The 72089-nt window shown below is 40.9% G+C and overlaps 1 protein-coding gene across 2 annotated transcripts; it reads left to right on the top strand.

Moving 5' to 3' along the window:
• The first annotated feature begins 11901 nt into the window (after window positions 1–11901).
• IL20RA (interleukin 20 receptor subunit alpha) lies at window positions 11902–56564 on the top strand. Of its 2 annotated transcripts, none has more exons than XM_081251032.1 (7): window positions 11902–12235; window positions 41070–41205; window positions 46490–46671; window positions 47878–48053; window positions 48629–48773; window positions 52627–52766; window positions 55680–56564. In XM_081251032.1, exons 1-7 carry the CDS (start codon window positions 12124–12126, stop codon window positions 56469–56471), a joined length of 1683 nt encoding a protein of 560 aa, XP_081107158.1. In that variant the 5' UTR covers window positions 11902–12123; the 3' UTR covers window positions 56472–56564. The 2 variants fall into 2 exon arrangements, with proteins under 2 accessions (XP_081107158.1, XP_081107159.1); XM_081251033.1 differs by having other exon boundaries at window positions 11903–12235; window positions 46493–46671.
• Window positions 56565–72089: the final 15525 nt, after the last annotated feature.

Genomic DNA, 72089 nt, shown 5'->3' with positions numbered 1-72089 from the left:
TTCTGATCTGATCTTTATTATTTCTTTCCTTCTGCTAACTTTGCAGTTTTTTTGTTCTTCTTTCTCTAATTGCTTTAGGTGTAAGGTTAGTTTGTTTATTTGAGATGTTTCTTGTTTCTTGAGGTAGGATTGTATAGCTCTAAACTTCCCTCTTAGAATTGCTTTTGCTGCATCCCATAGATTTTGGGCCATCGTGTTTTCATTGTCATTTGTTTCTAGGTATTTTTTGATTTCCTCTTTGATTTCTTCAGTGATCTCTTGGTTATTAAGTAGTGTATTGTTTAGCCTCCATATGTTTGCATTTTTTACATATTTTTGCCTGTAATTGATATCTAGTCTCATAGTGTTGTGGTCGGAAAAGACACTTGATACTATTTTAATTTTCTTAAATTTACCAAGGCTTGATTTGTGACCCAAGATATTATCTATCCTGGAGAATATTCCAGGAGTGCTTGAGAAGAAAGTGTATTCTGTTGTTTTTGGATGGAATGTCCTATAAGTATCAATTAGGTCCATCTTGTTTAATGTATCATTTAAAGCTTGTGTTTCCTTATTTATTTTCATTTTGGATGACCTGTCCATTGGTGAAAGTGGGGTGTTAAAATCCCCTACTATGATTGTGTTACTGTCGATTTCCCCTTTTATAGCTGTTATCATTTGCCTTATATATTGAGGTGCTCCTATGTTGGGTGCATAAATATTTACAATTATTATATCTTTTCTTGGATTGATCCCTTGATTATTATGTAGTGTCGTTCTTCGTCTCTTGTCATAGTCTTTATTTTTTATTTTTTATTTTTTTTGCGGTATGGACCCAGCTGCTCTGTGGCATGTGGGATCTTCCCGGACCAGGGCACGAACCCATGTCCCCTGCACCGGCAGGCGGACTCCCAACCACTGCGCCACCAGGGAAGCCCCATAGTCTTTATTTTAAAGTCTATTTTGTCTGATATGAGAATTGTTACTCCAGCTTTCTTTTGATTTCCATTTGCATGGAATATCTTTTTCCATACCCTCACTTTCAGTCTGTATGTGTCCCTAGGCCTGAAGTGGGTCTCTTGTAGACAGCATATATATGGGTCTTGTTTTTGTATCCACTCAGTCAGTCTATGTCTTTTGGTTGGAGCATTTAATCCATATACATTTAAGGTAATTATTGATATGTATGTTCCTATTACCATTTTCTTAATTGTTTTGGGTTTGTTATTGTAGGTCTTTTCCTTCTCTTGTGTGTCCTGCCCAGAGAAGTTCCTTTAGCATTTTTTGTAAAGCTGGTTTGGTGGTGTTGAATTCTCTTAGCTTTTGCTCGTCTGTAAAGGTTTTAATTTCTCTGTTGAATCTGAATGAGATCCTTGCTGAGTAGAGTAATCTTGGTTGTAGGGTTTTCCCTTTTATCACTTTAAATATGTCCTTCCACTCTCTTCTGGCTTGCAGACTTTCTGCTGAAAGATCAACTGTTAACCTTATGGGGATTCCCTTGTATGTTATTTGTTGTCTTTCCCTTGCTGCTTTTAATATTTTTCTTTGTATTTAATTTTTGATAGTTTTATTAATATGTGTCCTGGCATGTTTCTCCTTGGATTTATCCTGTATGGGACTCTCTGTATTTTCTGGATTTGATTAATTATTTAGTTTCCCATATTAGGGAAGTTTTCAACTATAATCTCTTCAAAAATTTTCTCAGTCCCTTTCTTTTTCTCTTCTTCTTCTGGGACCACTATAATTCGAATGTTGATGAATTTAATGTTGTCCCAGAGGTCTCTGAGACTGTCCTCTGTTCTTTTCATTCTTTTTTCTTTATTCTGCTCTGCAGTAGTTATTTCCACTATTTTATCTTCCAGGTCACTTATCTGTTCTTCTGTCTCAGTTATTCTGCTATTGATTCCTTCTAGAGAATTTCTAATTCCATTTATTGTGTCATTCATCATTGTTTGCTTGCTCTTTAGTTCTTCTAGGTCCTTGTTAAACGTTTCTTGTATTTTCTCCATTCCATTTCCAAGATTTTGGGTCATGTTTACTATCATTACTCTGAATTCTTTTTCAGGTAGACTGCCTATTTCTTCTTCCTTTGTTTGGTCTGGTGGGTTTTTACCTTGCTCCTTCATCTGCTGTGTGTTCCTCTGTCTTCTCATCTTGCTAACTTACTGTGTTTGGGGTCTCCTTTTCACAGGTTGCAGGTTCATAGTTCCCGTTTTTTTGATGTTTGCCCCCAGTGGCTAAGGTTGGCTCAGTGTGTTGTGTGGGCTTCCTGGTGGAGGGGACTAGTGCCTGTGTTCTGGTGGATGAGGCGTATCTTTTCTTTCTGGTGGGCAGGACCACATCCAGTGGTGTGTTTTGGGGTGTCTGTGGCCTTATTATGATTTTAGGCAGCCTCTCTGCCTAAACAAATGGTAAAAGCAAAGCTATACAGACAAAAATCACTCAAAGATGCATACACATACACACTCACAAAAAGAGGAAAAGAAAAAAAAAAATATATATATATATAAAGGAGGAAGAGAGCAACTGAATCAATAAACAAATCTATGATGATAATAAACTCTAAATACTAAACTAAGATAAACATAAAACCAGAAACAAATTAGATGCAGAAAGCAAACCCCAAGTCTACAATTGCTCCTAAAGTCCACTGCCTCAATTTTGGGATGATTCGTTTTCTATTCAGGTATTCCACAGATGCAGGGTACATCAAGTTGATTGTGGAGATTTAATCCACTGCTCCTGAGGCTGCTGGGAGAGATTTCCCTCTCTCTTATTTGTTCACACAGCTCCCCGGGTTCAGCTTTGGGTTTGGCCCCACCTCTGCGTGTAGGTCGCCTGAGGGCATCTGTTCCCTCCCAGACAGGATGGGGTTAAAGGAGCAGCTTATTAGGGGGCTCTGGTTCATTCAGGCCAGGGGGAGGGTGGGGTAGGGTATGTGGGGCAAGCCTGTGGTGGCAGAGGCCAACATGATGTTGCAACAGCATGAGCTGCACCATGTGTTCTTCCAGAGATGTTGTCCCTGGATCACAAGACCCTGGCAGTTTGCAGGCTGCACAGGCTCCAGGGAGGGGAGGTGTGGATAGTGACCTGTGCTTGCACACAGGCTTCTTGGTGGCTGCAGCAGACTTAGAATTTCATGCCTGTCTCTGGTGTCTGCACTGATTGCTGCAGCTCACACCCATCTCTGGAGCTCGTTTAGGCGGTGCTCTGAATCCCCTCTTCTCGCACACCCTGAAACAATGCTCTCTTGCCTCTTAGGCAGGTCCAGACTTTTTCCTGGACTCCCTCCCAGCTAGCTGTGGTGCACTAGCCCCCTTCAGGCTGTGTTCACGCAGCCAAACCCATTCCTCTCCCTGGGATCTGACCTCCAAAGGCCAAGCCTCAGCTCCCAGCCTCCCTGGCCCCAGCGGGTGAGCAGAGAAGCCTCTCAGGCTGGTGAGTGCTGATAGGCACAAATCCTCTGTGCAGGAATCTCTCTGCTTTGCTCTCTGCACCCCTGTTGCTGCACTCTCCTCTGTGGCTCCGAAGATTCCCCCCTCGCCACCCCCCCATCTCCACCAGTGAAGGGGCTTCCTAGTGTGTGGAAACTTTGTCTCCTTCACAGCTCCCTCCCAGAGGTGGAGGTTCCGTCCCTATTCTTTTTTCTCTGTTTTTTCTTTTGCCCTACCCAGGTACGTGGGGGAGTTTCTTGCCTTTGGGGAAGTCTGAGGTCTTCTGCCAGCATTCAGTAGGTGTTCTGTAGGAGTTGTTCCACATGTAGATGTATTTCTGATGTATTTGTGGGGAGGAAGGTGATCTCCACGTCTTACTCCTCTGCCAACTTGAAGGTCTCCCCCCATTTTCTTAGGTATAAGAGGCATACAAGGAAGTTATTAAAAGTACAGACTTTGGAATTACATTAACTAGAATTCAGATCCTAGTTCTGTCCCTTGTTAAGTGAACCACCTGTCCAAGCCTGTTTGCTCCATTTGTAACTGAGGGTAAAATGACTGACTCATAGACTTGTTGTAAGGACTAAAGAAGGTAGTAAATGTTAAATTCTTAGTGTGGTACCTGGCTTAAATTAAAACTAAAAGCTGGTTTTTGAGAAGATAAACAACATTGATAAACCTTTAGCCAGACTCATTAAGAAAAAGAGGGAAAGGACTCAAATCAAAAAAAAAAAAAGAAATGAAAAAGGAGAAGTTACAGTGGACACCACAGAAATACAAAGCATCATAAGAAACTATTACAAGCAACTATATGCCAATAAAATGGACAACCTGGAAGAAATGGACAAATTCTTAGAAAGGTATAACATTCCAAGACTGAACCAGGAAGAAATAGAAAATATGAACAGACCAATCACAAATAATGAAATTGAAACTGTGATTAAAAATCTTCTAACATACCAAAGTCCAGGACCAGACGGCTGCACAGGTGAATTCTATCAAACATTTAGAGATGAGCTAACGCCCATCCTTCTCAAACATTCCAAAACATTGTATAGGAAGGAACACTCCCAAACTCATTCTATGAGGTCACCATCACCCTGATACAAAAACCAGACAAAGATACTACAAAAAAAGAAAATTAGAGACCAATATCACTGAGGAATATAGATGCAAAAATCCTCAACAAAATACTAGCAAACAGAATCCAGCAGCACACTAAAAGAATCATACACCATGATCAAATGGGATTTATCCCAGGGATGCAAGGATTCTTCAATATATGCAAATCAATCAATGTGATACATCATATTAACAAACTGAAGAATAAAAACCATATGATCATCTCAATAGATACAGAGAAAGCTTTTGACAAAGTTCAACACCCATTTATGATAAAAACTCTCCAGAAAGTGGGCATAGAGGGAACCGACCTCAACATAATAAAGGCCATATATGACAAACCCACAGCAAACATCATTCTCAGTGGTGAAAAACTGAAAGCATTTCCTCTAAGATCAGGAACAAGACAAGGATATCCACTCTTGCCCCTATTATTCAACATAGCTTTGGAAGTCTTAGCCACAGCAATCAGAGATGAAAAAGAAATAAAAGGAATCCAAATTGGAAAAGAAGTAAAACTGTCAGTCACTGTTTGCAGATGACATGATACTATACATAGAAAATCCTAAAGATGCCACCAGAAAACTACTAGAGCTAATCAATGAATTTGGTAAAGTTGCAGGATACAAAATTAATGCACAGAAATCTCTTCCATTCCTATACACTAACAATGAAACATCAGAAACAGAAATTAAGGAAACAATCCCATTCACCATTGTAACAAAAAGAATAAAATATCTAGGAATAAACCTACCTAAGGAGACAAAAGACCTGTACTCAGAAAACTATAAGACACTGATGAAAGAAATCAAAGGTGACACAAGCAGATGGAGGGATATACCATGTCCATGGATTGGATACTATACTACCCAAAGCAATCCACAGATTCATTGCAATCCCTATCAAATTACCAATGGCATTTTTTACACAACTAGAACAAAAAAATCTTAAAATTTGTATGGAGACACAAAAGACACCGAACTGCCAAAGCAATCTTGAGGGGAAAAATGGAGCTGGAAGAATCAGACTCCCTGACTTCAGACTATACTACAAAGCTACAGCAATCAAGACAATACGGCACTTGCACAAAAACAGAAATATAAATCAATGGAACAGGATAGAAAGCCGAGAGTTAAACCCACGCACCTATGGTCAACTAATTTATGACAAAGGAGGCAAGGGTATACAATGTAGAATAGAGAGTCTCCTCCAAAAGTGGTGCTGGGAAAACTGGACAGCTACATGTAAAAGAATGAAATTAGAACTTCCTAACACCATACACAAAAATAAACTCAAAATGGATTAAAGACCTAAATGTAAGACCAGACACCATAAAACTTTTAGAGGAAAACATAGCAAGATCATGAGAGATTACTACAAGAAACTCTATGCCAATAAAATGGACAACCTGGAAGAAATGGACAAATTCTTAGAAATGCACAACCTGCCAAGACTGAATCAGGAAGAAATAGAAAATATGAATAGACCAATCACAAGCACTGAAATTGAAACTGTGATTAAAAATCTTCCATCAAACAAAAGCCCAGGACCAGATGGCTTCACAGGCGAATTCTATCAAACATTTAGAGAAGAGCTAACACCTATCCTTCTCAAACTCTTCCAAAATATAGCAGAGGGAGGAACACTCCCAAACTCATTCTACGAGGCCACCATCACCTTGATACCAAAACCAGACAAGGATGTCACAAAGAAAGAAAACTACAGGCCAATATCACTGATGAACATAGATGCAAAAATCCTCAACAAAATACTAGCAAACAGAATCCAACAGCACATTAAAAGGATCATACACCATGATCAAGTGGGGTTTATTCCAGGAATGCAAGGATTCTTCAATATACGCAAATCAATCAATGTGATACACCATATTAACAAGTTGAAGGAGAAAAAACATATGATCATCTCAATAGATGCAGAGAAAGCTTTCGACAAAATTCAACACCCATTTATCATAAAAACCCTGCAGAAAGTAGGCATAGAGGGAACTTTCCTCAACTTAATAAAGGCCATATATGACAAACCCACAGCCAACATTGTCCTCAATGGTGAAAAACTGAAACCATTTCCACTAAGATCAGGAACAAGACAAGGCTGCCCACTCTCACCACTCTTATTCAACCTAGTTTTGGAAGTTTTAGCCACAGCAATCAGAGAAGAAAAGGAAATAAAAGGAATCCAAATTGGAAAAGAAGAAGTAAAGCTGTCACTGTTTGCAGATGACATGATACTATACATAGAGAATCCTAAAGATGCTACCAGAAAACTACTAGAGCTAATCAATGAATTTGGTAAAGTAGCAGGATACAAAATTAATGCACAGAAATCTCTGGCATTCCTGTACACTAACGATGAAAAATCTGAAAATGAAATCAAGGAAACACTCCCATTTACCACTGTAACAAAAAGAATAAAATATCTAGGAATAAACCTACCTAAGGAGACAAAAGACCTGTATGCAGAAAATTATAAGACACTGATGAAAGAAATTAAAGATGATACAAAGAGATGGAGAGATATACCATGTTCCTGGATTGGAAGAATCAATATTGTGAAAATGACTCTACTACCCAAAGCAATCTACAGATTCAATGCAATCCCTATCAAACTACCACTGGCATTTTTCACAGAACTAGAACAAAAAATTTCAAAATTTGTTTGGAAAAACAAAAGACCCCAAATAGCCAAAGCAATCTTGAGAACGAAAAACGGAGCTGGAGGAATCAGGCTCCCTGACTTCAGACTATACTACAAAGCTACAGTAATCAAGACAGTGTGGTACTGGCATAAAAACAGAAAGATAGATCAATGGAACAGGATAGAAAGCCCAGAGATAAACCCACGCACATATGGCCAACTTATCTTTGATAAAGGAGGCAGGAATGTACAGTGGAGAAAGGACAGCCTCTTCAATAAGTGGTGCTGGGAAAACTGGACAGGGACATGTAAAAGTTTGAGATTAGATCATTCCCTAACACCATACACAAAAATAAGCTCAAAATGGATTAAAGACTTAAATGTAAGGCCAGAAACTATCAAACTCTTAGAGGAAAACATAGGTAGAACACTCTATGACATAAATCACAGCAAGATCCTTTTGGACCCACCTCCTAGAGAAATGGAAATAAAAACAAAGATATACAAATGGGACCTGATGAAACTTCAAAGCTTTTGCACAGCAAAGGAAACCATAAACAAGACCAAAAACCAACCCTCAGAATGGGAAATTAATATATGCAAATGAAGCAACTGACAAAGGATTCATCTCCAAAATTTATAAACAGCTCATGCAGCTCAATAGCAAAAAAACAAACAACCCAATCCAAAAATGGGCAGAAGACTTAAATAGGCATTTCTCCAAAGAAGATATACAGACTGCCAACAAACACATGAAAGAATGCTCAACATCATTAATCACTAGAGAAATGCAAATCAAAACTACAATGAGATATCATCTCACACCCGTCAGAATGGCCATCATCAAGAAATCTAGAAACAATAAATGCTGGAGAGGGTGTGGAGAAAAGGGAACACTCTTGCACTGCTGGTGGGAATGTGAATTGGTACAGCCACTATGGAGAACAGTACGGAGGTTCCTTAAAAAACTACAAATAGAACTACCATATGACCCAGCAATCCCACTACTAGGCATATACCCTGAGAAAACCATAATTCCAAAAGAGACATGTACGAAAATGTTCATTGCAGCTCTATTCACAATAGCCCGGAGCTGGAAACAACCTAAGTGTCCATCATCGGATGAATGGATAAAGAAGATGTGGCACATATATACAATGGAATATTACTCAGCCATAAAAAGAAACGAAACTGAGTTATTTGTAATGAGGTGGATAGACCTAGAGTCTGTCATACAGAGTGAAGTAAGTCAGAAAGAGAAAGACAAATACCGTATGCTAACACATATATACGGAATTAAAAAAAAAATGTCATGAAGAACCTAGGGGTAAAACGGGAATAAAGACACAGACCTACTTGAGAATGGACTTGTGGATATGGGGAGGGGGAAGGGTAAGCTGTGACAAAGCGAAAGAGAGGCATGGACATATATACACTACCAAACGTAAGGTAGATAGATAGTGGGAAGCAGCCGCAGAGCACAGGGAGATCAGCTCGGTGCTTTGTGACCGCCTGGAGGGATGGGATGGGGAGGGTGGGAGGGAGGGAGATGCATGAGGGAAGGGATGTGGGAACAGATGTATATGTATGACTGATTCACTTTGTTATAAAGCAGAAACTAATAAAAAAATAATATTTACGAAAAAAAAAGAACACTCTTTGCCATAATTCACAGCAAGACCTTTTTTGACCCACCTCCTAGAGTAATGAAAATAAAAACAAAAATAAACAAATGGGTCCTAATGAAACATAAAAGCTTTTGCACAGCAAAAGAAACTATAAACAAGACAAAAAAACAACCCTCAGAATGGGAGAAAATACTTGCAAAAGGATCAACAGACAAAGAATTAATCTCCAAAATATATACACAGCTCATGCACCTCAATATCAAAAAAACAAACAACCCAACCCAAAAATGGGCAGAAGACCTAAATAGACATTTCTCCAAAGAAGACATAGAGATGGCCAAGAAGCACATGAAAAGCTGCTCAACATCACTAATTATTAGAGAAATGCAAATCAAAACTACAATGAGGTATCACCTCACACTAGTTAGAATAGGCATCATCAGAAAATCTACAAACAACAAATGCTGGAGGGGGTGTGGAGAAAAGAACCTTCTTTCACTGTTTGTGGGAATGTAAATTGGTGCAGCCACTATGGAGAACAGTTTGGAAGTTCCTTAAAAAACTAAAAATAGAATTACCATATGATCCAGCAATCCCACTACTGGGTATATATCCAGAGAAAACCATAATTCAAAAAGACACATGCACCCCAACGTTCATTGCAACACTATTTACAATAGCCAGGTCATGGAAGCAACCTAAATGTCCATTAACAGATGAATAGATAAAGAAGATGTGGTACATATATACAATGGAATTACTCAGCCATAAAAAGGAATGAAATTGGGTCATTTGTAGAGACGTGGATGGACCTCGAGACTGTCATACAGAGTGAGGGAAGTCAGAAAGAGAAAAACAAATATCATGTATCAACATATATATGTGGAATCTAGAAATATGGTACAGATGAACTGGTTTGCAAGGCAGAAATAGAGACACAGACGTATGGACACCAAGGGGGGAAAGTGGGGCACAGGTGGGATGAACTGGGAGACTGGGATTGACATATATACAGTAATACGTATAAAATAGATAACTAATGAGAACCTGCTGTATAGCACAGGGAACTCTACTTCACTGTACATTAGGAACTAAGACAACATTGTAAAACAACTATACCCCAATTAAAAAAAAACCTGGAATAAAGCCACTTGTCTGAGAAATAGAAAAAAAAAAGGATGCAGTAACTTCAAGTGATGGTGATGAAGAAGATGATGATGGTGACGATGTATTATCCCTGGAAACTATTTAAACGGGAGTTAAACAGGAACAGGGAAAGTTTATATCGTCTGTTTGTGGTATTAATGTTGGGGTTGTGGTGGGAGGTATTGGTTTACGGCCGTTCTGATCAGAAAGCCCAAAAACCCATATGTCAGGCACCGCAAAATTAAGACCCCAGCGTGATAAGTCATGGCAAGAAGGGTTGTAATCTTTATGAGTAGAAGAAAACATCAATTTGAATGTGTTGAGTCATTTCAAAAATCTGTGGAAGAATATACTAGGATTTATTTCGACCTGAAAGGTTTAGACTGGGAGGGACTCAGACTGTCTCTTCCTGAAGTTCACAACATGGGACGAGGGTAGGATTGAAAGGGACAAAGGAAACGCCCTAAAGTGAGTTCCAGGTCACAGGTAAAAACAAAAGTCATGACTGCCCTCTTTAAGTTAATGCACGGGAAACATCAGCGAACGCCTAGCAATTTCTCAGGTCACACTCACCCTACAAAAACCATAGGCAACCTGAGGACAGAATGGTGAGTGTGCTCACAGGTATGAGACCATGAAATTCTGACTTGCAGTCTGACAAGTGCACAGGGGAAGATGAGGGGGAGTGGAGGGAGAGGCATACAGAAGACTCCTGGCTCACAAACAAAGGGTGCCCACTTAAGAAGAGAAAGGACTCCGCGTCCCAGGTACCCACCGCCCATTTCTGCTTCCTAGTGAGAGGAAACGAACAGTTCCTGCTCAAGTTAAGAAGGGTCAAGAAACTGTATAGCACAGGGAACTATAATCAATATCCTGTGATAAACCATAATGGGAAAGAACATGAACAAGAATATATACCTGTAATTGAATCACTTTGTTATACAGCAGAAATTAACACAACATTGTTAATCAGCTATACTTCAATAGAATTAAAAAAAAAGAAGAAGAAGGAAAAGGGGAAGGAGGGCTGTATGTGTGTCTGTCTTAGCCCCTTTAGGGCCATGAACAATTCACACTGGAACTGAAACGCACACAAGTCTTAAGATTTAGATATCAAAAAATGATAGGCTCAAGGTACTTCTATGGCAAATATGCATCATATTTAACCCACTAGAATTGAAATGGTAATAATGGTGCTAAACTAATATAATTTTTTAATTGAAATGTAGTTGATTTACAATATTGTGTTAGTTTCAGATGTACAGCAAAGTGATTCAGTTATATATTTTTTTCAGATTATTTTCCATTATAGGTTATTACAAGATATTGAATATAGTTCCCTGTGCTATACAGTAGGACCTTGTTGTTTATCTAGTTTATATACAGTAGTTTGTATCTGCTAATCCCAAACTCCTAATTTATCCTTCCCCTACTCCCTTTCCCCTTTGCGAATCATAAATTTGTTTTCTGTATCTGTGACTCTTCAGCACATTTCTTAATTTCAGCCCCGCCCTCCCATTATGAAGAGCATGGGACCTAGAATCAAACCTGTGTGGAAATACGGGCGTCACTACTCACAGGCTTGTGGGACTTCAGGCCGACGCCCCAACTTTCTGAGTGTCCCTTTCCTCATCTGCAAAATGGGACAATGCCTGATTGCAGATGACAAGGATTAAGTGGAATCAAATACAATGGATGGTAGAGTGACTGACAGTGTGTGGAGAAATAAATATCCGTTTCATTCTTCTTCCGGCACTGAACTCGGACATTTCAAAAGTTTTACAGAAATGACCATCAGGCCCGAAGACCAGAATCACTCTTCAGTGTGCGTGGCTCACGCTCTCTCTTTACTGGAGGGAGGTTTTCCCTGCAGTAGTAATCTCCTTGGTCGCGGCGGTGGAGAGTCTCGGATTGTCAGAGCTGCGAGCCAGAGTGGCTGGGACTAGAAGTCGCGGGCCCTCCTCTCTCCCTGGCGTCTGGCCCGGGCTGCGGTGGGACGCGACTCCGCCTCCCCGGCTGCCCCGCCGACCCGAGCGCGGCGCGCAGTGGGAGCTGGGGCCCGGGGCGCCGAGGGGAGGCCGCGCTCCCACCGCCCGCGGACCGAGGGGGCGTCGGACGCTACCGGCCGCCCGCGGAGATGTGACCCGGCCCCGCCGCCCATGTGCGCCCCCCGACCCCCAGCGAAGGCGGCTGCCATAGGGGCCCCGGCACCCGGCCTCCCGGCCCTGCCGCTGCTACTGCTGCTGGTGGCCGCGCCGACGGGACGTGCAGGTAGGAGTGTCGCGCCGGGGCCGCGACGACCGCCCAGCTCCGGCTGGTTTCGGCCCTCCAGCCCCCGGGTTTCGCTTTCAAGCGCGCAGAGCGGGAGGAGCGCGGGTCAGCGCCGGGTGCCCCGGAGTCCCAGGGAGAAACTCGCCGCTGCCTCGCGCGGGCCGGCTTCAGGGTCAAGTTCGCGCTCTCCGCGTTCCACACTTTTCGTTGCGGGAGTTGCGGGCGAGGTAGAGGAAGGTTGACGGTGGTCGCTCCGAGCGGTTCCCACAGCTGGTAACTTACGGTCGGTGACAGTGACCTTTCGCATTGCACTCGCCGGCACGTCGCAGGCTCCCGCCACCCACGCCGTGGCCGCACCGACCTGGCCCCTTTCAACAGAGCACCCCAGGGAAGGAGGCGATGTCTGCGCTTTAAAAATCAAACTTCCTGAAAGAGTGGGCTTTGAGGGAACCGGGGTTAGAAAGTGCAGCGTTTCTAAAGTAAGATCTTTCTGGGCACGTCATTTTTTTCCTTTGCAGTTTTGATCTTGTACATATATGTGCTCTTTGATTTTTTTGCAAGTAACAAAACTTTGAACTGATCCATGACATAGGTAACTCAAGGCTTTTTGGTTTTAAGTTTTAACTCTCTACCATCTGGAATCCAGTAAACCAGAATGATTCATTAACCTGATTTCTTTTTTTTTTTTCCTTCTGCATTTCTGGTGTATGAGAAAAAGAAATTTTTTTAAAGCAAGATATCTAGGACCCTCCTTTTTTTTTTTTAAAGTTAAAGCAACACAACTTCCCAGAATACTGTACAGGTTTGGTACAGATTTGATCCAGGCTTCCATGTTTTTAACCCAGAGCTGAACAATGACAGTGAATGCAGGAAGAAAGTTGTTCATGAAACTGCAGTGTCCTTAGTAGTCAAAGAAAAAGTTACTAAAGTTCAATATAGTTACAAAGGTAAGAATTGTGTGCATATAGATCTTGGAGCGATTTTTGGACAACAGACATTATACACAAAAAGTTTCTCTTCTAAATCCTAAAGTTACCAGAAATTGTAGTTCTTTTGTCTTGTGATAAATATTCTTAGGTGAGCTGAATGGGAAGGTCTGCTCCTGACCTATCCAGATACAGAACCTCAACTAACAGATATGAATTTAGTTGTTTCTATTTCTAATCAAAGAAATAAAGCTTGCTCCTTAATTGGGTTGGGAGGCTGACATTAGAAGGTAATAATATTCTTGGCTTCAAAGCAAAATTGGGGAAAAAACAAAACAGAAGAAACTCTTTTCTGACCCACGAGACCCAGGTAGTTTCTTAGCTCTTCTTAAAGAGTTCCTGTCCTCTTCTGGGCCTCCAGACACCCTGAGGACTGCTGGGAAAACCAGGTGAGAAGGCATATGTGGTTACATGGATACCATACCTGACTCTTAAGAGAGAGCTATTCTACCTTGATGGATCCGCCACCGTATCGGCTGAGCAATGTGAACCTTCTGATAGTTATATGACATTACCATTCTCCAGTAGGCGAATTCTTTAATTTTTCGAAATTTTAGCACAAAAGTTCGAAGTCACACAACTCTGTGATTGGATCAGGCTGTACAATACCAAACATCCAAAAAGAAAGAAAAATAATTCAGTGTGGCATCAACATTTTAGGAAAGTTCTTCGTAGTTCATTTCAGGTAAACTTGTAAAGGAATTCAGAACGTCTGTGCCACTCCTTCAAGGCAGGAGGGATACACATCTGGACCTTCACTCTCTTATGTCTCTAGGGACAGAAGTTTCACCAGGAAGTTTATCACTGTGGTTTATCAAACCCTGCCCTGCTGGCCCAATCCCATGTCTTATTCCTCAGTGAAGATAAAGAACCGAGATGACTTTCCAAGGTCATGTATCTCCTCTCCTCAAGCCCTTCAGAGGCTTCCATCTGAATTCTCCTACGTGGTCTTATACGGCTCACTCCTGCCCGTCTCTCCAGCCTTGCCTCACATCACTTAATTCCTGCTATCCCGGCCTTTTTCCAGTTCCTAGAGCAAACCAAACCGTTTTCCGTCTCAGGACTTCATACTTGCAGTTTCTTGTGCTGGAATCTTCCTGTCCACTCTGTCCCCAGCTAACTCCTATTTAGACTTAGCATCTCTCCTCCAATGTGTGTCCTTCAAGGAGAGCTTCCCAGAATCCCCAAAGAGGGAAAAAATATTGTTCATTATGCCTATGAACAAATGAGCCAAATTCTAGGTTTGGAGCTTTTGAATGCAGTCTATTACAGCATCTCTTCTTATTAGAACTAATATACTATAATTAACAGAATGAGGGTATTTGTTGAAGTGTCTCTTCTTTGATATAAACACAACAGCATCAGGTATTTCACTGAGAAATTATTTCAAGATATTTTTCAAACACACACAAATGATTCCAGTGAACTAATTAAATTTTCTTCATTATTTTCTTCTTTTTAGTTTTTAGTTTTGAACTATTTTGAGACTAACAGAAAAGCTATAGAAATAATAGAGCTCTCATAAACCCCTCACCCGGTTTCTCTTAATTTTAACATGTTACGTAACTGTGGTACAGTGTTCAGAATGAGGAAATTAACATTGGTATAGTATCGACACTATTCACTAAACTATAGACTTTGTTCCAATTTCACTCTTTTTCCCACTAATTCCCCTTTTCTGTTCCAGGATCAATCCAGGATCCTCATTACACTTAGTTGCTGTGTCTCCTTCCTCTCTTCCAATCTATGACAGTTCCTCAGATTCTCTGCTCTCGTGTCCTTGATATTTTTGAAGAGTTCTTGTCACCTCTTCCTCAGGCTGCCCCTCAGTGTGGGTTCATTTGAAGTTTCCTCTTGATTAGAGTGAGGTTATTCCTTTTGGGCAATAATACCACAGAGATTATGTTGTCTTTCCCAGCGCATCGTATCAAAGGGTTTATGGTGTCAATATGTCTTCTTCCTGGCGATGTTAACCTTGATCATTTGGTTTAGGTGGTGTCTGCAGGGTTTTTCACTGTATAGTTACTATTTTCGCTTTCTGATTAATAAATACATTGTGGGAAGATACTTTGAGATCATGCAAATATCCTGTTTCTCCTCAAACTTACACCCACTAATTTTAGTATTCATCAGTGGGTACTGAATGCAACAACTATGATGCCTAATGGTGATTTTTTTAATTTCATTTTTTCCTTCTCTATTTATTAAATTGGAATTCTAATGCAAAGAAGAGCAGTTACTTCTCCCCCATTTATTTATTTATTCAATTGCTTAAATATATCAATATGGACTCATAAATATTTACTTTATTCTTTGCGTTATAATCCAATACTATTATTATTAATTTTGCTGCTCAAATTGTTTCAGCTTTGGCCATTAACAGCTCTTTTAGTTTGGCTCCCATGTCCTTTCAACAAGCCCCATTCTTTTTAAGCATTTCATTGCTTTCTAGCAACATAAAATGTTTCAGGTTCATCTTGTATTTTCCCTTCCCCAGGGCTGAATCAGCTACTTCCCCAAGGAGCTCTAGCTCCTTCTACTGGAGAATAGGATCTAGAAACCAAAATCTAGTTGCCAGGCATACTCATTGCTACTGGAATGTTGTTTCTAGGCTCTCTCAGTGGACAGAGATGGAAGTTATAAATATGTATACTAACCCAGGCATCCACACACATCTGTATTTCTGTATCTATATGTATGTGTCTATGTATACAAAAGACGATAAGCTTACACTGATACCTCTGATTCCAAGAGCACAGAGTTCATTGTCTTTCCTTTCTTTATTTGTAGCTTCTTTCTCCAACAGTGAGAAACCTGATATCATTATCTATGATAGATTTACTTATTTCTTCATTTCTCTAGTTTAGAGTTTCAGAAGTATTAACCCATGCTCCTATGAGAAGGACATTTACTAACTAGATTATAGTATCTCTATACAGTTCTTTTGTCTTTAGCTTTATAATACCCAGTCAAGATACTGTTGACCAAAGTTACTTAGATTAGACCAGTTTTCCTTCACCTTCTTTACTGTGGTTATATTGTCTATTTGTAATCAGGTTAGGTTCATTTGTTACTGTTTGTATTTCCGTTGGGGTTTCCCACATGCTAGTTGGTTTTGTTTGTTGATTTGGGGGTATTTGAAGGGTATGTGAGACATTACTGTGGTTTAAGAGTCAGAGATGTACCAAATGGTACACTTGGAGAGGGTTTGCCCCCTCATCATCCTTACAATCTGGTTCCTATTCTTATTCCATGTCACCCCCGTAGGTAACCAGTCTCCTTAGTTACTGGATTATCCTTCCTGTATTTCTTTTGCACCAGTGAACAGATATGTGTGTGTTTTCTCATATTCCCCTTCTTTCTTACACGAAACCTAGCATACTACAGGTTCTCTTTTCCACTTAGCATTTTTTGACTTAACAGGATATGTCTTTTCTGCTTCACAAATCCATAATCCTCAAAGGTAGGCCCTGACTGTACCAGCCAAATTCATATCAAGGCTAAATCATTTCTGAATCTTGCTTCAACTTCACATGACAACACCTGGTTTTAAACATACTGTATGCGAATAGTGAAGACCTCGGTCTACATCTGGCTGCTCTACTGCAGCTAAAGCAGGATTTGTCTTCTCAAATGTTCTTTCCATCAAACAAGCTTGTCCTCTTTTCCAGCTTCTCTCCCATTGTCTTTGGAGCAGACATGAGGCATTTCTTGTACATTTGCATGTACATTTATCATTTATTGGCTATTATATAGCTCCTCATTGATCAGCTCGAAGCCCATCCCCAGCATGTCTGGAGAGCATGATATACCTGAGATCTAAGCGTGTGGCTATAGGTATCACCAGCCTCCCCTTTCAGAAGATGTGCTCCTACTACCTGTAGCTATTTATTCAGCTTCCTATAGAACAAATCCAGGAAAGGCAGAATTTGCTCCCTAGAGAACAATTAAGGAGATCTGTTACCCACAGGAGGTGGCATGATATACGACCAAGGCGGTAGGGCTGAGGAGGGGCGTCAGTTCCCCGAGTGCACCTTTCCATACAGCTCTGACTCAGAGCCATAGGTAGGATGCAGATTTTGCATTTAAGCCTAAACTTTAGACAAAGACAATAAGCAGTAACATACATTTTTAATTTTTAATATTAATGCTATAAAACTAATACTTTAGTATAAGCATCTCATAAAACATTATGAGCATAAAACGTTAACTATTTTTAAGTGCTTGGCGTAGTGCTTTTCACAAATGTCACTCAGTAAATTTGCCTTTTTGGTTTGGTTAAAAGGCATCTTTCATTATATGCATGTTTTTTTTGTTTTGTTTTGTTTTGTTTTGTTTGCGGTACGTGAGCCTCTCACTGTTGTGGCCTCTCCTGTTGTGGGGCACAGGCTCCGGACGCGCAGGCTCAGCAGCCATGGCTCACGGGCCCAGCTGCTCCGCGGCATGTGGGATCTTCCCGGACCGGGGCACGAACCTGTGTCTCCTGCATCGGCAGGCGGACTCTCAACCACTGCGCCACCAGGAAAGCCCTGCATGATACTTTTAAAATGACTCTCTACTTTCATCTTTTTCTTCATGTACAATTTTACCAGGTATCTTTGACATGTTTACTTCCATGATGATTAAAAAAAAAGACTGCTAAGTATTAGCTGCAGCTTAAGGTAGTATATATTTTAAGAAGTGAAATCATTTTATTCATCTTATTTATAACATTACCTTTATGCTATGATTGTGATGTTCTGACAGCATTTTTACTTTTTCTTGGTCCACATTTATGATTATTTGACTCAAAAGGTGATACTAGAAAAATGAATTAAATCTCTGTAATCTGTCTCAAGATGTGTCAATTCCATATAAAATTGGAGAACAAGAGAACTGTTTTTAAAGCTGAAGACAATACAGTTAAGTACTTCCTCTGCTTTATTTTCAGAATTCCTTTTGATATAGAAAACTAGGCTTGAAAGGGCCTTAAAATCCCGTCCAACTGCTTCCCTTGTGAATCTTCCCTGCGACATAACTTCAGAATCATTACCTATCTGCTGTTGGAGCACCTCTCATCACAGGAAACTTGATACCTGACACCCAAGACAGGATGTCCTGTCTTTGTAGACTTCCAGCTACTAGAATGTTCTTCCCATGAACGAGCTGAGGTCTTGATCTCTTTCATCTTGTCCCATTGTTGGTCCTCACTCTAAGCTGATGAAGTCATGCAGAAAAGGCTGCTCAGCTCGTTGACTGCAACCATCACATTTCCTCTGTCTTCATTCATCTCAGCTAACCACCTCCCCAGTTGTGTCATGCCAGGCCCCTCTCCCTCCTGGTCTTTTCTGTATGTGTGTGTTCCAGATTGTCTGTAAGTTCTCAGGCATACTCACTATAGATCATGATGACATGGCTGGTCTGCCAGATTTTAATCACTGCCCCTGGCATGTTGGTCCTTAAGTGATTCAGCATCAGTTTCCTGGTGAACAAAGGGTTCCTGGTGCCTAAAAGTTACCCTCCCTTTTTACCTTTGTTGTCTTTTCCTATAAGACACAGACCTTGACCCCTCATTTAAACTCAGAATTTCATATTAATACAATTTCATTTTGTGGAGGCAATTTTCTTTCTCTTCTCAGAATACAGAGAATGGAAGGATGGCATGATGTTTTATCTAGAGCACATGATGTCTGTCACGGTGGACTTTAATGCAATTAAAGAGACTCTTTTCTGGAAAGGAAGTTTTTATTGATTACAAATATTATCTATTCAAAGTCAGTTCTGTTTTTCAAGTGTGGTGGTCACCACAGTGCACGTTGAGACACCAAAATGGCTTCCACTCAGCTTCTCCAATCACTTTATGCACCGCCTCATCAAATGCCAGCTCCACCTCTAGGCACAGAGAATGGGCATACCTTGTCCTATACAGATTTGTCAGGAAGTTTTCCTTATACTTCTTGAGTCTCAACATGTATGCCTTTAATCCAGCCCCCTGAAATTTTCCATTCCATACCGTTAACATGTGTTTTTTGGTGATATGAGATATTTTGGCAAGTGTATCCTCTTAGTGGAAGCATTTGTTTACATTACTTCCGCCATTTAAATTTCCTCTTTTTCAACTTTGCAGACATTTTTGTTTTCTCCTACATCAATCCCTCCATCCTTACTTCCAGGTTACTTGGCAGCCCTTAAAGCATTCATTCTTCTCTTAAATAAACATTGTGTTCATTTTTGAGGAAGGATACAAGGAACAGACACCTACTATATTACTTTCCTGAGGCTGCCATAACAAAGTACCACAAACTGGGTAGCTTAAAATAACATAAATGTATTATCTCACAGTTCTGGAAGCTAGAAGTCTGAAATCAAGATGTTGGCAGGGTTGATTCCTTCTGAAGGCTGTAGGGGAGCATCTGTTCCACGCCTCTCTCCTGGCATTTGGTGGTTGCTGGCATTCCTTGGCCTGTTGAGCATCATTCCAATCCTCTGCCTTCACACACTGTTCTCTCTGTCTCTTCACATAATCTTCCCTCTGTGCATGTCTCTCTTTGCGTCCAAATTTTCTGTTTGTATAAGGATACGAGTCATGTTGGATTGAACCCCACCCTAATGACCTCTTTTAACTTGATTACCTCTATAAAGACATTATATCTAATTAAGGTTACTTTATGAGGTACTGGAGACTAGGATTTCAAAATATTTCTTTGTGGGGCCACAGTTGAATTTATCACACCTACCATACCCTCAACGGCTTGTAGGGCAGTGAGCAGGACTCATGAGCTTGGCTTCTAAAGTGGAGAAAAGCTACTTTTTCAACCCCATGCAGTTTTCCTCCTCAACGTGTTTATCAGTCTGTGTCCACTGCCAAAAGGAAACCTTTGCAGAAGTCTCACGCCTGAAAGGCTCTCCTGAGAATGTAGAGGGCAGAGATGAGTCGTCTCGTGTACTTTCCATAACGTGAACATAAAAGATAGCCACCATTTTGCAATATGTACAAACATGGAATCATTATGTTGTACACCTTAAACTAATACATTATATGTTAATTATACCTGTTTTTTAAAGAGGAAAGAAACGTCAATGGGTATGTAATAAAGATGGTGGAGTTTAAATTTCTTCGGCAGAGGGGTTCACTCTCATCAGACCTCCATCTCTGTTCCTCTATGTGGCACGTTCATTGCAAAATCTTCACTCTTGCTCCAGCATGGACCATTTTCATACTTAAGGCTGACTATCCATATGATTCCAAGTCAGCCTCCTCCTCCATTTTAGATTAAAGTATAAAAGAAGTAAAAGGTCCTCTGAGTTATCTTACTAAATGCGTTACGTTGTTATTTTTAAAATTTGCTGATAGTTTTTAGGTGCAAAATAGAATATCACGTATGCCTTAGGAGCAAATAACTTAGGGGAATGAGGTATTTGAGGTGGTCAGATTTAATGAAAAAGAATTATCTTCATACCCCACACATTCATTTTGAGTTTTCATAAGTTAAAATACAACTTGACACAATGTGATTTTTAAATAACCTTCTTTTGAGCACTTTTCATTTATTCAATATCATTCATTCATACATATCAGGAACTGTTTTCGGTATTGAGGTGAACAAGAAAACAAGGCTCTTTCTTCGTGGAGCTTTTAACCTCGGGTGATTACATCACAGTATAAATGCCAGAACTGAGGAAACCAAGCTTCTTTAGAAGCACAGAGCAAGGCAACTGATCTAATCTAGGAGTCAGGCAGGGCTTCCTATGAAAAGGGAAAGTGAGACTTATGAGAATTGGCAATATACTTGTTATATTTTTCATTTAAAATGCTAGCAAGAAAATAAAGTTAAATCCTGTTCTAAGCATCTTCTATCTATAAACTACCACGTAGTTAACATTCCTTTTTCCCACCTACATTTCTTTCTTGTAAAACTACAAATCAACCAACAAAACCCAACAACAAATAGCAGAATCCTATGAAACAGATGATTTTTTTCTGACAATGGTATTGCCAGGTGGGTGGGAGTAAGGAGCTTTGCAGCTGTAGGACAGCTCGACCTCGAGGTCACTGACAGCTTCAACAGGTCACTGTGGTCTGCGGCTCTGTGCAATACTGAATCCAACCACAAACAGGTATCAAAAGGCTCCCTTGTTACAGCTGTGGTTTTCTAAGAGGGCTGGTGCCCGAGGCGCTCTTTCTCACTTCCTGAATCAACACAGTCCTTTGAAGGCTCTGTTAGCTTTAACAGCAAGAGCAAAGGGAATGTCTTCATTGATCCATTCTCTGAGTTGATCCTGGAGAGGTTCCAGTGTTGTCAGTGCCTTTGCCTCTTCATGGGTGGCCTCTTCACTGTTGCTCTGCTTTTATCCTGACCAGTGTTTTTTAATATCTTTGTGGTAGGATAACCACCTCAGAGAGCTGATCTTCAGCGAGCCCCCTGTCCACTTTATCACATTTAGTTACACAACTTCATTGAGGCTTAATTCAACCCTGAAGAGGTGTGATGTAAGCCCTGGTCACCATCAAAAACATCAAAGCATTGACTTGTCACTATGGAGGAGAGTTAACCTATTGAAAAATATTGCACCTTTCTGACAGTGTTTTTGATGGCTGCTGTACACTTCTGTCTTCATCTTGTTTGACTGCAAAGTCTGAGATCACACTCTCAACCTCGTTTGCCTCAAAATCGCAATCAACAGCCAAGAGAAGTAAATACTACTAATTACTTCCAAATCTCCACTAAGTAATTATTTTTGTCTCTCTTTTTCTATTAATTTTTTCTCACATTTTTACCTTGATTTTCTCTCTGAAAATTTCAAGTGATGGAGATGTTAATGGAAGAATCACATTACTTATGTGAGGATAAAAAGAAGTACTATGATTTATGAAAATTATTTGAAAAATAAAGTGGACGATGTATGTTGATATTTAGTAAACACCTATTGATGGAACTGGGAGTTCCCAACAGCTATTCTTTCCAATACCTTAGTGGTTTCAAATGGTTTGTCTTTGACTCTGTTCTTTCTTTTAACTTTTCCTTTCTGAGGCAAGTTATCAAGTTGTAGAGACTCCAGCCCACATTTGAATCTATTTTTCCATAGTTACTATGATATTCAATTTGGATAAACACTTTGGAGATCACAAAATGTGGAGAAACATCAAGTCCTTGGCCTCAAAAAGCAAGTCTGAAAGGGAAGGGAAGGGAAGACATACATACAAGAGATGACATAAGGAAGTGGGACTGATTTTCTAACAACGGGACCAACATATTCAAATTAATAATGGCATCTTCAAAATAGTCATTTTAGGAGGCTGTGCACAAAAATCTCACAACGTATTTCCTAAACTCCTTTTTTCAGAGTTCTCAATAGAACCTGTATGCATTGGTCAGATTAAGGTTTGCCATTAAGTGGCAAACCTTCATCTTGGAGGCGTGGTTTAATTTTCAAAAGCATTCAAAGCCACTTCCAACCAACTTGGGTAATCAAGCTAAGAAATGCTATGTTGGGCAAAAACAAGGTGTGACTATAAAAAAAAATGAGATGGAATTTTTTGCATGTATGCAAGCAACCGCTGAAGACAGTTGTAGCTGAAAGGAAGCATGCCCCAGATGCCAGAGCTGAGCAGTACCAGGAAATAATTATAAACCCTCCCAAGGGAACTGCTTGGACAATGCATACTCTTTTTGATGGGTAAATGCCAATATATTTATTTTAAGAAGTAGTCTCAACCTTAAAGTCCTACCTGCTCTCAAGCACCAACAGCAATATTCCAAAACATGTTGAAGCACATAGATTTACTTATTGAGGTGTGGCTATAAAGAAGTAACATGCTTTTTATGTATGACTTATATATCGCTCATCCATATAAAAGTTCACATACCTGGCAGGGAAAGCATGTATTGATGGATTGTGTCCCAGATTCAGAAAATATCTGCTCTGTGAGAGCAGGGCCTTCTGTGTGTTTCTGTCTGCCACTGCACCCTAGTAACTATCAATTTCTGTTTCTAGTAGGTGCCCAGTAATGAGGTTGAATGAATGATGTGACTAAGTACCCTTCCACCAGAAAAAACTTCAATGAAGGAGAAATACTAGGGTTTTCCTCATTGAATTCCTTGTGTGTGTGTGTGTACATATTTTTATTCACACTGAGAAAAGATAGGGAAAAACAGCATATGAAGCATTTGCATTTTTAAGGATTGAACTCCTCATTGAATTTCGTATATATCTCCTTAGAAGCAGTCATCTGTAACATGCACACTTTCCAATGATCATGCAATCTCTTCTTCCCACAACACTGCTCCTTGAAGCGTTCCCTAAAGGCAGTGAGTGTCCTAGTAGAGAACCCTGTTGTCCTCAGAGCACTTGGGCTCAAACAGCTTCCAGATGGCTGAATAACCACAGGCAAATCAGTCAGCCTCTCTGGGCCTCTATCTAATCAGCTGTAAAGGGAGAATAGTAACCATGGAAGACAATACTGAACTAATGATTATTGAGCTCTTTCTTTGTACCAGGCACTCTTTTGGGAACCTTATTTAATCATTCCAACAAGCCTATGAGGCAGATAATATTATTGTTTTATTTTACAAATGAGGAAATGGAGTACAGAGGCTAAATAACTTACTTCAGGGCACACAGCTTAGGTCAGCTGTAGAACAGGGAGTAGGTCCCAATGTGGCTCTAGAACTCTTGTTCTTAAAACTTCTGTCTGGGGGCTTCCCTGGTGGCGCAGTGGTTGAGAGTCCGCCTGCCGATGCAGGGGACACGGGTTCGTTCCCCGGTCCAGGAAGATCCCACATGCTGCGGAGCGGCTGGGCCCGTGAGCCATGGCCGCTGAGCCTGTGCGTCCAGAGCCTGTGCTCCGCAACGGGAGAGGCCACAACGGTGAGAGGCCCACGTACCGCAAAAAAAAAAAAAAAAAAAAAAAAACTTCTGTCTGACCTACTCACATAAACAATTATTAGAAGCCAATGAGATAGGGCAGGTGGCAGTGCCCTGTATAACATTCAGTATACTATTAAGAGAAAACAGGCAGTATGCAAGTACAGCAGCAAGTGGGCAAAGAAATAATAGAGAAATTGTAGCGGGATTGGTAAAGGAAGATAATTGAGTTCAGAGGAACTAATGTTAACATCAAACCGTACTTTCTCCTTTACAGAAGACAATTAAGTATATTTTCTCAGGTAAATAGTTCCTGAATAACATTTCAAGTGTTCTTTAGATGATTCACTTTCTAAGGGCACTTGATATATGTAATATATGTCAAGGCGGAAAAGAGGAAAGAGAAGTTAATATTTTTCAGGAGAGATAATTTATACCTTAAGACAAAAGAAAATATGCCTTTCCTTTCAGCACGATGAAGTTACAACAATATTTAATCTGTTTGAAGGCAGTGACACTGTTTGGCTCTCTTTTGGTGGAGGTTGGGATGAGATACTTCCAACTTTTGCTTCCTGAAACTGGTTAATCACCCTCTGGTGCTTTTTGTACATCGATTGTTTTTAACCCCATTTCCCACAACAGAAAACTCATTCAGGAGGTGATTTTTTTTTTCTTTTTTTGCGGTACGCGGACCTCTCACTGTTGCGGCCTCTCCCGTTGCAGAGCACAGGCTCCGGGCGCGCAGGCTCAGCGGCCATGGCTCACGGGCCCAGCCGCTCCGCAGCATGTGGGATCTTCCCGGACCAGGGCACGAACCCATGTCCCCCGCATCGGCAGGCAGACTCTCAACCACTGCACCACCAGGGAAGCCCCAGGAGGTGATTTTTTTTTCTTTTTTTGGTCTTACAAGCAGAGTAGGTATTTTCCTATTTTGAAAGACACTTGTAAGATGTAGCAACCACTTACCATGGGCTGCTCTTCCTTCATTAAAAAGCATCTGTTGAGTATCTTCTGACTGTGTATAGTGTAAGTTTCCCAGGATGATTTCAAGCTATCAGGGTTTGGTGGTTCAGACTGTGTCACCCTCATCCAGATGCTCATGTGAATCCGGGTCTTGCCCTTTCTCTACAATTTATGTGAGCCCAGTGGTCCCTGGTTAGTTCAGTTCAAAAGTATTTATTTGAGGGCTTCTCTGGTGGCTCAGTGGTTGAGAGTCCACTTGCCGATGCGGGGGACATGGGTTCGTGCCCTGGTCCGTGAAGATCCCACATACCGCGGAGCGGCTGGGCCCGTGAGCCATGGCCACTGAGCCTGTGCGCCCGGAGCCTGTGCTCCGCAACGGGAGAGGCCGCAACAGTGAGAGGCCCGCATACCAAAAAAAAAAAAAAAAAAAAAAATTTATTTGAGAGGCACTGGGGATACAAAGAATCTTATAAGACATGGTGCTCTGGGTCAAACAGCTCAGAGCCTAGTGATTCCTTCACTGCTTCAGCTTCAGAAAGACAGATGGGGCTGGAGGTCTGGAGGCTTTCTCTGGGCAAAGGTGGGCAGGGCTTCCTCAATGCTGAGGTTCCCTTGTTAATCATGAGCTTGAGAAACTTGAATGGCCCCAAAGGGAAGTCCCCAAAAGTGGACACATTTGACTGTTCAGCCTCTTGTAGTCTGGTGGTTTTCCTCAGGAGTGAATGAGCATACTGTCCATAACGGGAAACTCAGAAAGCCTCAGCCCCAGAAGAGAGAGGTTTGGGTAACCACGAGCCTGATTAACCTTTGTGAGTTCACTCTGAAAACCTCACCACTTTTTTACCAGTGTTCATCAGGCACTAATTTATGCATAGACTTTTCCCACAGTATAATGAAATGGAAATACCTTTTACTGTCAGGCGTATAATTAAAGCTGCAACATACTTAAGATGACGACCTTAGTATTATCTTGGAGGCCATTAAGAAAATGTCACATACCATTTCATTCCACCTACAGAAAGGTAACTATAAGATAATTCTTGGAACTAATGTAGCAGCCACATTTTATAAAACTCCACTAATGAAGCTGTCAAAGATTTACCCATTTCAAATTCCATTTATTTGTTCTTTTTCTACTAGAAGGACGCAAGAGGAGATAGAGGACTTTTTCTTTTTGGTGTTATAACATAGATGAAGCTGGGCTAGAAGACTTTCCCAAAGGCCAAGATATAATGAGAGGAAAATAAACACTGAAAGGGAACACAAGTCTAAATGACATGATTTACAAGCTATAGCTAACCCACCATTACTTAGGAGTTCATTAAGTGGACCCCTTCTTGCTGACCCCTCACAGCTTTGTTAGGACAGAAGCCATCTTTTTGGTTGTTGTTCATTGGTTAATTTTTTTCCTTTTTTAAATTGAAGTAGAGTTGATATACAATATTACATAAGTTACAGGTGTACCATATAATGATTCACAATTTTTGAAGGTTATACTCCATTTATAGTTATAAAATATTGGCTATATTCCCTATGTTGTACAATATATCCTTGTAGCTTATCTTATACATAATAGTCTGTGCCTCTTATTCCCCTCCCCCTCTACTGCCCTTCCCCACCTCCCCACTGGGGACCACTAGTTTGCAGAAGCCATCTTAAATACCCATTATCCAAGGGGGGTCCCCTCAAGTCCCCCTCCATTGCCCAGTGTCCATACCCCGGTCAGGGAAGCTCAAAGGGAGCCTGGAGTTCTTGTCCCTTTCTGAGGTCTTCTGTGTTTCATTTTCTCCTCAAAGACCAGCCTCCTACCCAGTGACTGTCGTCAGGAATGCCCACTCCCTTTAGGGGAGACCATGCATACCCTCCACAACATCACAACATAATCATGTTATTAAAATAGTACAAGCCAGTACTCTAAATGGAGGCACACATGGAAAAATAAGGCGGCTTTTAGTTCCCAAAGATACTATAAGAGGAAGGTACCAAAATTGTAAAGGCACAAAAACCGCAGAGCTAGTTAGGGTTTTGTGGGTGATTTGGTGTGACTAATGAACATAGTGCATTTGGCAGAATTACAAAAGGCGAGGCCAGACCAGACCATGGAGAACTTTGTGTACCAAACCGAAGTTGTAATGGTATAGCACTCCCAGAAATAAAATTATGTGTGCTAATCCAACAGCTTCGTGATTTGGGATATGAAATGGATGGACTTTGAGAGGATCAGAGCTGTACTTCCAGGCCATCAATCTATGCAAACAAAAATGCTTTTGTTACCCATGAATTGGCACATGATATCAATGTGGGTGTGACATATTTTCTCTTTGGTGTTGATTAAATGATCTTATCGATACTGGCAGGTTAGGAAAATGACTTATCTCAACTGGAACATTTATTCAGGAGTGTTTTCCAAACTGGAGACAAACAGTGCCTACAACTTTGTGAAGATGAAAACACCACAAGGAAATATTAGTTACCAGTTGTTCTTTTTTAAATACTGTTTCTCCTCCTCAAAAACAAAGTGCTAATTCTATTTTTATCCCTCTTTTGCATCATCAAAAGGGCAAATATTTCTTGATAAATCCTCATCTGTTGATTTAGCTTTCACAGCACAGCAACTCTCTTACTGATGTGACTCTCATATCTCTGCTTCATCAGGGGGTACTGTTTCTATTTTGAAAAGAGTGCTCCCAGCTGCGCCCACCTCACCCTCCATATCCAACAGCCAGCCTCTCGGTGCAAGCTCAGCCTTCCTCACTGGGGCTGATGCAACTGCAGTCTTACAGGTCTCTCCATTTCTTTTCTTGCCCCCATCCAGTCTTTCTTCCTCAGTAGTGAAGTAATCCATTTGAAATACAAATAGGGCCATGGCTTCCACTGCATAAAAGGCTTCAATACTTTTCTGCTGAATTTCAATTATAACCCAGCCTCCTTCCCAGGGTTTACAAAGACCGGGGCGGGGAGGGGGCGGGGGAGAGGGGGACAGGGGTCTAACCCCTTTGAACTTCTTCAGTTACATCGTGACCCCTCTCCTCTTCCTCACATTTTCCAGCCACACTGGTCTTTTGACTGTTCCGAAGGCACGGTTTTTTTGGGTGAGCTTTTTCCCATCTCAGGAGTCTCTGCCTGGAACAGTGCCTTCCCCCTTCACAGCTGACTCCTAAGCCCCTATCTAAGTAGGTTCTGTGACCCACTACTGCAACCTTATTCCCTTTCATAACTGGGCCACCAAATTTGTGAGTATGTTTTTGTTTGTTTTTTGACTTGTGAATGGTGCTCTCTTTCCATTAGTCTGGGATCTCCACAAGGGCAGGAACATATGTGTTTATCCACCATTAGGTATCCACACAGTGGCAACTGTATTAGCTTCCTGGAGCTGCTGTAACAAAGTACCACAAACTGGGTGGCTTAAAACAACAGAAATGTATTCTCTCACAGTTCTGGAAGGTAGAAGTATGAAACCAAGGTGTTGGCAGTGCCATGCTTCCTCTGAAGCTTCTGGAGGAGGGTCCTTCTTTGCTTTGTCCACCTTCTAGTGGTAGCCAGGCTTCTTGGCTTATAGATGCATCACTCCAACCTTCCATCTTCAAATCGTGTTCTCCCTGTGTCTTCAGAACACCATTCACTGTGTCTTCAGATGGCTTTTATCATGTTAAGGCTGCCCCTGGGATAATACTTTGATTTATTGACAAGAGGATAGATATCCAAAACTGATATATTTTCTGCCTAGGCAATCAGAAAGATAATGTTAATCCAAATGAAGAATCTGAAGGATTAAAAGCTAGGATATTCTTTCCCCAGAAACAGTGTACAAAACAGCAACATCCATTTTAAAATGTATTTCTGTTAAAGGTTTTTACTACCATGTATTTACAGTGAGCTTAACTAAGCATTTATCTTTTTCTTTTAATTCAAAAAATTGTTGCTGTGATTCTCACTTGGAATTAAAGGCTAATAAGTTTACAGTCTTCTCATTGGGTTTTTAAAATTTCTTTATAAAGATGCAATGGAACTATTAAAAAGAACATTTTTCAAGATTGTGAAAGCAGGAGTCTTTTATAACATCATTGGGAATGGAGGGTGCCATTTTTTTCTTCTTCCATTTCTTCTTCCATTTAATTCACTTTTTTTTTCAGTGATTAATTTCTCTTAGTTTCTCTCAGTTTTAGACTCTTTGTTGTATTAGTTATCTAGTCCTGTGTAACAAACTGCCTCAAAACTTAGCAACTTAAAACAACAAATATTATGTCATGGTTTCTGAGGGTCAGGGGTCCAGTAATGGCTTAGCTGATGGTTCTGGCTCAGGGTCTCCCACAAGAGTATAGTCAAGGGGTAGGCTGGGGCTGTAGCCATCTGAAGGCTTGACTAGAGCTGGAGGATCCACTTCTAAACTCATTAATGTGCCTCTTGGCAAGAGACTTCATTCAGTTCTTCACCAGTTGTTGGAGGCCTGTTACTTGCCACATGTTCCTCTGCAGAGGATTGTTCACAAAATGGCAGCTGACTTTTCCCAGAGTAAATAATCCAAGAGAGAGAAATCAAGATGGCAGCCACAGTATCTCTTATAACCTAATCTTGGAAATGACGTACCATCACTTCTGTCATATTCTATTGGTCACACAGACCAACCCAGATACAGTGTGAGAGAGGAATATACAGGCTGTGAATGCCAGGAGGAGGGGATTACTGAGGGCCGTCTTGTAGGCTGGCTAACAAAACTGTGGCAATGTGTATAATTTACCCCTAATGTAAACTTGCAGAGAAGGTATATATCCATTTCACAACATTTATAATGAAATATGTTTTCTTGTCAAAAAATAGAATGGCATGATGAGAAAATTGTTTAATGTTGTAATATTGTTGTCAGATTATTAATTCTTTTATTTAACCTATTATTCCTTTTATTTAAACTATTAAAATGATTTTTTTTAGCATTTCTCTACAGAGGATTTCTATAAATTAATCCTCTATGATACAGAGTTTGGTAACATTTTGATAATTGATGTAGCTTTTCTAGAGGAGCATTTAAATGATTACAAAACACTAGTAAAAATTTCTGTTGAATCAGTGAACATTAATGATTGACAGCACATTCCAGAGTACTTTATGTCAGAAAAGCAAAATTGCTGTGTTTCCTCATAACAGTGTCTCCCCCAATTAAATTAAAATGAGGGGCTTCCCTGGTGGCGCAGTGGTTGAGAGTCTGCCTGCCGATGCAGGGGACACGGGTTTGTGCCCCGGCCCAGGAAGATCCCCCATGCTGCGGAGCGGCTGGGCCCGTGAGCCATGGCCGCTGAGCCTGCGCGTCCGGAGCCTGTGCTCCACAACGGGAGAGGCTACAACAGTGAGAGGCCCGCATACCACAAAAAAAATAATAAATAAAATAAAATAAAAAATTAAAATGAGCAGTCCATTTACTTTATTCCAAGTTATTTCTTTAAAAATTGGGGGGTACGTTTTAGGCATTTTGAGAATTCTGTTGTTTACTTATATTAAAAGTCACACATGGGCTTCCCTGGTGGCGCAGTGGTTGAGAGTTCGCCTGCCGATGCAGGGGACACGGGTTCGTGCCCCGGTCTGGGAAGATCCCACATGCCGCGGAGCGGCTGGGCCCGTGAGCCATGGCCGCTGGGCCTGTGCGTCCAGAGCCTGTGCTCCGCAATGGGAGAGGCCACAACAGTGAGAGGCCCACGTACCGCAAAAAAAAAAAAAAAAAGTCACACAGACACCAATGCTGTAGAAGATAAACCTTTGTATAGATAAACATTGAGAAAATATGCCTGGATTATAATATCTAAGATAACTGGTGTTTTTTTAATTCTCCAAACACAAATTGCCACAAATCAGACTATTCTGGTTCCTTCTCAGTTAGTTCTGTGGAGCCATGTTTTGGTAATGTTTTCCATCCACGATATTATAATACACAGTCTATTTTAATTTTAGTCTTTACAAGATGCTAACCACTCTTCACATATTAGTGTCATCTAAAAATATAGAACCACAGCATTTTAGATCTGGAAAGATCCTCAGAATTGTTTTTTTTTTAATTTTTTAAATTTTTTCATTAGTTTCTGTTTTATAACAAAGTGAATCAGTCATACATATACATCTGTTCCCACATCCCTTCCATCATGCATCTCCCTCCCTCCCACCCTCCCCATTCCACCCCTCCAGGCGGTCACAAAGCACCGAGCTAATCTCCCTGTGCTCTGCGGCTGCTTCCCACTATCTATCTACCTTACGTTTGGTAGTGTATATATGTCCATGCCTCTCCTTTGCTTTGTCAGCAGCTTACCCTTCCCCCTCCCCATATCCACAAGTCCATTCTCAAGTAGGTCTGTGTCTTTATTCCCGTTTTACCCCTAGGTTCTTCATGACATTTTTTTTTAATTCCATATATATGTGTTAGCATATGGTATTTGTCTTTCTCTTTCTGACTTACTTCACTCTGTATGACAGACTCTAGGTCTATCCACCTCATTACAAATAGCTCAGTTTCGTTTCTTTTTATGGCTGAGTAATATTCCATTGTATATATGTGCCACATCTTCTTTATCCATTCATCCGATGATGGACACTTAGGTTGTTTCCACCTCCGGGCTATTGTGAATAGAGCTGCAATGAACATTTTGGTACATGTTTATTTTTGAATTATGGTTTTCTCAGGGTATATGCCTAGTAGTGGGATTGCTGGGTCATATGGTAGTTCTATTTGTAGTTTTTTAAGGAACCTCCATACTGTTCTCCATAGTGGCTGTACCAATTCACATTCCCACCAGCAGTGCAAGAGTGTTCCCTTTTCTCCACACCCTCTCCAGCATTTATTGTTTCTAGATTTCTTGATGATGGCCATTCTGACGGGTGTGAGATGATATCTCATTGTAGTTTTGATTTGCATTTCTCTAATGATTAATGATGTTGAGCATTCTTTCATGTGTTTGTTGGCAGTCTGTATATCTTCTTTGGAGAAATGCCTATTTAAGTCTTCTGCCCATTTTTGGATTGGGTTGTTTGTTTTTTTTGCTATTGAGCTGCATGAGCTGTCTATAAATTTTGGAGATTAGTCCTTTGTCAGTTGCTTCATTTGCAAATATTTTCTCCCATTCTGGGGTTGTCTTTTGGTCTTGTTTATGGTTTCCTTTGCTGTGCAAAAGCTCTGAAGTTTCATTAGGTCCCATTTGCTTATCTCTGTTTCTATTTCCAGTTCTCTAGGAGGTGGGTCCAAAAGGATCTTGCTGTGATTTATGTCATAGAGTGTTCTGCCTATGTTTTCCTCTAAGAGTTTGATAGTGTCTGGCCTTACATTTAGGTCTTTAATCCATTTTGAGCTTATTTTTGTGTATGGTGTTAGGGAGTGATCTAATCTCATACTTTTACATGTCCCTATCCAGTTTTCCCAACATCACTTATTGAAGAGACTGTCCTTTCTCCACTGTACATTCCTGCCTCCTTTATCAAAGATAAGGTGACCATATGTCCGTGCGTTTAACTCTGGGCTTTCTATCCTGTTCCATTGATCTATCTTTCTGTTTTTGTGCCAGTACCATACTGTCTTGATTACTGTAGCTTTGTAGTATAGTCTGAAGTCAGGGAGCCTGATTCCTCCAGCTCCGTTTTTCGTTCTCAAGATTGCTTTGGCTATTCGGGGTCTTTTGTGTTTCCATACAAATTGTGAAATTTTTTGTTCTAGTTCTGTGAAAAATGCCAGTGGTAGTTTGATAGGGATTGCATTGAATCTGTAGATTGCTTTGGGTAGTAGAGTCATTTTCACAATGTTGATTCTTCCAATCCAAGAACATGGTACATCTCTCCATCTATTTGTATCATCTTTAATTTCTTTCATCAGTGTCTTATAATTTTCTGCATAGAGGTCTTTTGTCTCCTTAGGTAGGCTTATTCCTAGATATTTTATTCTTTTTGTTGCAATGGTAAATGGGAGTGTTTTCTTGATTTCATTTTCAGATTTTTCATCATTAGTGTACAGGAATGCCAGAGATTTCTGTGCATTAATTTTGTATCCTGCTACTTTACCAAATTCATTGATTAGCTCTAGTAGTTTTCTGGTAGCATCTTTAGGATTCTCTATGTATAGTATCATGTCATCTGCAAACAGTGACAGCTTTACTTCTTCTTTTCCAATTTTGATTCCTTTTATTTCCTATTCTTCTCTGATTACTGTGGCTAAAACTTCCAAAACTAGGTTGAATAAGAGTGGTGAGAGTGGGCAGCCTTGTCTTGTTCCTGATCTTAGTGGAAATGGTTTCAGTTTTTCACCACTGAGGACAATGTTGGCTGTGGGTTTGTCATATATGGCCTTTATGATGTTGAGGAAAGTTCCCTCTATGCCTACTTTCTGCAGGGTTTTTATCATAAATGGGTGTTGAATTTTGTCGAAAGCTTTCTCTGCATCTATTGAGATGATCATATGGTTTTTCTCCTTCAATTTGTTAATATGGTGTATCACGTTGATTGATTTGCGTATATTGAAGAATCCTTGCATTCCTGGAATAAACTCCACTTGATCATGGTGTATGATCCTTTTAATGTGCTGTTGGATTCTGTTTGCTAGTATTTTGTTGAGGATTTTTGCATCTATGTTCATCAGTGATATTGGCCTGTAGTTTTCTTTCGTTGTGACATCCTTGTCTGGTTTTGGTATCAAGGTGATGGTGGCCTTGTAGAATGAGTTTGGGAGTGTTCCTTCCTCTGAAATTGTCTGGAAGAGTTTGAGAAGGATGGGTGTTAGCTCTTCTCTAAATGTTTGATAGAATTCACCTGTGAAGCCATCTGGTCCTGGGCTTTTGTTTGTTGGAAGATTTTTAATCACAGTTTCAATTTCAGTTCTTGTGATTGGTCTATTCATATTTTCTATTTCTTCCTGATTCAGTCTCGGCAGGTTGTGCATTTCTAAGAATTTGTCCATTTCTTCCAGGTTGTCCATTTTATTGGCATAGAGTTGCTTGTAGTAATCTCTCATGATCTTTTGTATTTCTGCAGTGTCAGTTGTTACTTCTCTTTTTTCATTTCTAATTCTATTGATTTGAGTCTTCTCCCTTTTTTTCTTGATGAGTCTGGCTAATGGTTTGTCAATTTTGTTTATCTTCTCAAAGAACCAGCTTTTAGTTTTATTGATCTTTCTATCGTTTCCTTCATTTCTTTTTCATTTATTTCTGATCTGATCTTTATGATTTCTTTCCTTCTGCTAACTTTGGGGGTTTTTTGTTCTTCTTTCTCTAATTGCTTTAGGTGCAGGGTCAGGTTGTTTACTGGAGATGTTTCCTGTTTCTTAAGGTGGGATTGTATTGCTATAAACTTCCCCCTTAGAACTGCTTTTGCTGCGTCCCATAGGTTTTGGGTTGTCTGTCTCCATTGTCATTTGTTTCTAGGTATTTTTTAATTTCCTCTTTGATTTCTTCAGTGATCACTTCGTTATTGAGTAGTGTATTGTTTAGCCTCCATGTGTTTGTATTTTTTACAGATCTTTTCCTGTAATTGATGTCTAGTCTCATAGCATTGTGGTCAGAAAAGATACTTGATACAATTTCAATTTTCTTAAATTTACCAAGGCTTGATTTGTGACCCAAGATATGATCTATCCTGGAGAATGTTCCATGAGCACTTGAGAAAAATGTGTATTCTGTTGTTTTTGGATGGAATGTCCTATAAATATCAACTAAGTCCATCTCGTTTAATGTATTATTTAAAGCTTGTGTTTCCTTATTTATTTTCATTTTGGGTGATCTGTCCATTGGTGAAAGTGGGGTGTTAAAGTCCCCTACTATGAGTGTGTTACTGTCGATTTCCCCTTTTATGGCTGTTAGTATTTGCCTTATGTATTGAGGTGCTCCTATGTTGGGTGCATAAATATTTACAATTGTTGTATCTTCTTCTTGGATCGATCCCTTTATCATTATGTTGTGTCCTTCTTTGTCTCTTCTAATAGTCTTTATTTTAAAGTCTATTTTGTCTGATATGAGAATTGCTACTCCAGCTTTCTTTTGATTTCCATTTGCATGGAATATCTTTTTCCATCCCCTTACTTTCAGTCTGTATGTGTCTCTAGGTCTGAAGTGGGTCTCTTGTAGACAGCATATATATGGGTCTTGTTTTTGTATCCATTCAGCCAATCTGTGTCTTTTGGTGGGAGCATTTAGTCCATTTACATTTAAGGTAATTATTGATATGTATGTTCCTATTCCCATTTCCTTAATTGCTTTGGGTTCGTTATTGTAGGTATATTCCTTCTGTTGTGTTTCTTGCCTAGAGAAGTTCCTTTAGCATTTGTTGTAAAGCTGGTTTGGTGGTGCTGAACTCTCTCAGCTTTTGCTTGTCTGTAAAGGTTTTAATTTCTCCATCAAATCTGAATGAGATCCTTGCTGGGTAGAGTAATCTTGGTTGCAGGTTTCTCTCCTTCATCACTTTTATTATGTCCTGCCACTCCCTTCTGGCTTGTAGAGTTTCTGCTGAGAGATCAGCTGTTATCCTGATGGGGATTCCCTTGTGTGTTATTTGTTTTTTTTCCCTTGCTGCTTTTAATATGATTTCTTTGTGTTTAATTTTTGACAGTTTGATTAATATGTGTCTTGGCGTATTTCTCCTTGGATTTATTCTGTATGGGACTCTCTGTGCCTCCTGGACTTGATTAACTATTTCCTTTCCCATATTAGGGAAGTTTTCAACTATAATCTCTTCAAATATTTTCTCAGTCCATTTATTTTTCTCTTCTTCTTCTGGAACCCCTGTAATTCAAATGTTGGTGCATTTAATGTTGTCCCAGAGGTCTCTGAGACTGTCCTCTGTTCTTTTCATTCTTTTTTCTTTATTTTGCTCTGCATCAGTTATTTCCACTGTTTTATCTTCCACTTCACTTATCCGTTCTTCTGCCTCAGTTATTCTGCTATTGATCCCATCTAGAGTATTTTTCATTTCATTTATTGTGTTTTTAATGGATGCTTGATTCATCCTTAGTTCTTCTAGGTCCTTGTTAACTGTTTCTTACATTTTGTCTATTCTATTTCTAAGATTTTGGATCTTGGAAATAGAATCTTGGATCATCTTTACTATCATTATTCTGAATTCTTTTTCAGGTAGACTGCCTATTACTTCTTCATTTGTTAGGTCTGGTAGGTTTTTATCTTGCTCCTTCACTTGCTGTGTGTTTTTCTGTCTTCTCATTTTGCTTATCTTACTGTGTTTGGGGTCTCCTTTTTGCAGGCTGCAGATTCGTGGTTCCCGTTGCTTTTGGTGTCTGTCCCCAGTGGCTAAGGTTGTTTCAGTAGGTTGTGTAGGCTTCCTGGTGTGGGGGACTAGTGCCTGTGTTCTGGTGGTTGAGTCTCGATCTTGTCTTTCTGGTGGACAGGTCCACGTCTGGTGGTGTGTTTTGGGATGCCTGTGGCCTTATTATGTTTTTAGGCAGCCTCTCTGCTAATGGGTGGGGTTGTGTTCCTGCCTTGCTAGTTGCTTGGCATAGGGTGACCAGCACTGTAGCTTGCTGGTCGTTGACTGAAGCTGGGTGCTTGTGTTGAGATGGAGATCTCTGGGAGATTTTCGCCGCTTGATATTATGTGGAGCTGGGACGTCTCTTGTGGACCCGTGTCCTGAAGTTGGCTCTCCCACTTCAGAGGCACAGCACTGACTCCTGGCTGCAGCACCAAGAGCCTTTCATCTACCCGGCTCAGAATAAAAGGGAGAAAAAGTAGAAAGAAAGAATTAGTAGAAGAAAGAAAGAGAGAGAGAAAGAAAGGAAGAAGGAAAGAAAGGAAGGAAGGAAGGAAGGAAGGAAGAAAGGAGGGAGGGAGGGAGGACGGAAAGAAAGAAAGAAAGGAGGGAGGGAGGGAGGAAGGACAGAAAGAAAGAAAGGGAAGGAGGGAGGAAGGAAAGAAAAAGAAAGAGTGAATGGAAGAAGGGAGGGAGGGAGGAAGGAAAGAAAGAAAGAAAGACAGGAGGGAGGGAGGAAGGAAAGAAAAAGAAAGAGTGAAAGGAAGAAGGGTGGGAGGGAGGAAGGAAAGACAGACAGGAGGGAGGGAGGGAGGGAGGAAGGAAGAAAAAGGAAGAGTGAAAGGAAGAAGGAAGGGAGGGAGGGAGGAAGGAAAGAAAGAGAAAGAAGGAAAGGAGCGGCGGAGGGAGGGAGGGAGGGAGGAAGGGAAGGTAGGAAATAAAGAAAGAGCAGGTAAAGTAAAATAGAATAAAGTATAAAATATAGTAGCGTTATTAAAATTAAAAAGTAATTATTGAAAAAAAACGGACAGATAGAACCCTGGGACATATGGTGGAAGCAAAGCTATACAGAGAAAATCTCACACAGAAGCATACACATACACATTCACAAAAAGAGAGCAGGGGGAAAAATCGAAAATCTTGCTCTCAAAGTCCACCTCCTCAATTTGGGATAATTCGTTGTAAAAAGAGGAAAAGGGGGAAAAGTCTTAAATCTTGTCCTCAAAGTCCACTTCCTCAGTTTGGGATGATTCACTGTCCATTCATGCACTCCACAGACGCAGGGCACATCAAGTGGACCATGGAGCTTTAATCCGCTGCCTCCGAGGCTGCACAGAGAGATTTCCCTGTCTCTTCTCTGCTCTCACAGCTCCCGGGTCTCAGCCTTGGACCGGGCCCCGCCTCTGCGCGTAGGTCGCCGGAGGGCGTCCGTTCTTCGCTCAGACAGGACGGGTTTAAAGGAGCCGCTGATTCAGGGGCTCTGGCTCACTCAGGCAGAGGGGAGGGAGGGGCGCGCAGTGTGGGGCGGGCCTGCGGCGGCAGAGGCCGGCGTGACGTTGCACCAGACCGAGGCGCTCCGTGCGCTTTCCCGGGAAAGCCGTCCCCAGGTGCCGGGACCCCGGCAGTGGCGGGGTGCACAGGCTCCCCGGAAGGCGGGGTGGACAGTTACTTGCGCTCGCACACAGGCCTTGTGGCGGCGGCAGCAGCAGCCCCAGCGTCCCACGCCCGTCTCCGGGGTCCACGCCTTTAGCCGCGGCTCGCGCCTGTCTCTGGTGCTTCTTTAAGCAGCCCTCTTAATCCCCTCTCCTCGCGCACCAGGAAACAAAAGGGAAGAAAAAGTCTCTTGCCTCTTCAGCAGCTCCAGACTTTTTCCCGGACTCCCTCCCGGCTAGCCGTGGTGCACTAACCCCTTCAGGCTCTCTTCCTGCCGCCAGCCCCAGTCCTCTCCCTGCGCTCCGACTGAAAGCCGATACCCGAGCCTCAGCTCCCAGCCCCGCCCGCCCCGGCGGCCGAGCAGACAAGCCTCTCGGGCTGGTGTGTGCCTGAGGGCACCGGTCCTCTGTGCCGGAATCTCTCCGCTTTGCCCTCCACACCCCTGTTGCTGTGCTCTCCTCCGCTACTCCGAAGCTTTCCCCCTCCGCCAGCTGCAGTCTCCGCCCGCGAAGGGGCTTCTAGTGTGTGGAAACCTTTCTTCCTTCACGGCTCCCTCCCACTGGTGCAGGTCCCGTCCCTATCCTTTTGTCTCTGTTTATTCTTTTTTCTTTTGTCCTACACAGGTATGTGGGGAGTTTCTTGCCTTTTGGGGCGTCTGAGGTCTTCTGTCAGCGTTCAGTAGGTGTTCTGTAGGAGTTGTTCCACGTGTAGATGAATTTCTGATGTATCTGTGGGGAGGAAGGTGATCTCCGCGTCTTACTCTTCCGCCATCTTCCTCCGGGGGGCCCTCGGAATTGTTTACGTTGACAGTGTTCCCCACTTTTGAAGGATTGGGGAATACTATACTTCATGGTGCTGCTTCTCCAGGTTCTCTGTTTTGTCTTAAAAATATGATTAAAAGTTAGAACCTAGTGATAGCACAGAGCAGTATTAAATCTTTAATAATTATTCATTATATATAAGCTCCAGAAAAAGCCAATACCAGTTGATATGCAGTGGTTCCAAAGAGTTAGAAGAATAGAAATCAAAGACAGACACTGGGCAGGTGGCATCCTTTAGAGATCCTTTCTACTGCTCCTACACACGTACACACACAGTGACCAGTTGACAGAGCTTCTCTTTGAGTGTTTAACTTCCCTCTCTAAAATAAAACTGAGGACTTCCCTGGTGGCGCAGTGGTTAAGAATCCGCCTGCCAACGCAGGGGACATGGGTTTGATCCCTGGTCCGGGAAGATCCCACATGCCGCAGAGCAGCTAAGCCCATGCGCCCCAACTACTGAGCCTGCGCTCTAGAGCCCGCGAGCCAGAACTACTGAGCCCGCGTCCCACCACTACTGAAGCCCGTGTGCCTAGAGCCCGTGCTCCTCAACAAGAGAAGCCACCGCAATGAGAAGCCGCAACGAAGAGTAGTCCCCGCTCGCCACAACTAGAGAGAAAAGCCCATGCACAGCAACAAAGACCCAATGCAGCCAATAAATAAATAAATAAATTTATTAAATAAAATAAAACTGAGGTATTAAAAAAATGAGCAAGGTTAAAAGTAGGAGTCATTACAAATATAGCACATGCTTGCACACATGCACAAACACAAACTCAACCACTTATAGTTTAGTCACCCTGCCACATGTTAAAGAGCTTTTCTGGCTTAGAATCAGGGTCATGTTACATTATAAAGTTTAATTCTAAAGGAAAGAATTTTTTCTTTCTTTTCATTTGGCTTGTGGGATTACAATACATTGTATAGAGCTAATCTTAGCCAAGGATTACCACAATCATAAAGCTAATTCCTTTCTCTGACATTAGTCTCAGTTGATTTATACAAGAATTATTGAACGTTAGCCAAAATTGGACCAGCCTTCAGTGACTTAGCTAAATTTTATTTCCTGTTTGATTTGAAATATCAAAATTTGATATTTTCCAAATTCATTGACTAGAATATGCATATTTATGATAAATTCTTCATAATATCTGATTGTTTATTACTCAGGACTTTGGGATCTCTCCAATAGTTTAAATTAATATTTTGATTCTTTCATATTACCACTGAATTTTTTCATTTATTGTATGTAAAGGATCGTTTTTGTTTTCTTTTATAAGAAACTATTCTTCACTTTTCTTTTTTCCTTTTCTGATTTTTTGGTAGTTTCTCCATTTTTTATCATTCCTTTACAGAGGATTTCTATAAATTAATTCTCTAGGATACACTCCTTCTTAGAACACAGTTAGGTGAACATATCAGTGTTTTTTTTGTTTGTTTTTGCGGTACGCGGGCCTCTCACTGTTGTGGCCTCTCCCGTTGCGGAGCACAGGCTCCGGACGCGCAGGCTCAGCAGCCATGGCTCACAGGCCCAGCCGCTCTGCGGCATGTGGGATCTTCCCGGACTGGGGCACAAACCCGTGTCCCCTGCATCGGCAGGCGGACTCCCAACCACTGCGCCACCAGGGAAGCCCACATATAAGTGTTTAATTAAATAAATTGTCTTCTTTCATTAGTTCTTATTATAATTATTTCTTTATTATATACTTTAGGAAAGCTAACCCCAGCTCCAGTCTCCAATCTCTGGCCTTTCAGTGACATCTATCCTAAATTTTATTTCTATATCTAATAAAGGGATTGTTTCAGTTATCTTCTGGTGCATAACAAACTACCCCAACATTTAGTGGATTAAAAGAATCATTTTATAATTTCTCATAATTCTGAGGATTTATCTAGGGCTCTGGATGGTTCTTCAGCTGGTCTCTTTCAGAGCCTCTCATGAAGCTTCAGTCTATGGCACATGGGGCTGGAATGTCCACAGTGGCTTCATTCTGGCCCCTTGGTTGGAAGACTGGGCTCAGCTGGGACACTGGGACAGCCAAACCTCTCCCTCTTCACATGGTCTCTTGACATGGTTTCTCCAGCATAGTAGCCCACTTTTTACATGGCAGCTCAGGGCTTTCAAAAGGACAAAAGTGGAAGCTCGTAGGCCTTGTTAAGGCTTAGTCCCAGTATCAATTTTGTTGGTTAAAGAGGGCCATGAGGTAAGCCCATGTTCAGTTTGGAAGGAAATACACAGAGCATGAGTACTGGAAGGTGTGGCTCATTGGGGGCCATATCTGGAGACCAGCTACCACATGTTAGGTCTTCCTTTCTCTCTATTAAGACCTCAATTCCTCTCTACTCCTTTTTCAGTTCCCTGTGTCTCTGGTGGTCTGCCTAAACCTACAAATATCACCTTCTTATCTATAAACATGAAGAATATCCTACAGTGGAACCCACCACAGGGCCTACAAGGAGTGGAAGTTACTTATTCTGTGCAGTATTTCATGTAAGTTGGTTCTTTTCGTTTTGGCTAATTTATAAGCACAAGACTCAGACTCCTATTAATTGTGCAAAGATAAACCATCTATTGTATGAAATGAGTGAGGAAAAAGAAAGGTTTTACATATTTCATGTTAAATTATCTCATTGTGTTTTGTTAGATTAAATTAGACAACAGTTTCTTCATGGAAACAGAGTATTGAGTACTTAGGCAAAAAGAAGTTATTTAAATGGAGAAAAGAAGTCTGTCAAAATGTTATTCTGTGGCTGAGCAAACAAGGAAATCCATCACCTCTGAAACATCTATACTTATTAGAATTATAGGACATTTTTAAGTGAAACTGAGTGCAGAATTCTGTACAACTCACAGTTTTTATTAAAGATAATAGTGAATGGACATTTTCACTTTTCACCTCTCGCTCAACACTCATTGCAATCAAGAAGGAATGCAAAATGATAAGTGGGTGTGATAGATCCTCACTCCTATACCCACTCACCTAATATTTAATAAAGAGCTGGCTCCATTCAAAGAGTAATTGTCCCAAAGAATCCAGCACACCTATCCCTAATTACTGAAAGGGAGAAAGACAAAAAAAACACAAGTCAAACATTCCTAAAAGCTTTCTCGTGGAAATTAAAGAAAAATTCAGACAAATAATAATTCATAGTTTGAATCCATAAACAACATGTTCTCTAATGGTAAACCTCAAAGAAGAGATAACAGTCAAAGAAGAGATTCTAAGACAAGAAGAAGAACTTTTTTAAAAAGCACGGTGGCAGAACTTAGGAAGAAGATGGAAAATAAAAATGTTATATAGAGATGAAAAACCTATTATAGCTAACAGGTAGTAATAATTGAATAGGTAATAATGACTATCTGGAACTGCATATCGTAAATGCATGCTCTGTCTAGGAAAATTTAATAAAAATAATAGGAAGACATATCCTGGTAAAGTTATTTAACTTTGAAGAAAATGAAATGATTTATGACCATCACAGCAAAAGCAATGATTTCTATCTGGCAACACTCAGTTCATGACAGTGATATATCTTCTGAGGGAAAAATAAGTGTGACCTAAGACTCTTACCAAGTTCAGCAAATGTATTTTCTGTGTTTTCAAGCAGGTTGAACTTGGGCTATCACTTGAGACCTTCTTGAAGGCTGTGGGGGGGAGGGAACACTAACTAAAGATGATATCCAACTGACAGAGGGATAAAGATGAGCCTAAACGAACTTAGTAATGACAAGATTTTGGCAAAAAGGGAGCAGGCATTGAAACTATCTAAATGTAGAACTAAGACTAGTGATGGGAAATATGGTTACAGAACTTTCTTGTAAATGTTTGAATCTTATCAATAATATAACAAATCAGAAGGTGGGGAAAAACTGTATATGTACTGACTTCCGTAGCATGAAGCCATTATATGTGATCCAAAATGAAAATATGTCATCATTTTAATAACTAAACTCTCAGTATCTTTCATACACAATTTTCTTAATTTAAAAGATCTTTTTACAAACTACTATCTCGTGTGGTGATGAAACATTTGAACTTCAGTGGTTCATTTCATTTTAATTTCTTTTTCTTTAAAGTTTGAATCAAGTTAAATTTACTACTTTTATTAAAATCATAAGTATGGCATAACCTAGCTTTTGTCTATGTATTCAGCTATTGAATCATTCCTCTGGGTACATATAAGCATAATGAGATGTGCAGAATCAGGTGTACCAAATGTTTCAGGGTAATGGCCTTCAGCATAATTATTTCTCTCTCAGTTATACTTTTCTGATTGCATGAGTTTAAAAACTGTACCATATTTACAAAAAAGAATAACATCATTCTTGTCTTTGAAAAGAAAATTCTGAGGCGATATGGGGATATATGTGTATGTATAGCTGATTGACTTTTTTATACTGCAGAAACTAACACACCATTGTAAAGCAATTATACTCCAATAAATATGTTTAAAAAAAAAAGAAAAGAAAAGAAAATTCTGACCATTAAAGGCAGTGAAAGACTTTGGCTGCTACTCACAATGACCTCATTTATCTAGAACTTCATTCTCATTGCCAAAGAATTTCTCAGGAACCAGTATTTTAGGGAAGAGGCATCACTCTGCCAGGAGAAACGGCTCATGAGTGTGTCCTTGTCTCCTTTTTCATTAGGTGGAGCAAGGAGCTTGTTCTGTTCTTTATGTGTTTATGTGATTCAGAAAAGGATTTTTAAAAAGAGAGAGAGTAATCACTGCTCTGTGAGAGTAGATAATTTAGATTACATAAATTTCAAAAAAGAATATTTGAAAAGAAACTTGCCATGGTGGAGTTCTTACATGCCTGTGAATGTGGACAGTGGGCAGGAATACAGGGCAGCTTGTGTCACTGACAGCGCTCCAGGCTCAGCTCCAAAGACAAACAGTCCTGGGGTCATAGCCAGACTGTGAACCTAAATGGGTAGCCTTGGGCAGGTTACATATTATACTTTTTTACTTTTGAGTGAAGTTTGTTTCCAAGCAAAAAATGAAATTTTAACAAAAGTTTAAATTATATCTACCCAAAGAATTTAACACTGAAAATAGAGTGTAGCATTAAAAGCACAAGCTTTAGCATCAGGGAAAAGTGGTTCAAATCCCAGATATGCTTGTTACTAGTCAGACTACCTTGAGCAGCTCCCTTAATATCATTGAGCCTCAATTTCCTCATCTGTAAAATGGGATGAAAATAACGGTACCTACCTCCTAAGGTTATTATGATAATTAAATGAGATAAAGTTTTCAAATCCTAAGCACCAGTCCAAACGCATAATAGGCACTTGATAAATATTTCCTGCCGTTACCAGAAATCAGAGACCCCTGAGGGCCCCGCATGACTTTTTGACATGCATGAACATCATTACTGTAGTATTTATTGAATGATTCACGTCTATCAGCTTGTCAGACTTACAAAGCATTTTGTCCAGAATTCAGTAAAGAGTGTTTCTCCTTCATCGACATCTGTCATGAGAAGCTGCCTTGCCCTTGGCAAAGTCAGGAAATTTGAGGAGAAAAGGTGAAATAGGTGATGGCAATATTTTTTAAACCACAAGTCAAGACCTGTTGGTGGGCCATGAAATCAATTTTGAGGGACATAACTAGCATCTTTTTTTTTAACGGGAAGGATTAGAATGGTGTGGAGTGGATTAGAATGGAAAATAACTAAGTGCCTGGCATGTTGTAAAGTTTAGGTATTATCTTCTAAAACCTTTGTTTTAGTATGTTGGATATATGTGTGAACTGGGTCACACTGTGAAATGTATTTCTTTCTGTGGCTCACAGTCAATAAAAAGTATGAAAGCCCCTCGGCATGGTGATTACTTGAATGGAGAAATTGGTCAACAGGATCTAACTATACTTCTAATGTTTTCTGGTAGCTATGGTACTTATGAAACAGGAGACATTTACTTTCAGGACTCTGCTGCCATATTTTGAAAAGAGAAGATACCCTTAAGCTTTGGCAACACTTGATAAAGTTGGCATTTCCTCCTTCTCAACACACAGTCTTCCCTTGACTTTTGTGATGTCTGTTTTTCCTTCTCCCTCTTTAGCTGCTATTTCTAAGTGTACTTTGTATCTCACCTTTATTTTTTTAATAAAATTTATTTATTATTTTTGGCTGTGTTGGGTCTTCGTTGCTGCACGCAGGCTCTTCTCTAGTTGTGGTGAGCGGGGGCTACTGTTCATTGCGGTGCATGGGCTTCTCATTGTGGTGGCTTCTCTTGTGGAGCACAGGCTCTAGGCACGTGGGCTTCAGTAGTTGTGGTACACGAACACAGTAGTTGTGGCTCGCGGGCTCTAGAGCACAGGCTCAGTAGTTGTGATGCAGGGGTTTAATTGCTCCGCGGCATGTGGAATCTTCCCGGACCAGGGATCGAACCCATGTCCCCTGCATTGGCAGGTGGATTCTTAACCACTGCGCCACCAGGGAAGTCCCTGTATCTCACCTTTAAATCTTGCCGCTCCTGAAATTTTATCCTAGGCTTTGCTTTGTCTCCATGGGTAATTTCATTCATGCCTGTGCCTTCCATGAGCAGCTTTATGCCATAGATTTCAAAATCCCTACCTCCCACTCACCCCTTTCTCCTGAGCTCCAGCACCTTCTGGGCAGCTTCATTCGGATACCTTTTACGTATCTTAAGCTCATCGTGTCAAAAACTGAACTCATTATCTTTCCCTCCCCCCTCCTCTCCCCATTTCCCAAACCCACTCTTCCGCATTCCTGATCTTGGTAAATGTTACCACCATTCCACCCAACTAGCCCGGACAGAAAGAGACATCATCCTTAACACCTTCTTTTCCCTCATCTCTTTCATGCACTCAATCACCAAGTCTTGTCTCCTAATATTTTTTCCTTTTGTCCTGTCATTCATTCCACTGCCACCATCCTTGTGCAAGCCACCTACCTCTTCCACCTGGACCACTCTAGCATCCTTTCAACTGCTCCCCAGTCTGCTACCCTTGACCCAGTACATTCTCTACGCTACCACCAGAGTTAGTTGTGTAAAAGCCCAAAACGCCTGCTTTAATCCTTTCAGTATCCTCTCATGCAACCCTGTCTCTTTCACTTGGCTCTTCCCATGTCACTTAAACGCTCAATACCTCAGTCTCTTCCACCTGAGAAATGCTAAAATATTTCCCACCTCCTATTTTCTGCGGGTGTTATGTTTTTAATAAAGGAGAGGAAAAACAGATGTGAACAGCCTAGTTAATATCATCATCACTATGATCATTGAAAATGCTAATTTTGGAATGCACTCCAACCTAGTGAATTTTCCCCAGAACCCTTGAGGGCAAGTATATTTTTAAATTTTATGAGAATGTCAAGAAGAATTTCCAAGGAAAAACTGACGAATTTTTCTTAAAACAATCCATCCAAAAAAAAAAAAGAAAGACCCATCAAACTGACCTTGGTATGCATGTGGGCTAAAAATTTACATAGAAGAATTAATCACACAATCTGTAAAGTTTTTACTGTAGGTCAAGCCTAATAATAAAATACATGCTTTCAAAATGTACTATCCACATTATAATTCACAAAAAAGAAAGGTGATTACAGAAACTCTGACTCATGTTCCTGACAGCTAATGAAAAAAATTGCCAGCAGCAAAAGTAGATTCTTTTTTAGCTCAATGACAAGCACTTTTGTTGTTCTGAAGAGAAGGTCTTAAGTTCCATTCAGTTTTATATAATGACTGTTTTTTTTTCCTACTGTAAAGCATAGAGAGCACCTCATTGTTAATTCATAGTTTCCTTCTCAGCAGATATGGGCAAAAGAAATGGCTGAATAAATCCGAATGCAGAAATATCAGTAGGACCTACTGTGATCTCTCTGCTGAAACTTCTGACTACGAACATCAATATTATGCCAAAGCTAAGGCCATTTGGGGAACGAATTGTTCTAAATGGGCAGAAACTGGACGATTCTATCCTTTTTTAGAAAGTAAGTAACACAGTTGTCTGTTAAACATGTATCATTATCAAGTTCATCTGACCCCCTAATGTAACAGTCTCTGCCTCATAGACAGCCTTGTCGAGGCCAGCGCTCTGCACTCTGTCGATCGGGTGAAGTGACCAGCCCAAGGTACTTCACCTTGCTGCATCTCAAAGTCTCATCTTTAGAATGAAAGTTTTGGCCAAGTGTCTCTAAGATTGCTCCCGGATCCAGAATTGACACTAGATGTCAATATTATCAAATTTTGATTTTGTCTTATTGTTTAGTTGAGATTATATAATTTGAGGAACAACTGACAGATTTATTTTAATTTTGTGGGTTTATAAACCATTTGACATATGCCCACAGGTTGATTAAAGATTGTTCTGATCACCAAACTAAGTCTCTTCTTGTTACAAACTTGGTAGAGTTATGACATAATTTCTAGATGTAACTCAGAATTAAGGCAACATCTTCCTGGTATTTCCTTTTAAAATTTTCCATCCCTGATCTGTGACTGATTCAGCCATAGAGGACCCACTCAGAGCTGCCATGATGAAATTTACAAGCACTCCCTAAGTTCTGGAGCTGGAGCCTTTCCCTTGCTGCCCTTCTGGATCAGAAGTCAGCAAACTATGGCCTCGGACTAAATGCAGCACCCCCTCCCCTTTCTGTTTTTCTACAGGACGAGCTAAGAATGGTTTTTACATTTATATAAATAATAGTTGCAACGGAGATCACATGGCCTGCAAAGCCTAAAATACTTACTGTCAGTACCTTTATGGTAAAAGTTTGCTAATCTCTGTTCTAGATCATTCTCCAAAGGTTACTTCCCCAAAGGTCTTTAGCAGTGCTTCAGTTCTCCATTTCTGATTTTTACAAACACATCAAATCCTCTTAATGTTATTTATCACCAACGTTTCAGGTCCCAGGAGTGTTGCAAACACTTTTAATTATATTTACCATCATCTAGTACTGTTCATCCATGTGACTAGGAACTACATGTGACTAAGTAAATTTGCTGTTTTAACGTTCTATCAGTGTGTGACATGATTGTTTCAAGATTCGGTATTACTTGGGCCCACCTAGAGCATTCTGAGGCATCTCAGATAAGAGGGTGGGCTTTAGAGCTTTGATCCCAGTAGGATTATATTGTTTCATCCAAGGTGATTTCTACATCTGAACATGATAATTGCCTCTCCCCTCCCCTTTAAGCACAAATTGGCCCACCAGAGGTTGCTTTGACTACTGATGAGAAATCCATATCTATTGTTCTGACGGCTCCAAAGAAGTGGAAGAAAAACCCAGAAGAAAGCTCTATTTCCCTGGAACAAATATACTCTAATCTGAAGTATAATGTGTCCATACATAATACTAAATCAAATAGAACGGTAAGCCTGAAATGGAATGGGGACCTATAATTTGTGTCACTTTTTGCAGCTAATGCTGGAACACACAGCCCTGATGCTTAAATTCTCGGCATGTGAATCTGGGAAGGTGTGATATTCAAAAGTGTTGCCATACAAGATACAGTTGAAGCTGATGTGTAGAAATTTTAAAAACTGCCTTCAGATTTCCTTTACAGAAAGTCTCTGCTATGACGTTGCTGTTGGTATGTAGAGCCGTTGTCCACCTCACTTTGATGGAGAGTTTTTACTTGCTTAACATCTGTCAATCACTCTCCAAGAAAGAAAAAAATATCAGCAAGAACACAGGACAAAGTGGAAGAAGAAATCTCCCCTTATGTCATTATTTAGAATTGTTCCCACAATTTGTCCAGTCCCTACCTGGGACTGCCAAGCTGAAGGAAAAGGATATTTTAAAGCTGTTGCTAAAAAAAAAAAGCTCTTAGTAATAGTAAAGGACTTAATGGTACCTCAGTCTTCTGTTTCCTTCTAAAGTTACTGGTCTGGGGTGGTGCTGGAAATCTCTGGCTCTGACTGCTCTTCGCAATTCCCTATCCTAGTGGTCCCAGTGTGTGACAAACCGAACGCTGGTATTCAGCTGGCTGGAGCCGGACACTCTGTACTGCGTCCTCGTGGAGTCCTTCGTCCCAGGCCCTCCTCGCCTTGCTCAGCCTTCTGAGAAGCAGTGTGTCAGTACTTTGAAAGGTAAGCTTTGAGAACCTCAGCTGGTCTGAGGAAGGATATCTGCTAAAACTAGAAGGAAGGATGGTGGTGTAGACAAGGTTTTGAAAATCCGTGTCTACCAGAAACAGGCTGAAGTGAAGGCAGAAACAACCATCACCAGAAAGGCATTGAGCAGCCTGGGACTCTACCATTGAACCTGGTTCACAGTAGAGAGTGTTTTCACCTCCTAGGGAACTCTTAGCACCAGTCCAACAAGACTCTACCTTGGGAAATAAGAATTATAGGAATTTTTACACACACGGTTTTTCTTCTTTAAAACCATAATCAGGGGCTTCCCTGGTGGCGCAGTGGTTGAGAGTCCGCCTGCCGATGCAGGGAACACGGGTTCGTGTCCCGATCTGGGAAGATCCCACATGCCGCGGAGCGGCTGGGCCCGTGAGCCATGGCCGCTGGGCCTGCGCGTCCGGAGACTGTGCTCCGCAACGGGAGAGGCCACAGCAGTGAGAGGCCCGCATACCGCCAAAAAAAAAAACAAAAACAAAACTATAATCACTCTGATCAGTAGAAGTTCTGTGGTCTTTAAGAACATCAGATGAGTTTATTCCTGGGAACAAAGCAGTATCCTAAAAACACTTTATGACAGAGTCTTTTGCTCCTCCTCGGGAATACAAATTATAGGCGCTGCAGGTTGTGTTCAGGTATCACTCACTGTGCAAGGCTATGCACGGGCCTGGGATCAGCAAATCAGTTATTACTCCCTCACTCTTATAGTTGCTTCTCTCTCTTTCCTTTTATTTGTCTCCTCGTGTTTTCTGAACTTGGCTGCCAAGGAAGTGTGGTTGAAGATTCTCGTTCCTGTTAGGAGACTAGGGTTAGGAGCTTGGCGTTTGTTTAATTGTTCTTCCCTGAGGGTGGTAAGACCCTGAATTCAAAACCTAAAAATTGAAAATAAATCCTAAAGTTTACCTTCATTGAATGACTCTTCATCCATTCTTCTGTTTCTCTCTTCCAAGTGTGCTGGCCTTCCAAATGTCACATCATTTTCCCCAAGACTTGGTTCCGTCACCAGCTATGGGACAGGAATGGTGACAGAACCCCTGTTTTCCTCTCCCCTCAAGCCTCCCACACTTCGAGGTGAAACTGTCCTAAGGATTAAAAAGGGAATTTTGTGAATACATATCAGAAGTGAAAAGCTTTATTTTTGAATCTCCATCATTATCATACCTTTCCCGTTAAAATGAAGGGTTCTCTACCATATGTCAAATATCAATAAAATTAAAAGGCAGGGCCTCCCTGGTGGCGCAGTGGTTGAGAGTCCGCCTGCCGATGCAGGGGATACGGGTTCGTGCCCCGGTTTGGGAGGATCCCATATGCCGCGGAGCGGCTGGGCCCGTGAGCCGTGGCCGCTGGGCCTGCGCGTCCGGAGCCTGTGCTCCGCAACGGGAGAGGCCACAACAGTGAGAGGCCCGCATACCACAAAAAGAAAAAATAAATAAAAAATAAAAAAAAAAGGCAAAGCAAGCAAAAGGCAAAGCAAAGCAGACTGAGGAAATCATTTTTGCATTTGGAAAAGTGCTCTGTTTACTAACAGCTTGATCAGTGGGCAAATGGTAGGAATGAATTCCCAGTGGAAATCATTTAAGCCTTTGGCAGAGCTAAAGCAACTAAAGTACAGATTAAATGAAATACTTCCCAGTAAGCAGATGGAGCCGACCTTCTCACTAGTCCTGGAAAGGTAATAACAAGGTACCATTTCATGTTCTGACCTTTCTTGATATCCCAGCTGTTAGAGCACCCCAGATATGTTTCCAAGACACCATTATGAGGGTCTACTTTTTCAAAAGCTCACTATTACCTCTTTGGGGACTATTCTTTGAAATATTTCTGCTCTCCACAATCCCCCAATTCCTAAAATACAGATTCAGTTTATTAGTTGGTTGTTGCAAACATGTGCTGGTGTATACTAAGTGCCTTCAGTTGTTGTTGTCACGGCTCTGTTCATCAGGGTGAGTTTGGTCCAGAGGCCAGGGATTGTATTAAGAGGACTGGATTGTTGAGATTGACATATACACACCACTATATGTAAAAGAGATAACTAATAAGGACCTACTGTATAGCACAGGGAACTCTACTGAATACTCTATAATGACCTATATGTGAAAAGTATCTTAAAAATAGAGTGGATATATGTATAAGTATAACTGATCACTGTGCTGTACACCTGAAACTAACTCAACATTGTAAATCAACTCTGCTCCAATAAAAATTAAAAAAAAAAAGGACTGGACTGAGTTGTAGCCTGAAGTAGGGGCAGGTGATGCTCAGCCATCTGCAACATCTGCATTATTGGCATCTTTCTATGTGGAACCTGTTGACAGATGTGCTCTTCGGGATGGAAGAGCCTGCAGTTGGACCCCCATACCTGGGCTTTTCCCACTGGCTATTGTTGACCAGAAGTCCATGATGCTTCTGTTTCCACTCTTTAACTAGACAGTTAACCAGACAGTAACTTAGCTGCTCTCTCCCAGGACTAGGCATCAAGAGTACCAACGTCTGCATGGATTAGAATACTCCCACGACACTCCTGCTGATTGTATTAGTATGTAAGGAATGCCCTAGAACTTTTGTCATTTGTGCTAAAGCTGCTCCTTTTTCCACTACTGTAGTAGTCGGGGTTCTCCATAGAACACAATATACATAATCTTTATATATAAATGTATACACACACACACACATCAAGATGGAGATAGAGACTTATTTTAAGGACCTGGCTCACATGATTTTGGAGGTTGGTAAGTTAGAAATCTACAAGGCTGGAGACCTAAGGAAGAATTTATGTTGCAGTTCTTATCTGAAGGTGATCAGCTGGCAGAATTCGCTCTTCTGGGACGTGATCAGTCTTTTTTCTATCAAAGCCTTCAGCTGATTGGATGAGGCTCACCCTCATTATAGAGGGTAATCTACTTTACTCATGTCTACTAATGTAAATGCTAATCTCATCTAAAAAATGCTTTCACAGAAACATCTAGAATAATGTTGGACCAAATAACTGGGTACTGTGGTCTAGCCAGATTGACACATAAATTTAACCTTCACAATTTACAAGTACTCCACAGGAGCTTAACAAATATAAATTAGTCACAAAGAGTCCTATCTATCAAGCATATAGTCTGATCCATGGTGATCCAGAGCTACTTTTCTTAAAACTACTCGCCAGATCTTTTCATTCCTCTATGGACTTTTAAACTTATCATGAACCTATGGCACAGCAGGACCAGGGAGGGAGTTACTGCCATTCTCAGCACACACCAGCTCAGCTGCCTCTCCACACATCCCCAAGCTCCAGGCCTACCAGAAAGCCTGGCCAACTGTGTAAGGATGGTTCTGTTTGTCACACAGAAGATGACGCCATACATTCGTGGCAAGGTCCTGAATATGTGGAAAAGCTTGAGTCGAATGAGGGACATGGAAATGTGGGGCAGCTTAATGGGATCTTCACAAGAAGGTTTTGTTGTTTGGTTTGAAGTGCTGTGAGTTGCTTGAGTATCAGGCACACTTTCCTGCAAATAGAAGAATCAGCATGAATCTCATAGCCAGATATAAAATGTTGGAATATCTGCTGACTTGGGTTGTTAAGGCATCCTTGCTGTAAAGGCTGGAGACAAGTCCAGATGATTCCTTAATGCCACCTATTGTCAGAGAGAGTAAGAATTCTGAGATCCCTTCTGACATTTAGCTCAAGCTTCTCAATTTATAAATGAGAAAACTGAATTCCTAAAAGTAACTGATCTCCCCAAAGCCTCTTGACGTTATCAGTGTTTTCCCACCACACCAAATCACAACTGTCTACCCCACCCCACTTTTCTTTTTACAGATCAAACATCAACATTGAAGGTTAAAATCATCTTCTGCTATGTTTTGCCCATATCTGTTACTGTGTTTATTTTTTCTGTGATGTGCTACTCCATGTACAGATATACCCATGTCGGCAAAGAGAAACACCCAGCAAATCTGGTGAGTGCCTAGGGTGGTAGGAGGCTTTATAACACCCCCAGGAAGATAGAAAAGGAGGTTCTAGAACAGATACTGTTCCTTTTATGGGCAGAGTGAGTTTCAAGTTAAAGAGTTGATGAATTAAAAACACTTTCTGTACTAGACTAACTCAGTAACATAACCAAAGAGAAAGATTCCTTAACTTTGACAAAGATTTTATATTTATGGAACTGATCAGACTAGGTCTTGAGGTACACAGATAAATTGTCATGATCCATGCCCCTCCAGAGGCTTAAGTCTAGTTGGGGACTAGAAGTTTTAAAGGATATGTGAAGACTAAGATGAAAGTGGGTTCTAGGGACTCTTGCGGGTACAGGAAGGACACTGGCACCCTACTTGGAGGATCAGGAGTTTCATGCCTGGGCTTGGTCATGAAAGTTCAGTAAGAGTTAGGGCACCTACCTCAAGCAGAAGAAACAGCAGGGGCAAAGGTAGGAGGATGTTTGGGAAAACATATAATATTGCAAAACCATAAGGTTCCTGATGAGAAGCTATGAAAGAAGAGACTGGAGGGTGAGGGGGTAAGGCCAGGTAATGAGAGAATTGGGGAGTTATTCTAAGGACCTTGGGCTTCATTGTGTTTGCAAAACTCTGTAGGGTTTTGAGTTGGGATCATTATGGTCAAGATTGAGTTTTAGATACAACTGGATAGCGTTAAAGACAACTTTAGGGGGAGGAAGACTAGAAACAAACAAACAAACAAACAAACAAACAAACCCAGCTAGGAGACTGTGGGAGTTGTCCAGGAGAGAGAAGATGAGAGTCTAAAACAGGAGAGGGGGATATAGGGCTGGAGACAGACACGGAATGGAAACACGTTTAGGGGGAAAGTGGCCAGGACTTAATCATTCACAGCAAGGAGAAGCAAGAAAGTAAAAGAAGGAACAAACCTTATGCTTCTGGACCATGTACTGGAGGTTTCCCAAGGCTGAGCATATTTTAACAATCAAAAACTATTTCTTTGGGACTTATCAAAATACGTGTTCCCATTTACACGATACATACATGCATTCCTGTTCTGTTTTTAAATGTTTCTATTATTCTGCCTTCATTTAGGTTTCAGAGTTAGCTTTTTAATGACGTAGGGAGACCTTTCCTAGGAGGAAAAAGCACAGGAGAACTGACAGCCGGTGACTTTTTGAAACCCAAATTTTTGTAAAAGAAAGATGCTGAAGTTCCTATTTTGTAGTTAAATGAAATCACATCATAGGGTGGACAATGAGAATTGTAACATAACTCATCATTGACAATCTAAACAGGCACCTTCCATGTATTGCCAGCAAAACTTTAATCTTAAACAAGTTTTCCTGACATGATTTAGAGTTTCTCTATCTGCTATAAATTGGCAGATGAATTTCCGTTTGGGGCCCTATTATAGCATGATTAGTTTGGTGTAGGGGGGAAGTAAGTAAAACCATCTCTATTCATGTGCTTATTTCTCTTTTTACACCTAGTTTTCATGCCCTTCCACATTTCCTGTCCAGAGTATATGCAAAAAAAGAGCTGGTAGCCCAGAGGATGGCTTATTGATAAACACATAGTAAACTATAATTAATAAAGCAATTTCAAAAACTCTCAGTCTTCACCACTCCTGACACAGCAGAAATTCTGATTTTACAGAATTAAAAAAAAGGAGGCTCAAGAAATTAAACAAGCCCCCTGAATTCCCTCAGCCAGTTAGAGGAAGAGGCAGTCACACCCGATCCTTGGAGTGGATCTGGACCACCCAGGGAACCACTTTTCACTGCTATATGCATTTCCTGCATCTTGGGTCCCTTGCCTCCAGGTGAGGGAGTTTTCCCACGTATTCCAAACATAACTTTCACTTCCATGAGTTGGTAAGAATAGGCCTTTACAACTATCTGGGGACAGTATAAATTCTAACTAACAGCTGGGTTTTTTTTGTTTGTTTGTTTTTTTAATACCTTTATTGGAGCACAATTGCCCTACGATGGTGTGTCGGTTTCTGCTTTATAACAAAGCGAATCAGCTATACATATACATATGTCCCCATATCTCTTCCCTCTTGCGTCTCCCTCCCACCCTCCCTATCCCACCCCTCTAGGTTGTCACAAAGCACCAAGCTGACCTCCCTGTGCCATGTGGCTGCTTCCCACTACCTATCGATTTTACATTTGGTAGTGTATATATGTCCATGCCACTCTCTCACTGCGTCCCAGCTTACCCTTCCCCCTCCCCGTATCCTCAAGTCCATTCTCTACATCTGCATCTTTATTCCTGTCCTGCCCCTAGGTTCTTCAGAACCTTTTTTTTTTTTTAGATTCCATATATATGTGTTAGCATACGGTATTTGTTTTTCTCTTTCTGACTTACTTCACTCTGTATGACAGACTCTAGGTCCATCCACCTCACTACAAATCACTCAATTTCATTTCTTTTTATGGCTGAGTAATATTCCATTGTCTATATGTGCCACATCTTCTTTATCCATTCATCTGTCAATGGACACTTAGGTTGCTTCTATGTCCTGGCTATTGTAAATAGAGCTGCAATGAACATTGTGGTACATAACTCTTTTTGAATTATGGTTTTCTCAGGGTATATGCCCAGTAGTGGGATTGCTGGATCATATGGTAGTTCTATTTTTAGTTTTTGAAGGAACCTCCATAGTGTTCTCCACAGTGACTGTATCAATTTACATTCCCACCAACAGTGCAGGAGGGTTTCCTTTTCTCCACACCTCTCCAGCATTTATTGTTTGTAGATTTTTTGATGATGGCCATTCTGCCCAGTGTGAGGTGATACCTCATTGTAGTTTTGATTTGCATTTCTCTAATGATTAGTGATCTAACAGCTGTTTTTAATGTCTCTCTAAAGTGAAAAGGTGAAACCCATTCTCTTCTCTCTTTATAGATTTTGATTTATGGAAATGAATTTGACAAAAGAGTCTTTGTACCTGCTGAAAAAGTTGTGATTAACTTTATCACCCTCAATATTCTGGAGGATTCTAAAACTTCTCCTAAGGATATAAGTGTAATGGAAAAAAGCAGTGATGCATCAGACCTGAATGAGCCCAGCGAGGACCAGGAGCCCCATCAGGAGGAAGTGGAGGTGAAACACCTGGGATATGCTTCACATGTGGTGGACATTGTGTATGACTCTGAGAAAAGCACCAAAGGGACTTCCTTAAGCCAGCAAGAGCCACCCAGCAGGACAATGCCCACAGATAAAACAGTCATCGAATATGAATGTGACATAAGAACTAGTGACATTTCTGTGGGGCCTGGAGATCAGGAGTTCAATTTGCAGGAGGAAGTGTCCCTACAAGGAAGGTTATCTGAGCAACAGGCAACTTTAACAGACTTGGGTCCACAAACACTACCATATTCATATACCCCTCAGCTCAGAGACTTGGACCACCTGCTGCAGGGACATGTGGACACAGAGGAGGGACCAGAGGCAGAGCCATCGACCACACTGGTCGATTGGGACCCTCGGACTGGCAGGCTGTGTATACCTTCATTATCCAGCTTTGAACATGACTCAGAGAGATGTAAGCATCCTGAGTCTGAGGGACTCAAGGAGGAGTGCCTCTTATCTAGACTCTACCAGGATCAGACTCCAGACAAGACACTGGAGGAACATGAAGCCTATCTCATGCAATTTATGGAGGAATGGGGATTATATGTACAAATGGAAGACTAACACCGAAACGTCCCTTTGCCAGACCTCTACTGTTACGAAACACGTGAGTGCAAACAGATAAGTGACCAAACAATAAAGTACCGGAGACAGAAATTTACTCAGATTTCTGTGTCAGTGAGAATTACTTATTCCTTCTATTTTCATAGCGCTTGTTTCATTCCACCTCCTGTGGGTGGCTGGGTTGTGCGTGTGGGTCTCCCGCACTGAGGGTGGGCGCCCAGAGTGGCTGACCCTCTTTGTACCCAGTAAGTATTCAAAAATGTTGGCCAACTTGGATGCAGAATTTATTCAGGTGTGTGTACTGTGGCCTCTTTATTTATGATTTTCTAACAAGCACTTGTACAGTTATTTTCTGGGCCCTTACCAAGTGTATAGCACTGTAAAAAATACTTCATGAAGACCATTCATTGTATAAGTGCTACTTTTTTAGAATTTGGTTTATTGCCAGAATGATGAGATACTTAAAACATGCAAATACCACTAAGTGGGTGGAAAGTGGTCACATTTAAAGACGTAGCCCCCTGTTCAGTCATAATAATCCATGTTCAGAGTGAATAAATCAGGCACAGATCTTGATGTCATATGCTTTGGGCTACTTTAAGTGGCCATATTAATACTTTAGGAGAAGTTCTGGAGTGTAAACATAAATTGTTGTTATTAGTTTATAGTCAGAAAATGTCCTCTCGCCTTCCCTGGTGGCACAGTGGTTGGGAATCCGCCTGCCAGTTCAGGGGACGCAGGTTCGAGACCTGGTCCGGGAAGATCCCACATGCCACGGAGCAACTAAGCCTGTGCACCACAACTACTGAGCCTGTGCTCTAGAGCCCGCGAGCCACAACTACTGAGCCCACGAGCCACAACTACTGAAGCCTGTGCACCTAGAGCCTGTGCTCCGCAACAAGAGAAGCCACCACAATGAGAGGCCTGCGCACCACAACCAAGAGTAGCCCCCGCTCGCTGCAGCTAGAGAAAGCCCACACGCAGCAACAAAGACCCAAGGCAGCCAAAAATAAATAAATAAAATAAATAAATGTATTTTAAAATGTCCTCTCAATAACTGAGGCTTTTTAGTAGGGAATTAACCTGAAAAAAAATGCCACATTTTATAATAGAACAGTACATTTATTTCTGGAAATGTGTTTTTCAAAAGATATTTAGATAGTCTATAAACTAGAACATGTTTAGTAGCTGAATCACTGTTACTATTATAATAGCAAATATTCTATTTGAATGAGCAGTGCCTTAGAGATTCCTTGGAATATGTGTGAATGAATATCCCATATCTACATAATCTTAAAATCAATAAATAAAGACATACAAAAGAAATAAGTTGAGTTTATATGTAAGGGAGAGTGTATTTGACATAATTTACTGTGGGAATGAAAGTATATCATAAAACAGTATCACCCTAGTTAAATTCCAGTAACCATTCCCATCTCCTTCATCATTTGCTTAGAAAATTAAATTCGATAGTCACATTGTATTAAAATATGACAGAATCTGTTAAGTTGAACCATATAAAATTGTTGATATTTGACTGTTTTTGACCTGCAGAGACAGCAATTTCATATGATTTACCTTAGCATATGTTTGCTTTAATCGTGAGCTCATGATCCATTGATGCTCTTTCAGGAAAACAGATATCATCCATATTTTCTTATTTATATTCTTGGCACAGACAGACAACCCTGGTAAGAGAGATGGATTCTGAAGTCATGGTCTTTTCAGATTGTCCACAAATCCAAACAGCTTCTGATCTAGTGATTTAATTTAGAGCATAATTCTGTTAACCAGAGTGTTCTGTTCTTCTCAATCTACGTAAAAATGATTCTGCTAATTTTGAAGAACAAATTTATTATTAAATAAATATGTAAGAGAGAGTGTATTAAAATTTTGACATAATTTACTGCGGGAACGAACGTATACCATAAAACAATACTACCCTAGCTAATTTCCACTAACTATTCCCATCTCCTTCACCATTTGCTTCAAAACAGCCAGTTTTGAAGAACAAATTTATTATTACTATAAAGGAAATTCAGGAGTGGGAAAGAATGAGTTGCTATTAAGAGCAAAAAGAAAATAAAATGATTGATGATTGTTTGGCTTACTCACTTCATTCACAGAATACTTACTGAGCATCTACTATGCCCTACAATGTCCTCATTGTAGGGAGGATAACAACAACCTTAGGGTTACTTGGAGGATGAAAAACCGTTAGAACATAGACGGCATCTAGAACGGTGCCTGGCTTGGTGACCACCTAGAGGGGTGGGACAGGGAGGGTGGGAGGGAGGGAGATGCAAGAGGAAAGAGATATGGGAACATATGTATATGTATCACTGATTCACTTTGTTATAAAGCAGAAACTAACACACTACTGTAAAGCAATTATACTCCAATAAAGATGTTAAAAAAAATCCCAGGAAAGGGAAAAATGGAAAAAAAACAACAAAAAAAAAAACCCAGTGCCTGGCACATAGCGAGTGCTATGTGTTTGTTATCATTATTAACTGTCAGAGTATGTGCTTAACACCAGGAAAAGAAGCCATTTAGACATATGACTATTTTGATTCAAAGACAGAGTTTGCTTCTCTTTGTTTCTCTTACCGAAAAGTACAAGAGTAATTTGCTTCCTACTTTATGCTTCAGATTGAAATCCATCTGTGGTTTTGTAAAAGGGAATCTAATTCTGAGTTGCTTTTCACATCTCTTATCATTCTAAGCATATCAGAAGTATTGAGCCTTTGTAAAATTTTGTTTCTTTAGTACTTTGCAACATACATAATGCATGCAGAGATACATATATATATTCAAACGTGAGTGTACAGTAGGTATGTCTTGTGGGGGAGGGGTGACATTCTTCGATGCAGTCTACCTTTGTGAGCAACAACCATCATGCTTCCTGTCACCTCTGTGGCCAGAGCCTCAGCAGCTCTGAGAAGTCATCCTCTGGGGCCTCATTAGATTCCATCCCTAGGCCTGAGGTCCCAGTGGAGCTGGGAAGTTGAGGTTTCAGAATCTTTGACGAGCACCTTCTTCCTTTCACTAGCTGTTCATCAGTTTTAGGATTTTACATACCTCTTCCACATTAGGTGATTTTTCCACATGAAAATGTCTGCTAGTGGCTCTATGTCCATACCCCATAAATTCTAAACAACTGGGTGAATAAAAATACCCCCTACTGCAAAGTGAGTGAAACCTAGTGCCACATCTTGCACATGGGAAGGAAGTAGGAGAAGAGGGACATTTGTCCCCTCAGCCTACAACATGGGGAAGATCGGGTGCCCCTAGGCTGAGTTCACCTCAAAGGAAATCAGTGCAGGGAAAAACTATTTGTACAGCCCAGAGTGCAAGTCTGTGCAGCATGGTAAATCTAATGAGAACATCAAATAGAGGGCTGCACCAGTATGGATCAGTGCACCTGGGTCATAAATCAAATTCTTTCTGGCCCACACACTGCCATCCCACATCTTGAGATGAATTTTTGCTAAATTACCTTGGAAAGAACTTTTTCTATTTCCTTTGTGGTTCCCCACATTATGTCTTCCATAAATCTTCTATCCACGGTTTTTCAAAGACTTTGCTCAAGACCATGTGCCTATAATTTTTTAATAAATAATGCAATAAATTAGAAGTTTGGGATTAACAGATACACACTACTATATATAAAATAATCAACAAGGACCTACTATATAGCACAGGGAACTGTACTCAATATTCTCTAATAACCTATATGGGGTAAGAATCCAAAAAAGAAATCATATGTATATGTATAACTGAATTACTTTGCTGTACACCTGAAGCTAACACAACATTCTAAATCAACTATATCCCAATATGAAATAAAAATTAAATTGAAAAATAAACATTTTTTAAATTTACAAAAAGAAGAGTGTGACTACACACAAATTACCAACAAGATATATTACTGCTTAGTTTCAAGCAGCCTATTGGCTAGTTGCAGTTCAGCCAATAAACTTAGAATATGTTAAAATCTAAATAAATAAGTAAATAGTGCAATGGTTGTGGGTATTTTAAGGCTAGATTTTTTTTTTTCTGTAGAAGATAAATGTACACATATTCATTACAAACTAACTAGAGATAAAGGGGGGAAAATTAAAATTACCTGTAATACTCCCACCCAGATTTAACCACTGTACACATCTAAGGGTAGAGAAATGATTCTCAGCTGGGGGTGATTTTGTCCCCGATGGGACACCTGGCGATATCTGGAGACATTTTTCGTTGTCACAACTCTAGGGAGAGGGTGCTGCTGGCATCTAGTGGGGAGAGGCCAAGAATACTCTTCCACATCCTACGATGCCCAGGAAAGAGTTATCTGGCCAAAAATGTCAATAGTGCCCACATTGATAAACCCTGGTGTAGAATTTTCCAGACACTTTCAATACATTTATGTATCTATTTTTCCTCAAAAGAGGGATCCTAGTGAACTTTTATAACTTGCTCTTTTCACTCACTCGAAAATATATAACTGTCTTAACTCTACTTAGATTAACTTTATGAAGCACCAGTCTTATTCAAACTAGAACTACTGAAATGACAGGTGATGAATTATTTTTTCTAAACTTAATGCTTTAAAACATTTTTAGTCAAGCAGCAACCAAAAGTTGGCATTATTAAGAGCAAAGTGATATGAATCCTTTAAAGAAAACTGAACCTCTCCAAAATGTTATTTCCTGGAAATCACTGCCTCTGCAGAGTGGCTGGATGACTATTAGATGCTCATTTATCTTCCCTTTGAGGGTGTTGGACTCCCCTGTGCTTAGTTTTGACCACCTTCCACCTTTCCTCTAAAGGTCTTCAGGATCTTCAGTGACAGATCCTTGAAGGCAATCTTGGCTTTCACTGTAAATCCTGGATAAACATTTATGTTTATCACTGATTTTCCTCCAGATTCCTTTGCCTATGGCAGCCACAAGATTTCTTTTGTATTTTGCTAGTTTTAGACTGTAACAAATCTTCCAGGTGGTTTTCATTTCTGAATGCCAGTAAAGATGGCAGGTTAAGGCTCTGAAAGCATTGCTTCATCCAAGGCTCCCTTCTGGGAGGGGTTACGTTGTGTTGGTGCCAGTTGAAGGAGTCTCCTTCTGTCCTCAGGCAAGGCTGCCTCTTCATGGGTTTCCCTAAAACACTGTCTCTGGCACTTTGCTAAATTTGGAAACAGATGAGGTCTTTTCTCCCTTACTTCCTCAACAGATTTCTTTTTGACATCTCAATCTGTCGTTCTCTAGATTAAGTGGTATTTGGAGGCTTCCCACCAATTCAGACGATGGACATATGGCTTGTGTTTGTGTTTTCACGCCCAGGCCACTGAGACAATGAACACTGCTGGGGATGACTACCATCTGCCATTTGCCTGTCCCTGGAACTGACTTTTGTGGGACATATGAAGTAGCCACTGCTTTTAAAGGTCTCATAGAGTTAAGATAGTTTACATATTATTCTTCCTTCTCTTCAAGTGCATTCTTCCCCAATCTGAAATTGATCTGAGATGCAGACGCTTCAGAACATTTGATGTGAGAGGGGAAAAAAATCAGTGGGAATTTTAATCCTAACCCCCCCAAAAAAGGCGGCATGGGATATTGGATCTTCATTAAATTTGTCAACTTTGTGCTTTTAAAAGAATTTGGCAGCATTTGACTAACAAAGGGATATATGGACTGTCTACTGAAAAAAATTGCACAACCTAAAAGGTGAGAATTATATTTTATTCCGCAGACCTTCTGAGGACTGAAGCCCAGGAGGCAGCCTCTCACATAACTCTGATAGACTATCCCGAAGAGGTAAGAGAAGAGCCAGGCTATGTAAGAGTTTTTGCAAAAAAAAAATCAGTCATAGAACACTGAGCAGTTCCCTGTGCTATACAGTAATTCTTTATTGGTTACATAAGTTCTTTATTGGTAAACATGTCAATCCCAAACTCCCAATCTATTGAACACTGCTCAATGTTCTGTAATAACCTAAATGGGAAAAGAATTTGAAAAAGAATAGATACATGTATGTGTGTAATTGAATCACTGTTGTACACCTGAAACTAACACAACATTGTTAATCAACTATGCTCTGATATAAAATAAAAATTGAAAAAAACCCACCATCAATCAGAACATCAAAAGACTACTGCTAATTAAAGGAAACCAGACATATCAAGTTAATGAATTTAGTGCTTTTCTGTGTCTGGGAAGATGCAAGAGTCTGGGCTCATTGAAACCATTCCTTTGATATGCACCTTAACTATCTATGGCCAATGTCCTGCTTTTCTCCATCCTGAAACACCTCAGCGTGCACCGTCAGGATATGGCAGGCGACATTTTTCATCCACATTACCTTAGGCAATTTATTTAACCTTTTGGGACCGACCTCCCTCATCTATGAAATAAGGATAATAATTGTCCCTACCTCCTAGGGTTGTGGGAGGTTTAAAGGAATCAATATATTGAAAGTTCTTAGAAGAGTGCCTGACACAAAATGAGTGTGTTTATCTATCAGCGGAAGAAAGCTGTGGACAGGAAGGAACTACACGTCCACATGGCAACGTGAATCTCACCGGTGTGTTGAGCAAAAAGAGTGATTTCTAGAGACTATACAGAGGATAAATCCATTTACATAACATCTCAAGAAATACAAAATTAAACACCAGTCATATATACATAGTAAAACTATAAAGACAGGCAAGGAAATGATTAACACAAAGTTTAGGACCATGGATTCCCCCCGTGGACTGAAGGGGATGGGAGTGCACGGAGCTCACGGGAACTTCAGCGGAATTAGTTACAGGCTCTTTAAACATGGTAGAAACAGTGTATTCCTTTGATTATTCTTCTTTAAACTGCACATATGTATTATATATCCTCTAATGTGTGTATATTTAATTAAGGAAAACAATAATGGTACCCCAAAGCCCCTAAATTTTGTGTCATTCTCATAGGTTCCATAACCAGTGTCAGCTTTGTACCATAGGTAAAGCTATTTCGAATGATGATCGCTCTTAGACATTTTCCCTTGCAAGTCGGAAACAAGTATTTTATGACGATATTCTGTTTACCGATCTTCTTAGTTTCCCAAGATTTGATTATGCCTAAAATTCTGAACAGAAAAGAACTATTGACCAATTGATTCATTGGGTTTCCGTGGTGAAGGGCGTGCCTTGGCTCGGCTGAGAACTGCCATGATTCAAAGAGTGAATACCTGAGCCCTGGCAGGAAGTGAGGCGGACACATGATTCACACAAACTTCTGAAATGCAAGCACCTTCTCCTACTCACAGGTAATAAAGAGTTAAAAAGATCTCAGGCAGTCAGGCAGGCAGGTAGGCAGTCCCACTGACAAAAATTACATAGTGTAAATAAATCCCTTCCGTATGAAGCAGCTAATAGTTGATCTCTGCTGATTTTAGTATGCAGAGAAGACGGATTAGGACTTTCAAATGCTCTGCCTTTACGCTCCAGCTAACTGTTCCTTTCTGTAATAAGCTTGCCTTGGTTACACATGCTTAGTGACCATTGGCAAATAGAATGTGTTTGCTTTTCCTAAGTCCCATATTTCCAGCCAGCTTGTTGCCAGCAGCTTCCAAAATGAAAAAATTTGCAAAATTACAAATTTAAACAACACCTTCAAGTGGAAACACCTTTAATCCAGGCACAATGATGAACTTTAAACGTGTAACTTTCCCCCAAATGAAGTACAAACAAGTATAATTAAGATGTGCTAATATTTCTTCTTAGCCACCCACATCATCTTAACCCCAGTTTCAAAAATCTAGAGTGTATGTTCATTCTGTGCATCGCATTTTAGCAAAGGCTTGAACAACGAGAAAGCATCTCAAAGACAGTCCAGGAGCCAGGACATAAGGGGAAGTGTGGAGGGAATCCAGGGTTTAGTGAAGTCCTAAGAGCTGCCACATGCAAAGGACTTTTCTATGAGTGAGGACATTGGCCATGTGTTTGTTGCTCCAGAGAATGAAATTAGGACACATATTTGGGAGTTGCTAGAAGGCAGAGTTCAGTTCCAAGGAAGGAAGGGCTTTCTATAATTAAGTGGCAGCTCTTAATTCGTAACCATATGAGCAACTGATTTCCCTGTCACAGGAAAGGTTCAAGCATGGGCTGGTTTCTGCTGACACTTTTGCAGAGAGGCTTCCTCCATGGGACTGGGGGTTGACATAGGTGGTCTTTAAGTTCTCTTCTGTCTCTAAATGTCTACTATGAAAAAACAATATTTGGGGGCTTCCCTGGTGGCGCAGTGGTTGAGAGTCCGCCTGCCGATGCAGGGGACACGGGTTCGTGCCCTGGTCCGGGAAGATCCCACATGCCGCGGAGCAGCGGGGCCCGTCGTGAGCCATGACTGCTGAGCCTGCGCATCCGGTGCCTGTGCTCCACAACGGGAGGGGCCACAACAGTGAGAGGACTGCGTACCGCAAAACAAACAAACAAACAAACAAACAAAAAACCTGGGTTCAGGAAATTCATCTTGCAAAATTACTTGAGCAAATGCACAGGAATATAACTATGTTCATCACTGCATTGACCATAGCAAAGATTTTTAAATAATTAGAATCTCCAGCAACAAAAGATTAATTTTGTTACATCCATACAAGGCAAAATTAGGCAACCATTAGAATCAAGGAACATGTTCATATTATATTAAGCAGGAAAATATTAAAAAGTGATGAAATGAATCACATTTTTACAAATATACACATACATTTTTATAAATACTTTTTATAAATATGAATATAAGAATGCATTGTTTTTCTTTCTGCTTACATGTTTTCTCATTTTCATCATGGTCATGCATCACTTGTGACATTTAGAAAAGTGTGGAAATTCTATTAGGAGCACATTCACGCTATTACCCGCACCACCCTCAAGAACAGAGAGGCCTCTAGCTATCGCATTTTTAAAGACCAAAGACTCACAGAAAAAGTAATTAGGATGGAGCAGTGAGAATTAAATGAACTACATCTTTCCAACAATGTTATAAGGACAGGTACAGTGTATAAACTCAGACAGGAACATTCAAAAATGTATTTGAAATTAGGAAGTAAAACCGGATGCGCACGCTGACGGTGAATCGTCCCCGAGACGTCTACAAGGCTGGAAATTAGCAAACAGCGCAGTCTACCACCTGAAGAATAATGATAGCTCTTCAACTCAGTCCCAGAAAAAGGAGCTCATACGACCTTGGGAACCTTTCATTTTAACTATCTAAAAGAACCAAAGTAAACTTTGTAGTTGTAAGTGGGATGAATTAGCTGAATATTTCAATACTTACTGCTAGACATAAATAGATGCTCTCTTAGGAAGCCATGTTTGGTTTGTTTAGAATCTGAAATGCAAATATATTTGTAAGAGCAAGGGCCCTAACCCTCAATAAGTCTGCCTTTTAAGCAGCATTCAAGGCTAGGTGGTAGGTGTGATAGAAAAGAATTATTAAAGACCCTACGTATCTGATAAGGCAGTTAGTGAACATAAATATCTCTGAGGCATAGCTGTATTTCCAGGGAAAGTATAGAAACCAGCTCCTAAGGATTAAATTTGGAGACCCCCCAGCAAAAGTTCAGACAAGCCCAGAATACATCTCCGAATGCATCAACTCGGCACGTCTCTGACGGAGAAGGTTCCCGCCTCTGGTTCCTACATATGCCCTCAACTGCGGAGCCGCCCAAGCCGTCTTCACAGCCCTGAGCATCTGCCGACATGAGTTCCACGCTGCTGCCGGGGTCAGGACCCTGAGCAAGCCGGAGTGGGAAGCAGCCGCGAGCAGGTGCCGCCCCTGCCGCCTTTCCCTCCGCGGAGCGTTCCTGCGGCTCAGCTTCCAGGGAGGTGGCTGGCTCAGCGCGGGAAGGCAGCGCGCACCGACCGTCTTCCGTGAAGTGCAGCAGGCAAAGCCGCTGACATTTACATCCCAAACTGGCTCCTTCGGGTCTCACGGTCGTTCCAGAGGACAGTCGGCTTCATCACCCTCCCCTAAGGACGAGGGGCCGTTCTTGACAGGAGAGCCCACTCTCAGCGCGCCCCCTCCACTTGCATTCAGAAACGGCACAGGGTTCGTCCCTGCGCCCCGCGCTGCCCGCCCGTACCCTGCCGCCCCCAGGCCCCTCCTTTGCCTGCCGGTCTACAGGCCCCACCTGCTCCCAGGTGAGCGTTGAGCTGACCAAGCCCTCCCGCAATCCCACGGCCCCTGGTCGGGGACAGCAAGTCCAGGGAGAAGTGATGAGTGCCCCATCCGTCCACAGCCTCTCTCTGCCCCCAGGAGCTGGGCTGTGCGCCCTTTCCTTGGCGGCCCCCTTCCCAGCTAAATGTTTCCAGAATGATTTCTCCACCCAGAGGTGGCTGAAGTGGGAACGGTTCACCTCTACCTGGCAACTAGCCAGCCACACTTACTGAACAACTTTCAGGTTTACAGAAAATCCCAGCTGCTTGCGGGGGACGGGGAGGGAGGGTTTCAAAAGAAATAAAAGCATGGCTCCTCCAACCGAGCGACATAAAGAATAAGACATAAAGACCAAGAAGGCCCACTGCCCGGTGTCGTTTGAATTCACACACCCATATCCTTGCAGTATAGTGTTTATCCAACTAGAGATTTTGTAGTGACAAAATCTGCTATTTGATATCACAAATTGAGCAATCTGATAGAGTAAGCTGTATTTCATGGGCAAGGATGAACGTTCTCAGGAGTGTTTTTGGAAGTTGGTTTTCCTTGTGCAATGTGACTCTTATTTTCTCTTGTTTCTGTTCCTGCTTCAAAGACAACTGAGATTTTATAACTCATTTTTTCATACCTATCAAACATGACTCATAGCTATCTGATAAAGGATAAAATGCTTCTGTTTGTCAGGCTCAACTTCCAAAATTAAACACTCAAATAAAAGAAAAATTACATTGCTCCAGTAGATGTCAGTGATTAAAATCATGAAAACAGTTCTTTTCAGAGAAGCTCCATAATGCATCTAGACTGTGTTTTCCTTTCATCCAACCCTGACCTAATTCTGAGCTTTTCTTTTAAGTGCATCTTGACTTAATTAATTGTTTACAAGTTGCCACTCGTAGATAAGCTTCTTTTCTGAATAGATTCCCATGAGGAACCTTCTTGGTCAGGAAGGCTGGATGAGGCCTCCTTGCATTTAGGGAATGAGAGGCTCCTACTGCACACCTATCCCTGGACCTGTGAGCACGCAGAGTGCCTACGAGTACACAGGGCCACTCCCGCTGCCCTGAGGTGGCACTGCCTGTGTCCCTCCAGATCCTACAGCATCAGAGAGCGAATTGGTGTCTGCTACTTTTGTAAAAGCCACTGGAAATCTAAGGAGATGGAAAGGCTACTTGCCAGGGTCTTCAGAAGATCTGATCCAATATGACAACACAGACTTTTCAGTTGCCTTAAGAAAAAATCTGTTTGAAAGAAGACTATGTCTGGAGCCAATAGCTATCTGCTCAAGCACGAAAGACATTTACAAATTTTCTCTGTTTTATCTTACTCCCTAAAGGGAGATGACTAGAAAAGGTCAGAGTGATTCTAATTGGTTTCTATAAGTCAAATAAATAAATTATTATTAAGCATCCACCAGATTTGGGCACTGGGGACACCAGGATAAATCATGTATGTCCTGCCCTCAAGGAACTTACAAGGACTTCTCTGTATACCATTCATTTACAATCAGGTGTTTTATTCCCCAGTACAGAAAATCACTACTAAATGGATTTCACACTTCCCTGACCTTATGTCATGATTCCCAAGCCTTCATTTAAAATGTCAGCTGTAATAAGGTGATGCCCTTATTGGAGAGATTGGAGCCTCTCACTGTTTCTTCATGCCAGCCAGAAATCTCAGAGCCATCCTTGACTTTTCCTTCTCCCTCACCTCTCCCAACTGATCAGTCATCCTGAAGTGGAAATTCTACCTCCTTGATCTTTCATATCTCACATATTTCTTCATTTCCACTGTCTTAATTAGGGTTTCTTCACGTCTCACCTGGAACACTTTAAATGTATTCTGGTTCATGGCCCTGGGCTCAGTCTTATCCAGCACTTAACCATTCGCCATACTATATCATAATGGCATTTTTATTTGTCAATCTTTTTTTTTTTTTTTTTTTGCGGTACACAGGCCTCTCACTGTTGTGACCTCTCCCGTTGCGGAGCACAGGCTCCGGACGCGCAGGCTCAGCGGCCACGGCTCACGGGCCCAGCCGCTCTGCGGCATGTGGGATCTTCTCAGACCGGGGCGCGAACCCGCGTCCCCTGCATCGGCAGGCGGACACTCAACCACTGCGCCACCAGTGAAGCCCTGTCTGTCAATCTTTATGCTGGATTATAAGCCCTTGAGGGTAGGCACTGAGTTTTCAACCTTTGTATCCTGGACACCAAGCACAGTGATAGGCTAATAGGAGACACTCGGCTTATGCTTATTAAATGTATGTGAGAATGCTAAATGGATGCATGTGTGCATTAAATGTCTCCAAACTACTGTGATTTTACAGTTCCTTCTTTCAGTTTCCTCTCCAATGTCAATAATCACTTTATATGTTTTAGCGGCATTTCTGCTTTCCATTCACTTATTTCCACTATCCTAATAAATTTTTGGTTTTAATCTGCTGTGGGCTGGCAAACCAGAAAATCAAAATTATTTAGAGAGTGTATAAAGTAAGGGTGAACAGGCTCTGACTGGGTCCCTCTTCTACAATTAAAGCAAATGAGCTTCAGTGCACTGATTCTGTGAGAGATGTCTCAGCACCTCAGGGAACTTTGTTCCATTGCTGTGTTCCAGATTGCAGGAGTTGTCAATAAGCCTGAATTCTAGGTAACTAAGGAGTGACTATATTAAACTTTTTAGTAATCGGTGATTATTTTATTGAAGCAGAGTGGAGTTATAATGCTGTGTTAGTTTTTGGTGTATAGCAAAGTGATTCAGTTATATATATATATATATATATATATACATATATATATATATATATTCTTTTTCATATTCTTTTCCATTATTGTTTATTATAGGATATTGAATATAGCTCCCTGTGCTATACAGTAGGACCTTGTTGTTTATCTATTTTTACAGTAATTTGTATCTGCTAATCCCAAACTCCTAATCTATACCTCCCGCATCTCCTTTCCCCTTTGGTAACCATAATTTTGTTTTCTTTGTCTGTGAGTCTGTTTCTGTTTTGTGAATAAGTTCATTTGTGTCATATTTTAGATTCCACATATAAGTGATAGCATATGGTAGTTGTCAGTAATCAATGATTTTAATTTGTACTTTTAATTCAACAGGACTCTTCCAAGTTTGCTTCTGGAAATGTATAGCAAGGCTCCTGATTTTAGTACATTTTAAAAATTATAGTTTATTAGTGTGATGGCTTGATTGATCATTAGACTTTTCTGGCTCACTACTGCAAACATAATTATTAGGCCATCAAAATTTATACTTTTACCAACTTCATTTTCAATGTGAGGTGCTCTTGGAAAATTCAAGATTGTAAATGATTTTTGAACATTTTTCATTTTGAGGAGCATCTATCTTCTGATAACTCCAGTTACTGGAGCTGTTAAGAGTAATTTATAGGCTGTGAAAACTTTGGGGAAATTTTCTGATTATTTATTTTGAAATACAAATATCAGTACATCTAGAGCTGATGATTCTTGCAGAACAATTTTTCTTAAAAAATGTAATCCTTCATACAAATCCCTTTCATGTAAGTCTGGATCTAATTTTAAATGTAAATTTGAACAATGGCATGTTAACATTTCCTCTTATATTTCCTGTAACTTATGGAGGTTATACAGAAATCTGAATTCATGATTTATCTATAATTCAAACACCTGTTTATGTATTCTATCACTGTATCTTCCATTACAAGAGAAAACTAATTTTAAAATTATTTTCTTCATTAATAATTGGTTCATCTGATGCTTCATATGACAAGAGTGTTCTTTTCCATCAGATGTGATGATCTTTAATTTTAATTTCTATTTCTAGGCTTGTGGATATTTATCTGGCCATGTTGCAACAGTTTTCAAAACCAGAGATTTTAAATTATGAAGAATTCTACTAACTCACTGATAGGCTTTATTACAATGCCCATGTGTCTTTTTTTAGTTAGTAATAATTTGCTGACAAAGTTCTACCAGCTGAGCTCCAGCAGTTCCTGGCCAAAGATTTAAGATTTGTGTCAGTGCCCCAGAGATAGGCTCCACGACCAGATCAGCAGACAGGCACCCACCACGGATCCTAGCATCGTCTTCACACGCGGACCCTCCTCTCTCCAGGGCGATGGCTCCTGTTGCCTCTATTGCTGCTTCTGCTGCTGCTGTCGCCATCATCACCACCAATCCGGACCCAGGTGCCAGCCTTGGCGTGTGCAGCCAGGCTAACTGCTTAGCACGAACATTGGCTACTGCTCACAGTGCCACAGGACTAAGCCAGTGTGCATGAGGGCGTGTGTGTGTGTGTATGTGTGTGCTGTGTGTGTGTGTGTGTGTGTGTGTGTGTGTGTGCGCTGTGTGCTGCCACTTCACATATCTCCTCTGCAGAGGCATGTTCCATCATCTATTCAGACTTAACTTACAAAACACAAGCTCCTCATTGGCCAGTGCCGGCACCATCCCTCAGGAATCCAAGCTGTGCTTGTGTCTTGTCCTTGGATGCCCATAAGATGGCCCACTGTATTTTTGCAAAAAAAATCCCCTATTGGATGCCCGTCATTGTCCTTTCTCTCTTCTTTACTAAAAGAAAAGTTAGTCTTTTCAGGGGAGCCATATGCCACTTCCCAGAATTCCTTACATCTAAAGGTAATTATGCAACTCAGAGCCAATAAAAAATAATCAGAAGGCTGCTCTAGATTTCTGGTGTTTGTTTTCCTGATACACATATGACCTTCTTTCTGTTCCTCTTCTTCTTCCTACAGGAATGCACACATGAGGCTGGAGGTAGAAGAGCCGTCTTGCAAGCATGAAGCAAAAAGCAAGAAGGTTGAGCTGGAACACTGTTCACTGATACCATGAGGAAGCAGCTACACCAATCCCAGGCTGCCAACTTCTGAACTTCTTATTTTATTAGAAACATAAACTCTTTTGGTGGGGTGCTGAATCCAGTTTTTATTATATGCAGCCAAATGAAATCTTAACTGAGATACCCCTTTGCTTACGTTACCTTGGGTGGGTTTTTGTTTCTTGCAACTTGCTGTTTTTGCATCATCCATACCCTATGGGGTCCTTTTCCTGCACAAGGGCCTTCCCTCACGGCGCTTTCACTCCTACCAACCAGTACCTGCAGCTCTTTGTTAGAGCACTATTCTCAGGCTGCACAGCCTGTTGGTCTTAAGAGCTGTAACTACCCGGGAATGTACATCCCCTGGGAGCTATTTGTAACCCTTGCCTTACTCTGGATGGTTTTACTTACTGCAGGATTGAGTAAGAGTTATGCCCTGTGAGATATTGATCTGACACTCTTGCACAATCCCACTCCCCTACCAGGGACATTTCCTAATAAACTACTTTCCCATGAATCCTTATCTCAGGGTCCACTTCTGGGAAACTCAACTTAAGATGCAATCCAAAGATACCTGAATAGAATACATATTCTCAAGTGCTATGGACTG

Source organism: Mesoplodon bidens (assembly GCF_964165515.1).
Source record: "Mesoplodon bidens genome assembly, chromosome: 12".
Lineage (NCBI taxonomy): Eukaryota > Metazoa > Chordata > Mammalia > Artiodactyla > Ziphiidae > Mesoplodon > Mesoplodon bidens.
This window is presented reverse-complemented; position numbering and strand designations above follow the sequence as displayed.

Excerpts from the sequence above, each read along its gene's own strand:
- IL20RA (XM_081251032.1), top strand. The coding sequence starts at position 12,124 with ATGTGCGCCCCCCGACCCCCAGCGAAGGCGGCTGCCATAGGGGCCCCG. Across the intron at positions 48,774-52,626 it reads GTGTGTCAGTACTTTGAAAG|ATCAAACATCAACATTGAAG; the intron begins GTAAGCTTTGAG and ends TTCTTTTTACAG. Across the intron at positions 52,767-55,679 it reads AGAAACACCCAGCAAATCTG|ATTTTGATTTATGGAAATGA; the intron begins GTGAGTGCCTAG and ends CTCTCTTTATAG.